This window comes from Nylanderia fulva, unplaced genomic scaffold, assembly GCF_048542155.1.
Source record: "Nylanderia fulva isolate GAGA-0341 unplaced genomic scaffold, ASM4854215v1 Scaffold213, whole genome shotgun sequence".
NCBI classification, from domain to species: Eukaryota; Metazoa; Arthropoda; class Insecta; order Hymenoptera; family Formicidae; genus Nylanderia; species Nylanderia fulva.
The window spans coordinates 122149-190170 of record NW_028190279.1 but is presented as its reverse complement, the minus strand read 5'-3'; the positions used below and the strand labels follow the sequence as shown (position 1 = coordinate 190170).

The 68022-nt window shown below is 33.5% G+C and overlaps 1 long non-coding RNA gene and 8 other non-coding genes across 14 annotated transcripts; 8 read left to right on the top strand and 1 right to left on the bottom strand.

The window, feature by feature from the left end:
• Positions 1–1252: 1252 nt before the first annotated feature.
• Positions 1253–1327, top strand: TRNAS-GGA (transfer RNA serine (anticodon GGA)). The gene has a single exon. It is a non-coding gene; the product is annotated as a tRNA-Ser (tRNA).
• Positions 1328–1972: 645 nt separating this feature from the next.
• On the top strand, positions 1973–2047 carry TRNAS-GGA (transfer RNA serine (anticodon GGA)). The gene has a single exon. It is a non-coding gene; the product is annotated as a tRNA-Ser (tRNA).
• A 284-nt stretch (positions 2048–2331) lies between these two features.
• Positions 2332–2406, top strand: TRNAS-GGA (transfer RNA serine (anticodon GGA)). Its single transcript has one exon. It is a non-coding gene; the product is annotated as a tRNA-Ser (tRNA).
• A 285-nt stretch (positions 2407–2691) lies between these two features.
• Positions 2692–2766, top strand: TRNAS-GGA (transfer RNA serine (anticodon GGA)). Its single transcript has one exon. It is a non-coding gene; the product is annotated as a tRNA-Ser (tRNA).
• Positions 2767–3051: 285 nt separating this feature from the next.
• Positions 3052–3126, top strand: TRNAS-GGA (transfer RNA serine (anticodon GGA)). Its single transcript has one exon. It is a non-coding gene; the product is annotated as a tRNA-Ser (tRNA).
• A 19043-nt stretch (positions 3127–22169) lies between these two features.
• On the bottom strand, positions 22170–28059 carry LOC114930353 (uncharacterized). Of its 6 annotated transcripts, XR_014924672.1 has the most exons (13): positions 27931–28059; positions 27592–27804; positions 26382–27390; positions 26123–26295; positions 25856–25995; positions 25476–25616; positions 25177–25300; positions 24786–24908; positions 24257–24438; positions 23581–23907; positions 23296–23407; positions 22569–22820; positions 22170–22369 (listed from the first exon to the last, which is right to left on the bottom strand). It is a non-coding gene; the product is annotated as an uncharacterized LOC114930353 (long non-coding RNA). The 6 variants fall into 6 exon arrangements; XR_014924671.1 differs by lacking the exons at positions 26123–26295; positions 27931–28059 and having other exon boundaries at positions 26424–27034; positions 27157–27390; positions 27592–27660; XR_014924669.1 differs by lacking the exons at positions 27592–27804; positions 27931–28059 and having other exon boundaries at positions 25404–25616; positions 26382–26697.
• A 17063-nt stretch (positions 28060–45122) lies between these two features.
• Positions 45123–45197, top strand: TRNAS-GGA (transfer RNA serine (anticodon GGA)). Its single transcript has one exon. It is a non-coding gene; the product is annotated as a tRNA-Ser (tRNA).
• A 283-nt stretch (positions 45198–45480) lies between these two features.
• On the top strand, positions 45481–45555 carry TRNAS-GGA (transfer RNA serine (anticodon GGA)). Its single transcript has one exon. It is a non-coding gene; the product is annotated as a tRNA-Ser (tRNA).
• Positions 45556–45838: 283 nt separating this feature from the next.
• Positions 45839–45913, top strand: TRNAS-GGA (transfer RNA serine (anticodon GGA)). The gene has a single exon. It is a non-coding gene; the product is annotated as a tRNA-Ser (tRNA).
• Positions 45914–68022: the final 22109 nt, after the last annotated feature.

The following is a 68022-nucleotide window of genomic DNA, read 5'->3' as shown; positions in this document are numbered from 1 at the left end:
TCGCGAATAACCATGTCGTTTGTTTAAATCTGGTCATAAATATATACATAACTATGTAATTTCTAATACATACCTATTTTGCTCTGAACGACTTGCGAGAGTTTTCCTTGGCAAATTTTTCCATAACAAACTACTCTTGTCCGCATTGTATATATTTTCAGGGTCGTATCCTTCTTCTTTCATTTCCACAGAAAACTGTTCAAAAAATAATTGTGCAATTTCGTTATCACTAGACAGACTTTCTCCTTGAACGCTGAGCTCGCGAATACCATGTCGTTGTTTAAATCTGTCATAATATATACATAAATATGTATGTATACATACATATTTATAATATAAGTATGCTGTCTTCTAAGCTGGGCAATAGAGCCAAGGAAACGAAACGAAAAATTAATTAAAACGGAACTGTATCTCAATTTGAGATCCCAAAGTTCCACATATAAATTAATTTCGAAACTTACATATGGAGAAATAAGCGAGAAAAATATAGGTCCGAAAAGTCGCTGAAGCGGGAATCGAACCCGCGTCTTTCACTTTCCGGGCGACTGCTCTTACCAACTAAGCTATTCAGACCCCTTCGATCCTATATTTTTCATTTGCCTTTTTAGTAGATGTTAGTAAATACCGCCGTGATTAGCCCAAGGCGTGAATAAACTCAGAAATAAATATTTTTATCGGCTCTCAATATAAATAATATGTATGCTGTCTTCTAAGCTAGGCAATAGAGCCAAGGAAACGAAACGAAAAATTAATTAAAACGGAACTGTATCTCAATTTGAGATCCCAAAGTTCCACATATAAATTAATTTCGAAACTTACATATGGAGAAATAAGCGAGAAAAATATAGGTCCGAAAAGTCGCTGAAGCGGGAATCGAACCCGCGTCTTTCACTTTCCGGGCGACTGCTCTTACCAAGAGGTCGCCCGGAAAGTGAAAGACGCGGGTTCGATTCCCGCTTCAGCGACTTTTCGGACCTATATTTTTCTCGCTTATTTCTCCATATGTAAGTTTCGAAATTAATTTATATGTGGAACTTTGGGATCTCAAATTGAGATACAGTTCCGTTTTAATTAATTTTTCGTTTCGTTTCCTTGGCTCTATTGCCCAGCTTAGAAGACAGCATACTTATATTATTTATATTGAGAGCCGATAAAAATATTTATTTCTGAGTTTATTCACGCCTTGGGCTAATCACGGCGGTATTTACTAACATCTACTAAAAAGGCAAATGAAAAATATAGGATCGAAGGGGTCTGAATAGCTTAGTTGGTAAGAGCAGTCGCCCGGAAAGTGAAAGACGCGGGTTCGATTCCCGCTTCAGCGACTTTTCGGACCTATATTTTTCTCGCTTATTTCTCCATATGTAAGTTTCGAAATTAATTTATATGTGAAACTTTGGGATCTCAAATTGAGATACAGTTCCGTTTTAATTAATTTTTCGTTTCGTTTCCTTGGCTCTATTGCCCAGCTTAGAAGACAGCATACTTATATTATTTATATTGAGAGCCGATAAAAATATTTATTTCTGAGTTTATTCACGCCTTGGGCTAATCACGGCGGTATTTACTAACATCTACTAAAAAGGCAAATGAAAAATATAGGATCGAAGGGGTCTGAATAGCTTAGTTGGTAAGAGCAGTCGCCCGGAAAGTGAAAGACGCGGGTTCGATTCCCGCTTCAGCGACTTTTCGGACCTATATTTTTCTCGCTTATTTCTCCATATGTAAGTTTCGAAATTAATTTATATGTGAAACTTTGGGATCTCAAATTGAGATACAGTTCCGTTTTAATTAATTTTTCGTTTCGTTTCCTTGGCTCTATTGCCCAGCTTAGAAGACAGCATACTTATATTATTTATATTGAGAGCCGATAAAAATATTTATTTCTGAGTTTATTCACGCCTTGGGCTAATCACGGCGGTATTTACTAACATCTACTAAAAAGGCAAATGAAAAATATAGGATCGAAGGGGTCTGAATAGCTTAGTTGGTAAGAGCAGTCGCCCGGAAAGTGAAAGACGCGGGTTCGATTCCCGCTTCAGCGACTTTTCGGACCTATATTTTTCTCGCTTATTTCTCCATATGTAAGTTTCGAAATTAATTTATATGTGGAACTTTGGGATCTCAAATTGAGATACAGTTCCGTTTAATTAATTTTTCGTTTCGTTTCCTTGGCTCTATTGCGCAGCTTAGAAGACAGCATACTTATATTATTTATATTGAGAGCCGATAAAAATATTTATTTCTGAGTTTATTCACGCCTTGGGCTAATCACGGCGGTATTTACTAACATCTACTAAAAAGGCAAATGAAAAATATAGGATCGAAGGGGTCTGAATAGCTTAGTTGGTAAGAGCAGTCGCCCGGAAAGTGAAAGACGCGGGTTCGATTCCCGCTTCAGCGACTTTTCGGACCTATATTTTTCTCGCTTATTTCTCCATATGTAAGTTTTGAAATTAATTTATATGTGGAACTTTGGGATCTCAAATTGAGATACAGTTCCGTTTTAATTAATTTTTCGTTTCGTTTCCTTGGCTCTATTGCCCAGCTTAGAAGACAGCATACTTATATTATTTATATTGAGAGCCGATAAAAATATTTATTTCTGAGTTTATTCACGCCTTGGGCTAATCACGGCGGTATTTACTAACATTTACTAAAAAGGCAAATGAACAATATAGGATCGAAGGGGTCTGAATAGCTTAGTTGGTAAGAGCAGTCGCCCGGAAAGTGAAAGACGCGGGTTCGATTCCCGCTTCAGCGACTTTTCGGACCTATATTTTTCTCGCTTATTTCTCCATATGTAAGTTTCGAAATTAATTTATATGTGGAACTTTGGGATCTCAAATTGAGATACAGTTCCGTTTTAATTAATTTTTCGTTTCGTTTCCTTGGCTCTATTGCCCAGCTTAGAAGACAGCATACTTATATTATTTATATTGAGAGCCGATAAAAATATTTATTTCTGAGTTTATTCACGCCTTGGGCTAATCACGGCGGTATTTACTAACATCTACTAAAAAGGCAAATGAAAAATATAGGATCGAAGGGGTCTGAATAGCTTAGTTGGTAAGAGCAGTCGCCCGGAAAGTGAAAGACGCGGGTTCGATTCCCGCTTCAGCGACTTTTCGGACCTATATTTTTCTCGCTTATTTCTCCATATGTAAGTTTCGAAATTAATTTATATGTGGAACTTTGGGATCTCAAATTGAGATACAGTTCCGTTTTAATTAATTTTTCGTTTCGTTTCCTTGGCTCTATTGCCCAGCTTAGAAGACAGCATACTTATATTATTTATATTGAGAGCCGATAAAAATATTTATTTCTGAATACATATTTATGTACATAATATATAAATAATATATACATAATTTTATGTACATAATATATAAATAATATATACGTAATAGACATAAATTTTTCACCTCCATAGCTAACCGTTACTTCCTTTGAAGTGATTAGGGCCATAAACGCCGTTGTTGAAACCACATAAATAACGCTTTATCCAGAAGCTGATGTTCTACATAGTTTATTACTTTTTTTTTTTAAAAAACCGTCATTATCCTTTACTAAACTTGCATATTTATAAAGGTCATTTTTTTTCTTTTTGATTAACCATATCGTAGAATGTGCGACGTTGTACTCAGCTGCCAATTTTGCAACGGATTCACCTTTTTCCAAGCAACTCAATATTGCTATTTTTTTAGAAATTTCTAATCGCCGGTATTTTTTCTTGACTTTGTCTATCTCACTGTATTTATGTAAATGCTCAATCGACGCGTTTTTGCATGAAATTGTCCTGAAATAAAATAACGAGTTTAGGAAATCTGTCAATGCACGGGACGAAAGTCAGCGATATGAGGATGCGCATGTGGTAATATATACATGTTGTGTGATCACATACGCATGCTTATGTCGCATTATTTTTGCAATTGCTATGCGACAAAATTATAAATATACACTCACTTCGTAAAATATGTAAGGATTCCGTTCTCCATGCTTGAGCACTGCACGGCACTGTGTCGAAGACAGAGAAGGAAAGAGGCTAAGTCCATTGTGACCGCTTTCTAGCATGCTATTGGATACCTCTCGTAGTCGGGTTTGTCTCCGCATCAACCCAACTGAGAGAGGTTCCACTGTATACAAAATTTTTTGTAATAATTGCAATTCCTGTTATATTGAGCGAATCAAACGTCATCTGGATACGCGCATAAAAAAACATAACTCTAACATCAAAAAACATGAAACTAATTCTTCACAAATAATTGTTGATCGTTAGTGACAAATTTCGACCTATAATAAGATGCATTTAATTCGATCAAAAACTGGAGAATGAAATTAATTATTAGTTAGTACGGCGGGACCGTTTAAGACAGTTATTGTAAGAGTTGCCGTCGCGAAGGCGACGAGCTCCGGCTACCTCGCCCATGCGGGCATACGCCACAACTGCTACCCACCGTTCACCGGAACTGCCTCGAGAATGGCGATAAAAAAATCCAGCAGCGCCTGCGGGCGTCCGCAGGATGGACAGTTTAGCCACAACGAGCGATCCCTCCTGCTTCTCCAGCTGATTTTCCTCCTAGAAACCGCACTTACGCCATTAGGACCCGATGTGCGTGATTCTGAAATTTCCGTGTCAGGTGAGAACCTGTATGACCCAGTGATCAGTTTGGAGCGTTTGTGCGACTATTCTGTTCCGCACATTATTGAAGAAGACGAAAGTGGTACGATTATTGTTTGAAGCAGAGATGGCAAAATATCAATTAGATTTTTTATAATTGAACAAATGATATGAACAGATTTAATTAAAATATTTTTAATTAACGATTAATTTTAGAAAGATTAGTTAGAGATCGTTACAATGACGATTGATATAAGCTAGATTAATCGAAGATCGCTTAATTAACAATTAATATGATCGAAGTCAATTGAAGATTATTTAATTGACAATCGATATAAACGAAATTAATCGGAGAGCGATCGATTAAACGATTAATACAACCTAATTTAATTAAAAGTTTTTCAATTAAACGATTAATAAGTTAATTTTAATTAGAAGTACTTTAATGGACGATTGAAAAAAAAAACAGATTCAATTGAAGACAATTCAATTGACAATTGATTTGAGCAGAAACAATTAAAAAATATATAATTGACGTTTAAATATAGCAAATTTAATGCGAATCTCTTCCATTAATAATTGACTTAAGAAAATCGATATAATTTCTCTATTTCCATTAATTAACAATGTGTAACAATTAATACAATTTTAATTTTAATCGAAGATGTTTGATTGATGATATTAATATCCTAAAAAAATCATAAAAATGAAAAGGTCAGGCCATGTTCAAAAGAAGATACTCAAAAATTTAAACTTTTCAAAATTTAAACGATCTAATAATAAATTATCACGAAAAGTAACTGATATGTTATTCAAGGTGCCAGTTTAAAGTGAACATACGTAAAGTGTATATTATCTAAATTTAGTAATAATATATTACCATGAAAAATAACTGTGATATTTTATTCAAGGTGCAAGTTCACATTAAACATACATACATATAAGTGAAACTGATTACAATTTGATTCTAGAAAATAAGTGCAATATGTTATTCTTAGTGCACAAAATATAATAGTCGTTTATAGAGATTTGATTTGAAATTCATACTAGCCCGTACAATGAAAAATAATTGCTCGTAATTCCAGAGTACCAATTTGTTAATGACTCAGAAAAATAACATGGCGGCCTGCTCTCAAAAAACTATAATGTTTTTCGATGTCTATTTAGAAATAATGTCGAAGCTCTTACAGAATAATTACTACAACATTTGAAGTACGAAAAGTATTACATTAGAAGAAGATTAGATTAGAATAAGGATTCAACGTATTTTTAAAAGCTCTACACACAACGAAGTGAATATACAAAATTATATACAAATACCTTTTTCTTCTGTATTTCTAAAGAAAATTGTAAGTTAAATGAAATCTTGCTATTCAAAACCTATTCTTCATGATCGCAAGACACTATTTTCTATTTAAAAGACGTCTGCTAAAATTTTAATAAATAGATATTATTTATGATAGAAATGAAGAATTTGTGCTTTACAGTATATGAATAGTACATGGTTATTTCAAACACTGAACCGATGCATACAACAAAACTTTTCTCTGTCTATTCAATAAATTACTGATAATGTTAAATCCCAATCACATATGCCACCTTGAGTAGGTTAATGATGGTCATTAACGGGAAATTTTACTAAAGAAAGATTGGAGATTTTTAATTTATACAATTTTCACAACTCTTATTTCAATTATTTATTCTACCCATCAAAAGTTTTTTGAGAGCAGGCCGCCATGTTATTTTTCTGAGTCATTAACAAATTGGTACTCTGGAATTACAAGCAATTATTTTTCATTGTACGGGCTAGTATGAATTTCAAATCAAATCTCTATAAACGACTATTATATTTTGTGCACTAAGAATAACATATCGCACTTATTTTCTAGAATCAAATTGTAATCAGTTTTACTTATATGTATGTATGTTCAATGTGAACTTGCACCTTGAATAAAATATCACAGTTACTTTTCATGGTAATATATTATTACTAAATTTAGATAATATACACTTTACGTATGTTCACTTTGAACTGGCACCTTGAATAACATATCAGTTACTTTTCGTGATAATTTATTATTAGATCGTTTAAATTTTTGAGTACCTTCTTTTGAACATGGCCTGACCTTTTCATTTTTATGATTTTTTTAGGATATCACTTACTTTTTAAAGTACAGATATATAGAGCAGCTTTCTAGTAATTCAAGTATTACAAATATATGTATTTTCGATTCTTATCACATAACTTTGTATAAGTAACAATTTATGCAATACAGTTCAAAATAATTGAAATATATGGTATATATGTACATATATAAAATATATAATTATATTATAGTATACATATATATTTTATTTAATCATATATGTAAATGTTTGTATAATTGTAATAACTTTTAACGATAAATTGCACATTTATTTCAATTGCAACAGAATGAATTTATATTCTTGTATGAATATTGAAAATAAAGAATGGGCCCCTCCATCGCCCATTCTCGTGAGAACGCAACCATATATTTTTCTTCGTCTCTCCGATTTTAACACGACATACATATTTCTGTCTGATAATTTTTTTCTTGATGATACTTTTTGAAATGTCATGAAGCCTAGGTCAAATTAGAAACTTATTGCACTCGTTTTAATGCAGCGCTTACAGCAGCTTTTATAAAGCGCCAGAGCAGCCAATATTTTATTTTGGCGCTTACGGCAACTTTTATACAGCGCTAGAACAGTTGATGTTTTAATGTAGCGTTTACGGCAGCCTTTATACAGCGCCATTATTTAATCTGTTCTAAGAACAATATTTATGCCCCTTGTGCTCCTTTGGGCCATTTTTTCTTGAACACTTCCATATCATTAGAGTAATGCCATTCCGATTTTGTGTCAGCTCTCAACATACACGTGTAGTGACCACGATTTATTTCTTCACTTTCGTGAAATATAGCGCTTATTAGCTTGTACTTTTTTTTATTAATCGTGATATTACTCGTCGGCACGGCGGTCATTCGATTGTTGATAATTTTTTTAGAAGCACCGTTTATAAAAGTATATAAATTGAGCTGTATTACTACGACGGATAAAGTTGATTCGATTACGGTTTTCTTTTTCAACACGGTGCCCTTACATTCGTTACAATTGCCGTTTATCGTTTCCCATTTAGAAAATTCTACATTAATCAAACTTTGTAGAGTGACACCTTTTTTCCTTTTTAATGTCGAATGTATAGGTAATATTAACAAACTACTGCTTTCCAGCTTAGTTACATTGTAATTACATTTGACATTCGAGCAACATGTTACGTGCTTTAATTCGAGTTTTAATACATCATTGATGTCGGAATATGTCGACATTAGAGCCGTAAAAAATTCCGAAACATCTTGTTATGTTCGTTCTTCGAAGCGTTTTCCGACAGATCTTCTAACCGCTTGAATGTTGCAATATTTACGTTCACCATACGCGCAGATAGCATCAGTCAATGCATTCAATGCTTTATTTTTCAGTATTTGTTGCCTAATACGTACGCAATGAAACGCACATTGTAATATTACATTAGCGTAACACGAAACAGCATCGTTATTGCATAGGCCATATATTTTCCACGTAACTATACTTTCTGGTTCCTCACAATCATAATTCTGCATATCATCAATGATATTAGGGATATCCCATCGACGATCGTACATTTTCACAACCTTTTTCTCGGACGGATTGATTTGTGGCAGTTCAGATTTGAATATAGATCTCAGTCGATTATATTCTACAATGGCTCTCGAGTTTGCTTTAACTGATGCTGGATTAAAATTTATCAAATGTAGGCCTTCCAATTTACTTACTAGTGACAAACCTACATAGGCTTGACCATCACTGAATACAGTCGTTCCTAAATCCATCATTGCATTGTTACATGTAATTCCTTCGATTATAAATAATTCGACATTCTTTAATTTGTCTCTCAAAATTTTCAAGACCATGTCTGACAATTGCGTATATTTTGGTGTAGATTCATGACTAACCGGTAGTTGAAACATTCTATGGATTGTCAAGCCATCGATATTGAATGCTGCGATACCCGTGGGAACAGATATGGCAGTCGTTTTTTCCAAATTTATTCTGATTCAATACTTAATCGTTTCAATTAGAAAACTTTTCCCTGTACCACCCTCGCCACTTACGTACAGTCGCAGAATCTGATTCTTATCTTGTAAAACTTGGCATACTCCATCAAAGACTCTTTTCTGGTCTTTGTTCAATTGCGACATTATTTGCGATAAATCAATCGGGTCGTCAATCTTACCAAAATCTTCCAGATCTTTCATCGCGTCGTCAGCTTCTATCGGATTACAATCCAGTTCATCGTCATCGGATTTGTCTCTGTCTGCTGTTTTCAGATCATTTTCACGCTTCTCGATTAATTCAGCAACGTTCTCAAAAGCTTTCTGTATTTCTTTGAGCCTTTCGTGATATTTCATTACCTTTGTTAAAACAGACTCTGAATTCTTAAAGGCATCCGTGTAAGTCTCGAATGTACCTTTGAGTTCACTCAAATCTCTCCATGGTTTGAACAGAAGAAGCAGCGAGTAAAAGTATTTTTCGGGCTCAGTTTTTATATTAAATCGATAATGGTTAATTAAATAACCCTTTTTTCGTTTTTTTAAAAATAAACCCGATGCCAGTTTGTAACACTTGACTTCGTCATTATTTGACATCTGTTTCGTAATTTCCCAGAATCTGGCAAAATCGTACAAATTCAATGATTCTAATTCCTGAGGTCTATTTGGATAGTAATCATCGATGAGTGACGAACAGTAAATATTCGTAGAATTTTCATCGAGAGCTTAAATTTCATTAAATGTTTTAACTTTTCTATTTCTCACCTCATTAACATCGATCCATTTGACCATGGTATCATTATCCGTACCGTACAAGGGTTTCCCTAATAGTGTATCCGCAGCTTCTAAAGCACCGCATTCTCTGTTATTTAATGAATGCATTGCAAAATTCCACAGTTTCGATGCCAAGGACTTATTCGAATCTATCACTTCAAAGTCTGTATTGCATTTTTCCGACTTTGTCGTGTATTTTGTTAAATATGAGTTTAAAAACTCTGATTTTTCTCTAATAAATTGTATGTCCATCCCAGGCTAATTTGATAGACGGATTATAATCATTTATAAACCTTTCCGACTCCTTGCGAGGAAGATCGTACAATCTGCTTTTACTGCGTAAATTTTTTCTACCGACTATCGAAGTGATAACGTCTCTTAAAACGAAATTCTCAGTAACTGGCCGAAGAAAATCGAACCGACACTTTCTGTATATATTAGTTTCCGTTTTTTTCGTACGCATGCAATACGAGTTATGTTTATGATTCTGATCACTTATTACCATATCGTACAACGTTGGCGAAACATTTTCATCTGGAATTTCACACGTTACGTATTTTTGAATAAACGTAGCAACTTCTTCATCCGGCGATTTTCCTAATACTGGAGCATCTTTTATCCAAATCATACAATGCATGTGCTGGATACTTCTACGTTGATATTCCAGTCGCCAGAAGTAATGAATAACCTTTCCTATTGGATTATCGGACGAACAAATAAAATCAATCATGGCTTTGAATTTTATGCACATAAATCTAGAAGTACTTACAGGATCGTATGCGATTAGTTCGCTGATGCCTAACTTCTCTTTATCGGGATTCATATCTCGTAAATATTTACCCAAATCGGACCATTTCCATTCACTAGGACTCAAAGTCAAAAACCACGTCGCTGGACCGTAATGCAAAGTCATGCATTTTACATTATTGGACGGTTGTCGCCAAAATTGATCCGTATTTCTCAATTTTGCGAAAATACTCATTAAATTCGATTCTAATTGGTAACCTTTCAATTCGTTCAAGTATCTACCAGCAGTGTATCTCTCTCGTGGGTTAGTAACCATCATCGTATAATAGATACCACTTTTCAACTGTCGGTAGTTAGCATCATTGAGAAGGAAGAACAGATACTGCAGATTCAACCTGAATCTACTATGTTTTGACATCAATCGTGTTCTAATAAATAAATATTCCGGCAATGCAAAGTTTCTATCTTCTCGTTGTCCATTGACACCATCGGGATATAAATCAGGGAAACACATGACATCCAGATATTTATAACGATTATCCATTGGAAAATCTTCAATTTTCACCATTTGATAAAGCTTCAATGCAGATTCGTTATCGATTCTTTTCGCGTGTATTGGGTATATTGTATACTGATCGTTAATATCCGAATGTTCAGTGATTTGTGTGAGAAAAGCCGTACGTTTTAAAACGGTTTGATCATTATTATTTTTGTTTTGCTGTACATTGTACAAATTCAATGCTGGTAATTCCTCAACCACCTCATTTATTTCGTCATTGTCGCTTTCCTCATCGACAATCCTATATTCTGTTTCCTGCAACTTATCCTTTAATAGATCATCAGATGACGCTGGAAGACGAATTTTTGAGTAATGAGGATTATTTTCTTTCAACCATTGTAAAGCCTTATACATTTTATTAATATCTACCAAATTTTCCCAAACCACTTTAGATTTCTTGGGTATACCTCGAACGAGAATGTGCAACTTGTGATTCAAATTTATAGGATCTTCCGGAGGACATACCTTATCCAATGTTTCTTGTAAAGGCAGAGGCAAATGAAATGTTCTACCTTTTCCTAAACAGAGTTCGATTATATAAGTTTCTTGATTTAAAATGTGCTATATTTAAATCATTTAATTATTTTTTTCGTTCAAGTACAATTAACAGCAAAAACTGCATATACGTAGGTATGTATTTGACTCTACTGCCATTACTTGAAACAAATATATTATTCGATATTAACAAATTGGAACTCTGGAATTACGAGTAATTATTTTTCATTGTACAGATTAGGTTTAAATTTTTGAGGACCTTCTTTTGAACATGGCTTGACCTTTTCATTTTTATGATTTTTTGAAGATAGGGTGAGAGAGGACGAATGAGGGTAAGAGAAGACGAGATAGGCGAAAGAGGGTGAAAGAGAACGAAAGAGGGTGAGAAAGGACGTACGAGGGTGAAAGAGGTGAGAGAGGGTGAGAGAGGACGAAAGAGGGTGAAAGAGGACGAAAGAGGTCGAAAGAGGGTGAGAGAGAACGAAAGAGGGTGAAAGAGGACGAAAGAGAGTGAGAGAGGACGAAAGAGTGTGAAAGAGGTCGAAAGAGGATGAGAGAGGGCAAAAGAGGGTGAGAAAGAATGAAAGAGGGTGAGAGAGGACGAAAGAGAGTGAAAAAAGGTGAAAGAGGACGAAAGAGGGTAAAAGAGGGTGAGAAAGAATAAAAGAGGGTGAGAGAGGACGAAAGAGGGTGAAAGAGGACGAAAGAGGGTGAGAGGGAATGAAAGAGGGTGAGAGGGAATGAAAGAGGGTGAAAGAGGGTGAGAGAGAATGAAAGAGGGTGAGGAGAGGACGAAAGAGGATGAGAGAGGACGAAAGAGGGTGAAAGAGGACGAAAGGGGGTGAGAGGGAATGAAAGAGGGTGAAAGAGGGTGAGAGAGAATGAAAGAGAGTGAAAGAGGACGAAAGAGGGTGAGAGAGGGCGAAAGAGGGTGAAAGAGGGTGAGAGAGGACGAAAGAGGGTGAGAGAGGATGAAAGAGGGTGAAAGAGGCAAAAGAGTGGTGGGAGTGGGGGTGGGGTGGGGTGGGGCGGGATGTGGGAGGGAAAGGGGTGGGTGGAAGTTGAAGGAGGTGTGAGTGAAAGGTGAGAAGAGATTTATACGCGGACAGAGAAGAAGAAGAAGAAGAAGAAGAAGAAGACGACGACGTTACTTCATTTTTCATGAAAAACGTCACTTTTTGACCGCTTGTATCTCCAGAACGGCTTGACCGATTTTATTTTTTCTTGGCTCAAATTACTCGTGGCGATGCCGCCTTTCAGGTTATATTACGTGCAATTCAAAATTTTTTATATTTTAATAGTTCTACACCCCCAAAAAATGGACTTTGATGGTGCAGGATAAGGAGACTTGTAGTGTCTTTTAAGGTCTTTTAGGGTTTGAACATGGCCGGAGACACTACCGCGTCTTCTGATATATATGATATACATTATATACATAAATAAATATACATATATATACATTCTTCATTTTATTTAAATAAAAACCCTATAGATAAAACTTTATAACCCTAAAATATTATGAATTGTTAAATAAATCGCAAAACATTATTCATACTATAATTATTTGGTGAATAACATTATTGATAATAATAAGAGAAATAATAGAAAATGGTATTGTGATTGTGATTGAAACAAACATTCTTTCTAAACAGAGTTCGATTATAGTATAAGTTTCTTGATTTAAAATGTGCTATATTTAAATCATTTAATTATTTTTTTCGTTCAAGTACATTTAACAGCAAAAACTGCATATACGTAGGTATGTATTTATCTCTACTGCCATTACTTGAAACAAATACATTATTCGATATTACCAAATTGGTACTCTGGAATTACGAGTAATTATTTTTCATTGTACAGACTAGGTTTAAATTTTTGAAAACCTTCTTTTGAACATGGTTTGACCTTTTCATTTTTATGATTTTTTGGAGATAGGGTGAGAGAGGACACATGAGGGTAAGAGAAGACGAGATAGGCGAAAGAGGGTGAAAGAGGACGAAATTGGGTGAAAGAGGGCAAAAGAGGACGAAAGAGGGCGAAAGAGGGTGAAAGAGGACGAAAGAGGGTGAAAGAGGATGAGAGAGAATGAAAGAGAGTGAAAGAGGACGAAAGAGGGTGAGAGAGGGCGAAACAGGGTAAGAAAGAATAAAAGAGAGTGAAAGAGGACGAAAGAGGGTGAGAGGGAATGAAAGAGGGTGAAAGAAGACAAAACAGGGTGAAAGAGGGTGAGAGGGAATGAAAGAGGGTGAGAGAGAATGAAAAGAGGGTGAAAGGGGACGAAAGAGGGTGAAAGAGGGCGAAAGAGGGTGAAAGAGGACGAAAGAGGGTGAGGTAGGACGAAAGAGGGTGAAAGAGGACGAGAGAGGGTGAAAGAGGACAAAAGAGGGTGAAAGAGGACGAAAGAGAGTGAAAGAGTACGAAAGGGGGTGAGAGGGAATGAAAGAGGGTGAGAGGGAATGAAAGAGGGTGAGAGAGGACGAAAGAAGGTGAAAGAGGCGAAAGATGGTGAAAGAGGACGAAAGAGGATGAAAGAGGGCGAAAGAGGGTGAAAGAGGACGAAGAGGGTGAGAGGGAATAAAAGAGGGTGAAAAAGGCGAAAGAGGGGTGGGGGTGGGGGTGGGAGTGGGGGCAGTGGTGGGGTGGGGGCGGGGTGGGGGCGGGGGTGGGGGCGGGATGTGGGAGGAAAAGGGGTGGGTGGAAGTTGAGGGAGGTGTGAGTGAAAGGTGAGAAGAGATTTATACGCGGACAGAGAAGAAGAAGAAGAAGAAGAAGAAGAAGAAGAAAAAGAAGAAGAAAAAGAAGAAGGAAGAAGAAGAAGAAGAAGACGACGTTACTTCATTTTTTAAAAACGTCACTTTTTGACCGCTTGTATCTCCAGAACGGCTTGACCGATTTTATTTTTTCTTGGCTCAAATTACTCGTGGCGATGCCGCCTTTCAAGTTATATTACGTGCAATTCAAAATTTTTTATATTTTAGTAGTTCTACACTCCCAAAAAATGGACTTTGATGGTGCAGGATAAGGAGACTTGTAGTGTCTTTTAAGGTCTTTTAGGGTTTGAACATGGCCGGAGACACTACCGCGTCTCCTGATATAAATCTCTTCTCACCTTTCACTCACACCTCCCTCAACTTTCACCCACCCCTTTCCCTCCCACATCCCGTCCCCCCGCCCCCATCCCCACCACCACTCCCACCCTCTTCCGTCCTATTTTTTCAGTTTTTTCGTTCTCTCTCACCCTCTGTTGTCCTCTTTCACCCTCTTTTACCCTCTTTCGTCCTCTTTCACCCTCTTTCGTCCTCTTTCACCATCTTTCGCCTCTTTCGTCCTCTTTCACTCTCCTTTGTCCTCTCTCACTCTCTTTCATTCTCTTTCACCCTCTTTTACCCTCTTTCGTCCTCTTTCACCCTCTTTCGTCCTCTTTCATCCTCTTTCGCCCTCTTTCACCCAATTTCGTCCTCTTTCACTCTCTTTCGTCTTCTCTCACCCTCTTTCATTCTGTCTCACCCTCTTTCATTCTGTCTCACCCTTTTTCATTCCCTCTCACCCTCTTTCGCCCTCTTTCACCCTCTTTCGTCCTCTCTCACTTTCTCTCACCTCTTTCACCCTCGTACGTCCTTTCTCACTCTCTTTCGTTCTCTTTCACCCTCTTTCGCCTATCTCGTCTTCTCTTACCCTCATTCGTCCTCTCTCACCCTATCTCCAAAAAATCATAAAAATGAAAAGGTCAAGCCATGTTCAAAAGAAGGTCCTCAAAAATGTAAACTTTTCAAAATTTAAACGATCTAATAATAAATTATCACGAAAAGTAACTGATATGTTATTCAAAGTGCCAGTTCAAAGTGAACATACGTAAAGTGTATATTATCTAAATTTAGTAATAATATATTTCCATGAAAAGTAACTGATATTTTATTCAAGGTGCAAGTTCACATTGAACATACATACATATAAGTAAAACTGATTACAATTTGATTCTAGAAAATAAGTGCGATATGTTATTCTTAGTGCACAAAATATAATAGTCGTTTATAGAGATTTGATTTGAAATTCATACTAGCCCGTACAATGAAAAATAATTGCTCGTTGTGGCTTATCCAAACATACTTCGTCTTCCGAAGCGTAATTTTATGAAACTGCTTACGAGCAAAGGAAAAAGTTTGAGCAACCACTTATAATGAGACAATCTTCTCCTCACGGAGTAATAAATGTTTTGCCGTTAATAGATAACAATGGTAAAAAGTTAAAAATGTGGCATTGTGATGAGAACAAATGCCACATAAATGATACTTCCATGGAAAAGTTTGTAAAATTTTTGGAACTGTTTGAAGAAGGTACTTAGAAAAAGATAATAAATGTTAAATTCATGGCGCAGCTAAAAAATTGTTCCGTTTTACGTACGAGTAGCAGATTAGGACATCCTCCGGAATGCTATACAAATCCGAATCTTTGCAAGTCATACATTGCAACGATAAACACTTTATCACCTCATTTTCCTTTTGTGAGGAATATTCGAAGAAATGTTTACAAATTGATCGACAATTATAATAAGTTTTGTCAACTGTTTTCATCTTTGAGATTCATCAATATGGATAAATTAGGTGAAATTTCCAATGATTTTAAGAATAAAGCAAGATTTTATCCAAAAAATGTAACTAATGTTTGTTTTGACGAGGAAAAGATTTTCTCGCAAAATTACGAAGCATTTAAAGTCATGAAAAAGCGATTGTTGGATTTACCACGTATCCCTTGCATCTCTTGCGAAAAATTATGCTTGAGAAGAGACGTTTCTAAGCTCGAGAAGCTGAGGAAAACAATAGACGGATCTTTTTGGAAAGATTTGATAGCAAACGTAACAGAACACAGTAATAATACGTAATTCGTTCGTAAGCTTTGTTTGGGTAAATTTCAAAAAGGCGTGTTGCCTTCTACTTGCATTTTGAATAATTTCGCGGTAAAACCATTACCAGATGTTTTGTCAGACTTCAATGATTACGAAAAAATGTTAATCAAGAGAATTAGCAGCTTTCAAGTAGTGCAATTGATGGGCAATGTTTCGAACAAACATATACCGCATAGACAAATGATCCGCAAAGTAAAAGGCAGAACATTTCATTTGCCTCTACCTTTACAAGAAACATTGGATAAGGTATATCCTCCGGAAGATCCTATAAATTTGAATCACGAGTTGCAAATTCTCGTTCGAGGTATACCCAAGAAATCTAAAGTGGTTTGGGAAAATTTGGTAGATATTAATAAAGTGTATAAGGCTGTACAATGGTTGAAAGAAAATAATCCTCATTACTCGAAAATTCGTCTTCCGGCGTCATCTGATGATCTATTAAAGGATAAGTTGCAGGAAACAGAATATCGGATTGTCGATGACGAAAGCGACAATAACGAAATAAATAAGGTGGTTGAGAAATTACCAGCATTGAATTTGTACAATGTACAGGAAAACAAAAATATAATAATGATCAAATCGTTTTAAAACGTAGGGCTTTCCTCACACAAATCACTGAAGATTCGGATATTAACGATCAGTATACAATATACCCAATACACGCGAAAAAAATCGATAACGAATCTGCATTGAAGCTTTATCAAATGATGAAAATTGAAGATTTTCCAATGGATAATCGTTATAAATATCTGGATGTCATGTGTTTCCCTGATTTATATCCTGATGGTGTCAATGGACAACGAGAAGATAGAAACTTTGCATTGCTGGAATATTTATTTATTAGAACACGATTGATGTCGAAACATAGTAGATTCAGGTTGAATCTGCAGTATCTGTTTTTCCTTCTCAATGATGCTAACTACCGACAGTTGAAAAGTGGTATCTATTATACGATAATGGTTACTAACCCACGAGAGAGATACACTGCTGGTAGATACATGAACGAATTGAAAGGTTACGAATTAGAATCAAATTTAATGAGTATTTTCGCAAAATTGAGAAATACGGATCAATTTTGGCGACAACCGTCCAATAATGTAAAATGCATGACTTTGCATTACGGTCCAGCGACGTGGTTTTTGACTTTGAGTCCTAGTAAATGGAAATGGTCCGATTTGGGTGAATATTTACGAGATATGAATCCCGATAAAGATAAGTTAGGCATCAGCGAACTAGTCGCATACGATCCTGTAAGTACTTCTAGATTCATGTGCATAAAATTCAAAGCCATGATTGATTTTATTTGTTCGTCCGATAATCCAATAGGAAAGGTTATTCATTACTTCTAGCGACTGGAATATCAAAGTAGAGGTATTCAGCACATGCATTGTATGATTTGGATAAAAGATGCTCCAGTAATAGGAAAATCGCTGGATGAAGAAGTTGCTACGTTTATTCGAAAATACGTAACGTGTGAAATTCCAGATGAAAATGTTTCGCCAACGTTGTACGATACGGTAATAAGTGATCAGAATCATAAACATAACTCGTATTGCATGCGTACAAAAAAAACGGAAACTAATATATACAGAAAGTGTCGGTTCGATTTTCCTCGGCCAGTTACTGAGAATTTCGTTTTAAGAGACGTTATCACTTTGATAGTCGGTAGAAAAAATTTACGCAGTAAGAGCAGATTGTACGATCTTCCTCGCAAGGAGTCGGAAAGGTTTATAAATGATTATAATCCGGCTATCAAATTAGCCTGGGAGGGAAATATGGACATACAATTTATTAGAGAAAAATCAGAGTTTTAAAACTCATATTTAACAAAATACACGACAAAGTCGGAAAAATGCAAGACAGACTTTGAAGTGATAGATTCGAATAAGTCCTTGGCATCGAAACTGTGGAATTTTGCAATGCATTCATTAAATAACAGAGAATGCGGTGCTTTAGAAGCTGCGGATACACTATTAGGGAATCCCTTGTACGGTACGGATAATGATACCATGGTCAAATGGATCGATGTTAATGAGGTGAGAAATAGAAAAGTTAAAACATTTAATGAAATTTAAGCTCTCGATGAAAATTCTACGAATATTTACTGTTCGTCACTCATCGATGATTACTATCCAAATAGACCTCAGGAATTAGAATCATTGAATTTGTACGATTTTGCCAGATTCTGGGAAATTACGAAACAGATGTCAAATAATGACGAAGTCAAGTGTTACAATCTGGCATCGGGTTTATTTTTAAAAAAACGAAAAAAGGGTTATTTAATTAACCATTATCGATTTAATATAAAAACTGAGCCCGAAAAATACTTTTACTCGCTGCTTCTTTTGTTCAAACCATGGAGAGATTTGAGTGAACTCAAAGGTACATTCGAGACTTACACGGATGCCTTTAAGAATTCAGAGTCTGTTTTAACGAAGGCAATGAAATATCACGAAAGGCTCGAAGAAATACAGAAAGCTTTTGAGAACGTTGCTGAAATAATCGAGAAGCGCGAAAATGATCTGAAAACAGCAGACAGAGACAAATCCGATGACGATGAACTGGATTGTAATCCGATAGAAGCTGACGACGTGATGAAAGATCTGGAAGATTTTGGTAAGATTGACGACCCGATTGATTTATCGCAAATGATGTCGCAATTGAACAAAGACCAGAAAAGAGTCTTTGATGGAGTATGCCAAGTTTTACAAGATAAAAATCAGATTCTGCGACTGTACGTAAGTGGCGAGGGTGGTGCAGGGAAAAGTTTTCTAATTGAAACAATTAAACATTGGATCAGAATAAATTTGGAAAAAACGACTGCCATATCTGCTCCCACGGGTATCGCAGCATTCAATATCGATGGCTTGACAATCCATAGAATGTTTCAACTACCGGTTAGTCATGAATCTACACCAAAATATACGCAATTGTCGGACATGGTCTTGAAAACTTTGAAAGACAAATTAAAGAATGTCGAATTATTTATAATCGAAAGAATTACATGTAACAATGCAATGATGGATTTAGGAACGACTGTATTCAGTGATGGTCAAGCCTATGTAGGTTTGTCACGAGTAAGTAAATTGGAAGGCCTACATTTGATAAATTTCAATCCAGCATCAGTTAAAGCAAACGAGAGCCATTGTAGAATATAATCGACTGAGATCTATATTCAAATCTGAACTGCCACAAATCAATCCGTCCGAGAAAAAGGTTGTGAAAATGTACGATTGTCGATGGGATATCCCTAATATCATTGATGATATGCAGAATTATGATTGTGAGGAACCAGAAAGTATAGTTACGTGGAAAATATATGGCCTTTGCAATAATGATGCTGTTTCGTGTTACGCTAATGTAATATTACAATGTGCGTTTCATTGCGTACGCATTAGGCAACAAATACTGAAAAATAAAGCATCGAATGCATTGATTGATGCTATCTGCGCGTATGGTGAACGTAAATATTGCAACATTCAAGCGGTTAGAAGATCTGTCGGAAAACGCTTCGAAGAACGAACACAACAAGATGTTTCGGAATTTTTTACGGCTCTAATGTCGACGTATTCCGACATCAATAATGTATTAAAACTCGAATTAAAGCACGTAACATGTTGCTCGAATGTCAAATGTAATTACAATGTATTGTAACTAAGCTGGAAAGCAGTAGTTTGTTAATATTACCTATACATTCGACATTAAAAAGGAAAAAAGGTGTCACTCTACAAAGTTTGATTAATGTAGAATTTTCTAAATGGGAAACGATAAACGGCAATTGTAACGAATGTAAGGGCACCGTGTTGAAAAAGAAAACCGTAATCGAATCAACTTTATCCGTCGTAGTAATACAGCTCAATTTATATACTTTTGTAAACGGTGCTTCTAAAAAAATTATCAACAATCGGATTACCGCCGTGCCGACGAGTAATATCACGATTAATAAAAAAAGTACAAGCTAATAAGCGCTATATTTCACGAAGATGAAAAAATGAATCGTGGTCACTACACGTGTATGTTGAGAGCTGACACAAAATCGGAATGGTATTACTCTAATGATATGGAAGTGTTCAAGAAAAAATGGCCCAAAGGAGCACAAGGAGCATACATATTGTTCTTAGAACAGATTAAATAATGGCGCTGTATAAAGACTGCCGTAAACGCTACATTAAAACATCAACTGTTCTAGCGCTGTATAAAAGTTGCCGTAAGCGCCAAAATAAAATATCGGCTGCTCTGACGCTTTATAAAAGCTGCTGTAAGCGCTGCATTAAAACGAGTGCAATAAGTTTCTAATTTGACCTAGGCTTCATGACATTTCAAGAAGTATCATCAAGAAAAAAATTATCAGACAGAAATATGTATGTCGTGTTAAAATCGGAGAGACGAAGAAAAATATATGGTTGCGTTCTCACGAGAATGGGCGATGGAGGGGCCCATTCCTTATTTTCAATATTCATACAAGAATATAAATTCATTCTGTTGCAATTGAAATAAATGTGCAATGTATCGTTAAAAGTTATTACAATTATACAAACATTTACATATATGATTAAATAAAATATTATATGTATACTATAATATAATTATATATTTTATATATGTACATATATACCATATATTTCAATTATTTTGAACTGTATTGCATAAATTGTTACTTATACAAAGTTATGTGATAAAAATCGAAAATACATATATTTGTGATACTTGAATTACTAGAAAGCTGCTCTATATATCTGTACTTTAAAAAGTAAGTGATATCCTAAAAAAATCATAAAAATGAAAAGTTCAGGCCATGTTCAAAAGAAGGTACTCAAAAATTTATACGATCCAATAATAAATTATCACGAAAAGTAACTGATATGTTATTCAAGGTGCCAGTTCAAAGTGAACATACGTAAAGTGTATATTATCTAAATTTAGTAATAATATATTATCATGAAAAGTAACTGTAATATTTTATTCAAGGTGCAAGTTCACATTGAATATACATACATATAAGTAAAACTGATTACAATTTGATTCTAGAAAATAAGTGCGATATGTTATTCTTAGTGCACAAAATATAATAGTCGTTTATAGAGATTTGATTTGAAATTCATACTAGCCCGTACAATGAAAAATAATTGCTCGTAATTCCAGAGTACTAATTTGTTAATGACTCAGAAAAATAACATGGCGGCCTGCTCTCAAAAAACTATGATGTTTCTCGATGTCCATTTAGAAATAATGTCGAAGCTCTTACAGAATAATTACTACAACATTTGAAATACGAAAAGTATTACATTAGAAGAAGATTAGATTAGAATAAGGATTCAACGTATTTTTAAAAGCTCTACACACAACGAAGTGAATATACAAAACTATATACAAATACCTTTTTCTTAGTCAAAATATGTCAAGATATGTCAAAATCAACAAATTTTCTCTCTAGATCAATGCGCTCGCGTGTTCAATTCTGAATTGGCTACATTGCCTCTAAAATTGTTGGCGACATATTATTGGCCTAGTTACATATGGCAATAATCATTTGAAATACGCCACTTCAATCTAATATTCAGTGATATTAACACTTTTCTATGATTTATAAACATTGAAATTGAAGTCACATTAATTGAATCTATAGAAAAATTGTGTCATTTAGTAAATTTGAATCAATTTAATGATATAATGAAATTGACACGTGGCAATTGAAATATACAGCGCATATGTTCTGCGCAGTGCGCGCGTGCTCAACCAGGTTGGCAGCTTGCTTGCTATACGCTGGCAACTGTTTATTGGCTGGCGAGGAAAACCGCGAATTTATGAATTATATAATAGTTATATTATAAACTTTATACAGCTATATTAGTCATTATTGTTCTGATCTAACAAACAATTGATCAACCAATCAGTGTGAATAGTTAAACTTGGATTATATATAATTAGTGCTTGTATTTACAAAATAAGGAGACTGTGTAATTTGACGTGACATATGGGACTTTATTATTTTTGTTGTTACTATATAAACAAGTCATCGTTATAATTATTACTATTATTATTTGGTGCTGGGTGCTATATTTCAATTAAGATTGTCTTAAACTACGGGTGCTTTCGGTTTGCTAGCAGTACATTATACTCTTGTCCCTCGATGATGCAGCTATTTTTCAGGCCATCTCCATCTAAAATTTACAAGAGGATTAGTGTTGTTTAAATCTTTCATTAGTGTACTACTGACTATGAGATATATAAATTGATCAATATTTGACGAGTACAACTGTAATTTATAAAGTGATAATAACAGTCATCAATTATTACTCCTAATTCACTTTAATAGCAAACTATGAATAGGTACATGGTCAAGCATGCTCTTAAACTTACTTGTGATATAGATAAAGAATGCCTAAATCTCATATCTGAATGAACTTGAAGAAGATTTCTATTGTAGTGTAGTTATTTGCTTTCTTGATGCAAACATATATTGGTAGGATGGAATTTCTTCTCTTTCGTGACTTTCTTGTGCAACAGTGCTGATGCTTGCCGTCAACTGATAGTCTGTGATATAGAAATCCTCATAAGATTGTGTTGACTTGTACGGGGATCGCCACTGTGTCTCTATTTCCCAAGTCTTTCCTATTAATATATAATTAAATTTATTAGTATATAGTAAATCTATTAGGACGACTGAATTAAGTGAAAGACTGACGATTGAATATTTATATTGTTTCTATTCATAAATTATACAATGTCTATATGACATACAGGTATTAGAAGAACATAGGAGTTCTTATTCCGTTATATGAAATTACATAAATATAATCATAGACATTTAATGTGGGAAATGATTATTTGAACATGAATAGTTTGAGTGTCAATCGACAACGATAAATCTTTGGTGCTTTATGATATTTCAAAATAAGTAGTGAATAAATAACACTGTAATTATAAATAATAATTATTAATAGTATTTAGTAAATGCTATTCAACAATCAGTGTGTAATTGAACATTTGAAAATGCGAATAATATCTATCGGATAATAATAGGCTGATAATATTTAAGTAAAATATCTAACACTTAATAAGTAGTTGAAAAGAAACTTTTCCTTACTGATGATCTCCATACTTGTGATAATATTGGAACCTGTTGCAAATCACAGATAACCTTGATCCTGTGAAGAGTACTCCTCATTGGACTATACGAATTTATACAAAGGCTGTTACTGAAATATAAGATATAACAAATTTAATTAAATTGAGTGGGAATTGGACAATTAATTAAATTGGTTCTTATAGGATATATAGTATTATATAATTATAGATATTAGTAAAGTGATTAGTAAGTAGTGAATTATTTAATTAATTCATAGTTAATTTAAGTGATTAATTTGCCCACCTGAGATAGTATATGGAAATATTGTCTATTAAATACTACAGTAGGTTTGTTGAAAGTTTTCAATAATCTGTGAACTTATATCAGGATTATTATTGATATTTAACAATAATTAAATTAATTGAGTAATAACAGTGAATTATATAATCTTGATATTTATGATTTATTAAATGGAATGTGAATTTATATATTGAAGAATGGAAATACTATCCGTTGAATAATAATAATTATGGATGTCTTGATCCTGTGTAGAGTGAAGCCTACATTGGCTTGTGTGAAATCACGTGAAGACTGCCGCTGAGTGTGGTTGTGATCTTCTCAAGCCTTTTCCTAATATTAACAAATTGCCAAAGTAGAATCAATATTTAATCAATATTAATACTTAAATAACCTACTCATATATAATCGTCTTGAGCATGAATCTAAATTGAACAACTGTGAGGTCTGCATATTCTGCGTAATTTTGACACTAATGTATATTTAAAGTCAGTATTAATATCTATATTAATCAAATAAATTATTAGCTCATTGATATGAAATCCTGAGTTAAAACTGATAATTATACCAAAGCGGTGTCTTACATAACATTAGGTTGTGTATAGTGTATAAGTCTCAATATTGGAGAATAGAAATATCATCAAATAAACGTAGGTTTATAGTATTTTTATATATGATATACCTGATAAGTAGGTGAATAGGAAACTCTCGTTGTTAATGATCTCTATATGCTCATTATGGTATTGTTGTGGTGATAGAGTCCTAGATATTATCTGATCCTGTGAAGAATTGGCAACCTTTACTGGTCTGCGTGAACTTGAATCAAGCTTGTACCTTAGTACGGTTTTTCTTCTCAAACTTTTCCTAACATTGATAAGTAATCAAATTAGGACTAATAGAAATTGATAATAATTACTTAAAAGTAGGTTTAACAGTATATTTGATTAGAGTGAAAAAAAGAAAAAAAAATTTAATAAGTAAACAATGATGCTGCTTTCTGATTTTATAAAATTATAAGTAGTGAATAGATTATAATTATCAATATATAATCAGCAAATTACAGTCTTATACATTTAACTGATAATTTAAGTTAATGTGTGTATATATAATACTTGAAATAGGAAATGTTACTTAATGAACAATTATAGGTATATAGTGTCTAATTAAGTTCATTAACAAGACTCGATAAGTATTAGGATGGAATTCTTTACTTTGATTTTCTTCATGTAAGGCTGATTCCTCTTGTCATCTGAAAAGAAGACCATTTGGAACTCTCGCCTGGCAGTGTTGACTTTTATGAAGATTGTCAATGTTTTTGACTCTTCAAGATTTATCTGAAAATAACATACAATAAGTTATTAAAATATAATAAATATTAACCAGATTGAATAGTAAACTGCTATTAAATAATTGTAGTAACTGACATATTATAGTTTTGTAGTGTTCAAATTGTATAATAGATATCAATAATCTTATTAGGATAAATAATATAAGTGGAAAATTCCAATATACATTTTGGTGCTTCTATGATCTATAGTTACGGAATCAAGAATGTTATTCTCCGTACAAGTATAGATTTATAATGTTTATACATTATAATACCTTATAAGTAATTGTGGATATAACTTTTCCATGATTCGTGAAGACTATTAAGAATTCTTCCTGGTCTGCAGGCATTTACATGAGTAACGCTGCCGAACATGGCCTTGATTCCCAATCTTTATGACTATAATAAAAATCAAAACCAGAATTAATAAATAATTAAATAATTAATTAAGATTAATTTGCTAAATAATTAACTTATTATAATTAATTCGAGTGAAACTTACTAAGTAAATAATCGTACTGTTCCTTATTATAATATAAGTGATATAACGATGCGTGAAATGTGTCTACTTAACAATTGTGAATGGAATGTTCCTCGATACAAGTTGCTCCTGACTGGGGAAACTGTTACGGATGCTGTTGAGTGCTGCTAACCAGAATATGCTCAAGAAAACTCCTCTAGGACTGACTGGAGATTAGCTGTTGATGTGCACCTACTGAAAGATAAGTGGCATAAATTATGAATTTTTCAATTTACCCTGCGTAACATCATTTTGACTAGGGCTTTTAAAACTATAGCCTAATTTAACTGAAATATAGGTTATAATAATTTGAAATCATTAATTGACAATATAAAGCAAATGAATTCAGTTAATACGCTCACTATAAATTTATAAACGGTGATAGACTAATAAGATATCAAATCATATAAAATAATCAATGCTAATTCACTTACGTCGTGTTCTGCTTTGTGAATAACTTTGAGACGTGATTCACCTGAGTATTGAAGATAATAACTGGGATTTATCCTGGGATTTATCCTTACACTAAAGCTGCGATGACTTATACTGCCTCCGTGACATGATAGAATGGTACCTTAACAGCGAGAAATTCTTAAAACACATATGCTTAATAATAACAACATAATTATAATACGTATCTAAGCTGCACTGTGATTTGATTATAGAACTTGATAATTGACAGATATTTATTGAAAGGTTACCTTGTGTAGGCCGTTTCATATGCATTTTGTACATGACTTTGATATGTTGCTGTATGATTCCCTCTTTGAGGCTATTGTGCTCTTGTTAGTTGAATGGGATGCTTTCCTGGCCATTGCATCTCTGATATTCAATATATTATGATGGAATTTACAGTGCAGTGTTGCTAATATAACTAGAATTAATTTAACTTTGTATGATACACATATACTTGAACCTTGGTTGTTATTATTAATAATACTTGCAATTAAGTTGTATTACCCTGTATTACACTTGTTGTACATTTAGTATAACATAAATTACCTAAATGTATGTCTCTTGGGTCGTTGCGTTGCCCAGGTGACATTTCACACTATTGAGGTTATAATCTCTCTCTCCGAGTTTGTTTTCCTCTCTCGGGAATAATAAAGCGGCAAATGTAGCATTCATCATCCACACCTTTCATTTACACTCTACACTTTTATTACACCTTACACTTTTCACTGCACTTTTACACTTTTTACATCTTTATACATTTGTAATAACTTCAATTCATTAATTAACATAATGTTTTTAAGAAAAATCAATATTTCCATAACAACACATTCATTCATTTATTTGTTATATATTAATTCTTTTTGTCTTTCGCTTTATACTTTCAATGAACAAACATTACTTTCTTAAAAGATCTGGTGAATTTATTCATAAGTCGCTACATTTTTGGTGACCCCGACGTGATATTAAAGCCGACGCATTTTAAAAGCTGATGCGGAATAAGTGTCAAGTGATCGTCGTATTTGACGTCTGCGAAATATTATCATCGCTTGGAGGAATTGCTGGATATTCTGATTTTAAGAGATTCATTCTCCGGATCTTTGAAACATTAGAGGCGGATTAGTCCTTCACGGAAATTCTCAAATCATTTTATCGGATTCCTGGAACAAGAGGAAAATGCCAATCGATAGATCACCAGTTAGACTCTGTACGGATACACAGATTGATATGGATTTGGCGAGCGGATCAAATCAGGTTGGATCAGATAATATTAATATTTTACCTTCTCAAACTGGACATCAGGTGAGTGATCCTATGTTACAAATTCACTCAAATGAGTTTCATTTATTAAAACTACCGACTTTCTGGCATAAGCAACCTAAACTCTGGTTTGCTTCTATTGAAAGTGAGTTTACGGTTTATCGAATTCGATCAGATGATATTAAATATAGTTCTGTCATTCGTCATCTTGATGAACAAGCCTTAATAAACATATCTGAAGTCATTGAAAATCCACCTGAAACAGATAAATATAATTATTTAAAGAAAATATTAATAAATCGCTTTACGGATTCAGAGGAAAAACGTTTGAGACAAATATTAGCTGGAATTGAACTTAATGATAAAAAGCCTTCGGAATTACTTCGAGAAATTCGTCATTTGTCTGGAGGATCTTTAGCGGATAGTGTTTTGCAAATGATTTGGCTTCAACGCTTACCACATAGAATTCAAACGACTTTAGCCGTAGTAGAAGATGTTCCTCTTATTAAACTTGCGGAATTAGCCGATAAAATTGCTGATCGGGACGGCGGTTTGCAAGTCGCGGAAGTTTCCAATAATGCAAATAATAAATCTTTGGATTTTGCGGATTTATTACGAAGAATCGAAGCTCTTGAAGTTTCTCGTCGTCGAGATCGTTCCAAAAGCCGGTCTAGAGAAAATAGAAGATTTAGATCGTTATCGCGTAACAAAGACAAATCAAATAAAGATATTAAAGATACATCAATTTGCTTTTACCATAAGAAGTTTGGTGATAAAGCTAAACGATGTACTTTACCTTGTTCTATGTCCAAAACATTCTTGGCTTCACAGGAAAACTAAAAACGCCGTTTAAGACTGAAGCTGCTTACGACGGTGTTTCTAACAATCGCCTCATTATTTTCGACAGACATTCAAATTTGAATTTTCTTGTCGATACGGGCGCTGATACATCGTTGTTACCTAAAAGAGTTTTATTGAAGCCGTGGCATACTAATTTAAAACTTTTTGCCGCAAATGGTACTCAAATTAGTACTTACGGTTCTAAAACTTTAATTTTGAACCTCGGTCTTAGGAGAGAATTCAAATGGAAATTTTGTGTCGCGGATATTCAACGTCCTATTTTAGGCGCCGATTTCCTTTGTCATTTTAATCTCCTGATTGACATTAAAAACAAGAAATTGATTGATAACGTTACCGGTCTTATGAATACTGGAAAAATTCAAGAAGTTGCGCATTTGTCAATTTTTACCACATCTCCTGATTCTGTGTACCATAAATTTTTAACCGAATTTCCAGGACTCACCCGTTTTTCTCCAATTTCCTCGGTAAAAACACATGGTGTTGAACATCATATCGTTACGGAAGGTTCTCCTAAATTTTCGACTCCCAGAAGACTTACTCCTGAGAAACTTAAATGTGCCAAGGAAGAATTCAAGTCTATGTTGGAGCAAGGAATTTGCAGGCCTTCAAGCAGCTCCTGGGCAGCCCCTCTACATATGGTACCTAAAAAGGAACAAAATTTTTGGAGACTGTGTGGTGATTATCGTGCACTCAATTCAGTGACTATCCCGGATCGTTATCCCTTACCTCATATTCAAGATTTTTCTTCTTCACTTTTTGGTAAGAATATCTTTTCTAAAATCGACTTAGTTAAAGCGTACTATCAAGTACCCGTCGCTAAAGAAGATATTCACAAAACAGCTGTCACTACTCCATTTGGGCTTTTTGAATTTGTCGTAATGCCTTTCGGTTTACGAAACGCAGCCCAAACTTTTCAACGGCTCATGAACTCTTTACTTAATGATTTGAGTTTTGCCTTTTGTTATCTTGATGACATTCTTATTGCTTCTAAAGATGAGAAAGAACATATTGCTCACTTACGCATTATTTTTGATCGTCTTCAACAAGCTGGAATGACAATCAATGTCGCTAAATGTCTTTTCGGTCAAAGCGAGATTTCTTTTCTTGGTTACTTAGTTTCTAACCAAGGAGTTAAACCTACATCCGAAAAAGTGAAATCAATTATTGATTATCCTAAACCTAAGACACTTCATGAATTACGCAGATTCTTAGGAATTATCAATTATTATCGTCGCTGTCTCAAGGATGCTGCAAATCATCAAGCTCTGTTAACAGAATATTTAAAGGACAGTCGCAAGAGGGATAGAAGAATTATTTCTTGGACTAAAGAAGCGGAATTAGCTTTCGAGTCATGTAAAGAAGAACTTTTACAAGTTACTACCCTTTCTCATCCTGCTCCTCATGCTCCTCTTATTTTAACTTGTGATGCTTCTGACTTTGCTGTTGGTGCATCACTTGAACAGTCTATTGACGACGATATCAAACCAATAGCATTTTTCTCAAAGAAACTAGACAAAGCTCAAAGAAATTATAGCACTTATGATAGAGAACTTCTTAGCATTTATTTGGCTATTAAACATTTCAGGCATTTTGTTGAAGGAAGACAATTGATTATCAGAACTGATCATAAACCTTTGATTTTTGCTTTCCGTCAGAAATTGGATAAAGCGTCACCAAGACAGATCAGACAATTGGACTTTATTGCTCAATTCTCTACAAATATTACCTATATTTCTGGAAAAATGAATTCAGTTGCTGATGCTCTGTCAAGAATTGAATCTATTTCAATGCCTATTATAGTTTCTTTAGAAGAACTTGCTAATTATCAGAAAGAAGATGAAGAACTTCAAGTTTTACTTTCTTCAAATTCTTCACTTCTGTTGAAGAAACTTATTCTTTCAGGATCAACCATACCTATTTATTGTGATTGCTCTTCGGAATTAATTCGTCCATATGTTCCTAAACTCTTACGCAAGAGAATTTTTGATGTTGTTCATGGACTCGCTCACCCCAGCGGCAGATTGACATTTAAACAATTACTACTGAAATTCATTTGGCCTTCTTTGAAGAAAGATGTGAAGGAATGGACTCGAACTTGTCTTCCATGTCAACGTGCGAAGATTTCAAGACACACCAAGAATTCTCCAATTAAGATTGCAATTCCTGATCAACGCTTTCAGCATGTGCATTTAGACATTGTTGGACCACTTCCTATTTGTCAAAATTACCGTTATTGTCTTACTATGATTGATCGTTTTTCCAGATGGCCTGAAGCTGTTCCTATTTCTGAGATTTCTGCTGAAACTATTTCTACAACATTTTATTCACATTGGGTAGCACGTTTTGGTTCTCCTATCAGCATTACAACAGATCAAGGTCCTCAGTTTGATGCAGCTTTATTCAAAGCTTTAACAAACCTAATTGGATGCCAAAGGATTAGAACTTCTGCTTATCATCCTGCTTCAAATGGAATTCTGGAAAGATGGCATAGGACTTTGAAAGCAGCGATTATGTGCCACAAAACAACCAACTGGGTAGAATCTTTACTTTCAGTTCTTTTGGGATTACGTTCGTGTTTCAAAGAAGATTCAAAAGCTTCACCTGCAGAACTTCTTTATGGATCCACTCTTCGTATTCCTGGAGAATTTTTCATTGAAGAAGATTTTCCTGCAGATCCTGAAATCTTTCTTGAAAAACACAGGATTCATATAAGGAATATCAGATCATCTCCTACAAGTCATCATTGCAAAAGATCACCTTTTGTTCACAAGAATCTTTTTGATTGTACTCATGTTTGGATTCGAGAAGATACTGTTAGGAAGTCACTACAACCTCCTTATTCTGGCCCTTTTCCTATTGAGAAACGTATCTCTGATCATTTATTTGCAGTTAATGTTTCAGGAAGAGTTGTCAATATTTCGACAGAACGTCTCAAGCCAGCCTTCATTCCTAGAACTTCAGATTCTACTGAACTTTCTACCAGATCTTCAGCTCCTGTTCCTGCTATTTCAACTCCTGTTCCTGCTACTTCAGCTCCTGTTCCTGCTACTTCAGCTCCTGTTTCTGCTACTTCAAATCCTTCTTCTTCTTCTACTGTTGGAAAAGCTTTACGCACCTACCCACCAAAGAAGAAGAAAGTTCATTTCGCAACGAATATCGTCACTTGGGGGGGAGTACTGTAGCATTCATCATCCACACCTTTCATTTACACTCTACACTTTCATTACACCTTACACTTTTCACTGCACTTTTACACTTTTTACATCTTTATACATTTGTAATAACTTCAATTCATTAATATACATAATGTTTTTAAGAAAAATCAATATTTCCATAACAACACATTCATTCATTTATTTGTTACATATTAATTCTTTTTGTTCTTTCGCTTTATACTTTCAATGAATAAACATTACTTTTTCAAAGATCTGGTGAATTTATTTATAAGTCGCTACACAAAAGGACATTGATGCGCCATCTATTGCATTGCGCGTGTACTCCGTACCCAAAGTTGAACAGTCATTGACTATGATATAGATGCGTAACTTGGTATGCCTTATGTGTTTTGCCAGGTTACTAGATATAGGGGAAATTCACTAGATCTTATATTTTTGCGTTTTCCTTGTTATATAAGTGATTTCTAATACTAAAGCAGTATTTTATTGCATAATTGATTAGTCTCTACTAAAATAATTATATCTTATATGCATTTTGCTTAATCTAACAAATATATATATAATACTATAAGTGTAACTCGTTATGCCTTATGTATTTCGTCTAGGTCACTAGATATAGGGGAAATTTGCTAGATTTCATATTTTAGTTTTTCCCTTGTTATATAAGCGATTCTCATACTAAAAGTAGTATTTTATTACATAATTGGATAGTTTCTATTAAATAACTGCATCTTATATGCATTTTTTCTTGATTTAGCAAATATATATATATAATATTATATGCGTTACTGTTCTACTTTATGTATCTGTCTAGGTTACTAGATATAGGGGAAATTTACTAGATCTTATATCTTTGCGTATTTCTTCAATACGCAAGTGATTTTTAATGCTAAAGCAGTATTATAGCATATAATTGATCAATTTCTAGTAAATAATTACATTTTACATTTTGTTTAGTTTTTATATATAATATTATATGCACAACTCGTTATATCTTTTATATCTCGTCCGTGTTACTAGATATGGGAGAATTTTACTAAATCCTATGTTTTGCGTTTTTCTTGCTATAGAAACGATTTTTAACATTGAAATGTTATTTTGATGTGTAGTTATCGCAGAATTTATGTTAAGAGCTTAATTATGCCAATAAGTGCCCCCATATCTATCTAGGGAAATGCGAGATTTGAACAATTGAACTCTCTTTCTTATTGCGTTTAGGCGTTATTTGCATATAAAAGCATTGTTAGTAAATAATTAATCCTTATTAACTTTATAGTATCTTACACACATTTTGTATTGATATATACGGAAGTTCAGTACATTGCGTTACTGCCATATTACATTCTGTTTGTTGAATATTAGCGGCGTGATTTCTGCAGCTTCTCCTCCTCAATTAATTTTGAGGAATGGTTGATGGTTGTTTTTTCCTGCGCCCTAAATAAATAAATAAATATAAACGTTATTTCCTTATATATCAAATTACTGTGTTAATTGTGCTGCACGGATCCCTGATGTTGCTTGGGTAACATTAAGGGAATCCCTGTAGATTCGTTGTATTACTTTGTAAACTACAATTTAAATCTAATTATTGAACTTTAGTTACTAGATTGTTAAGGTATGATCATATGTAATATGTGATATTTGTGGAGCCTATGGTTGCTTTTTATCACAAGTAGCACATTTACTATAAACTATTAAGTAAGTTACACAATTGTTTAGTTACTGAAGGGGTGTGTCGGGTCGTTGTGACATCTCCTCCTCAAAAGATACTTTGAGGACTGGTTGATGACTGTATACATGACACACTCTATTGCGACAGCGATCAGTTAAGACAAATAAAATAGTTGTGATTCCTGCATTGGTTCTCTGTGTTATTCGTGTAACATTAGATGAACCTCGTGCGATTTATCCATTGTCACTATTAGTAATATATTTAACACCATTATGGAGTCAGTGGAGGATGTTATGGTGCGTTTATGTAAAGCTAGGCTCACACCCACCATGTTACTGGGAAGCGCGCTTAACTCAATTATTAAAATGCGACAAAATGATGTAAAGTGTAACCGTTCCTTATCTTCGGACGACCTTAATAACGTTGAGGCATGCATTAGGATCATCTATAATCAAGGCCACAAAATGTTTTGCGCTCGTTCGTATTTGCTTGGCAAAGTTGCTAAATATGAACTTCTTCTAAAAAATGTTAAATCCGATAAAATTATACGAACAAACTCTCCACCGAAAGATGAAGAAAAAGAAATCGAATTGAGCTCTCGAGGGATACACAATAATTCGCCGGACTTAAACGAAATTAACTCTCTTAATCGATTAATGGTTGAATCTATAGAGTCTCAACTGTTGGACCTTAATAGGATGATCGAGCTTGATAAGACAGAAGACAATTTAATATGTATTGGTCACTCGATAAATAATAAAAGAGCAGAACTAGACAAAATTAATGAAGATCTACATGCTATTTCGTGCTCAGTGACCTGTAGCACTAACAATGATACTCTGGACGGATCCCTTTTATGCCAACCCTGCAAGTCCTTGGATTATGAGTATGAGGGAAGGCCACCCTCTAAAAAACCGAACACTTATGATAACATGGCAGATACAATGGAAATGAATACGAACTTACCGTCGCAGGAGGAATTCGGAGCCTCCAGTGATCGGCTTGGCGGAGTTGTTGTCCCCGGCTCCGCCCAGTCGTCATCTCATGAGGGGCTGACCTGTTCGTTGCCGTCGGGCGAGCAGGTCAATATGGCTACCGCGGACAATAGTGGACCTGGCGAGATGGTCTGTGAACAGGTGGAGGCTGCAATTGCAGATAATGAGGCGTTAGGTAACTTGCCTGAGTGCAGTGAGCCAACGGAAGGCCCGCCTGAAGTTGGTAGGGTCAGTTCAAATACACCCTCTGTTGAATTTATCGGTAATGTAGCACCTGCAGAGCAGACAGCCAAACGCAAGGCTGACGGATCTCCTGAAAACGATACAATCGCTCCAGTCGGCAGGAATCGCAAAGTTCGCGCAATTGAAAGCTCTGATAAGCAAGATTCTGCTGATGAGGCAGCAGAGAGTGATGAGCCGGTTGCAGGTCCAAGCAAAGAGAGGGTATTAAGCTCCCCTTCTTACGGCAGAGTTCGTGTACACCGTAGGTACAAAAATGACAAATTGAGACGCAGCGGTAGGATTGCGGCTGCAGAGAACCAAGATATCTCAATGAGATCTAGCCCTGTGGTAATCTCGGATGATGATGATGCATCTGATTTATCTGATGAGCGGAGTGCTGTAACCTCTAAAAAGGCGTTGGGGTCCAAGAAAAGGACTTCTCCGTCTACAAAATTAAGATCAAGAAGAACAACTGGATATGAACCTGATCTGGATGCTCCTGGTTTAGCAATTTCATGTGATTTGGACGTCTCTAATAGGATTAGTAAAGAGGAGCTGTTATGTATGAGCAATTCTGAGGTTGCCTCCTATGGCTTATCATTAGTAAAGCAAACGGATCTCTTGCGAACTAACAGTAAGAACCTTTCCGGTCAATATAACGGCCGCTGGAGGAAATACATGGTTCAATTGGAAGACGTCGTCCGTGCATACAGCGAAAAGACCCAAGAGCAAGGCGATATTACCTATTTGAGGAAGCGTAATCGAGAACTTGAAGAGGAGATCAGTGAGATCCGTAAACGTGAGGAGAATACGCAGAGAAAATTAGCAAACCTGCAAAATGCTATGGAATCAATGCAAAAAGAAATGCAGCGTATTAAAGAAGAGCGTAGCGAAGCTTCAAAACCCCAGAAGAGCCCCAAAATTAAACTGCATGTTGAGAGTCGAAGAGACATTGAATCCTCTGCTGATATGTCTCCTACAGTTGGTGCCCGTCGTAAGTCGGGAGCTACAAGTGGAGCGAACGATTGGGCTTCTGAGTCGGCCGGCTCACCGTGGAGTCCACCCCCGTCGGCCAATCTGGAGGGAGCATCTTATATTGCTACTAGAGTTTTCTCCAATAAGAGCGCTAGTAGAATCCCTAGGGAAAATAGGGAATTTCGTCCACCGCTTAAAAGTCCTCGTCCTAAGGCACTTAGGATAATAGAGAATAGACAGATTGTTCCCCCCAAAGTGACACATATTAGGCCTGTTTCTCTAAAAACGGCGTCTGCGGAGGAGAGGGGAGATGATTTTCCACCCCTTCCTACAACGTCTGCCTCACGTCGTGGTTCTCGTGGCTCTCGTGGTGCTGTGATTGGTGATCAGCGGTATGGTGAAGACGCTAGACACCCATTCGCTAAACCTAGAATAGGTAGACGCAAGGTGGCGGTGGTCACCATTACTGGTAAAGCGGGTTCTGATGTATCGTACTCTGACATCCTTCGTACGGCTAGACAAAATACCTCCCTAAAAACCCTAGGTATTCGTGAAACTAGGATTCGCCCAGCCTTTAATGGGGGCTATAAGATAGAGGTACCTGGTGAGGATGGAGTTGAACTTGCAGCTAAGCTCAAGGACCACCTGGAAACACTCCTTCGTGATGTTGCAAAAGTAGGTAATCCTGTGGCCCGAGGAGAATTAAAAATTACTGGACTTACCCCCTCTACGACTATAGAGGAAATTAAAGAGCAGTTGGTGTGCATTAGTGGTTTCCCTTCGACTGCATTCAGCATCTCCGATATTAAGAGTATGCGTGACGGAATGGGCATTACATGGGTGCAATGCCCTCTAAATGCAGCATTATCGATTGCCGAGGCTGGTCGCCTCCTCATTGGCTGGACGTCGGCTAAGGTTGAACTTCTTAAAAAGCGACCAGTGCAATGTTTCAAGTGCTGGCGTTTTGGGCATGTTAGAAACAACTGTGCGGCCCCTGAGGACAGGTTTGGTTCCTGTTTTAGGTGTGGAGACAGGGACCACAGGGCGAAAGACTGCTCCTCTGTCCCGCGCTGCGTTATATGTGCAGATTTGGGCAAAAACAACAACCACCGTATTGGCTCATATACTTGCCTTGTTAATAATGGTTACGATACAGTAAAACGTACCGATTCAAGACAGCCTGTGCGCTCTGCAAACTATGGTAATTAAAATATTACAATGCAATTTAAATAGGTCATGGCCAGCTTTTGACTTGCTGCGTCAACAAGCTCTTGAGTTGGAAATTAACCTGGCTATAATATCTGAGCCTCCTTATGGAACTAACTTATCCTCAGATTGCTATTACAGTAGAGATCGTTTGGCTGCCATCATGATATTTGGCAATGACATTAAAAGTAAGCTATACAAAAGCCTAGATAACATAATTGCTATTGAGTACTCAGACTTCTATGTTGTGTCTTGCTATATTTCGCCAAACAGTCCAGCTGCAGACTTTGACGCTTTCATTGATGACCTCGACGGAATAATAAAGCAAATACGCTCTAGGATTCTATTATGTGGTGATTTTAACGCCAAATCTCACCTATGGGGATCCAAGATTACTGATAAAAGAGGCCAATTAATCGACCTCCTGGCGTCATCTAATAGTTTATCCCTGATAAATGTAGGTGATTCGCCTACTTGTATTCGTCCGCAAGGTTCATCAATTGTTGACCTTACCTGGGCCTCGCATGATATGTTTAGTAATATTTGCGACTGGAGTGTTAGAAGCGACATGGAATCGTTATCCGATCATGTTTATATCACCTTCACGTACCTGGACCGAAACAATAGTCAGCCGCCATCTAAATTTCCATCTAACAGATGGAATTTTAAAAAAATGGACAGGTCGCTTTTTATCGAATGCCTGGAATGGTATTGCGACTTTAATCTGTTGGATGTTTTGAATGATGATTCAGTTAATCCCATTGTTGACTGGATTAGTCAAACTTTGACTGATGCGTGCTCCGTATCTACTCCTCGCTCGGGTAAATACAAGAGGAAGTGCTGTTATTGGTGGACAGAAGACATTAATAATCTTAGAAGGACAGCTATTGGTGACAGGCGTGCCCTAACCCGGGCCAGGAAAAAGAAGGATGTTAATCGTATTCTAAACGCTGCACAAAAATACAGGGAATCTAGAAAGGCCCTACGATTGGCCATCAGCAGATCCAAGAACTCTGCATGGGAGGAGCTGATTGGTTCAATCAACCTGGATCCCTGGGGAATTCCCTATAAGCTAGTTTTAAACCGATTGCGTAAGTCTGGTAGCAGTTTGGTAGCTTCTATCTCGAGTGCTGAATTATCAGGTCTTCTTGCGACACTTTTTCCGTCAAATGTGTTCAATTTTAATCCACCTGTTCGGAACATCGTTTGGAACGAGGACTGGGATGTCACTCCGGGTGAGCTGCACAGTTACCTCAAAAAACGGTTGGCACGCGATGTATCTCCGGGTCCTGACGGCATTAAATCCACGGCTCTTAAAATAATACCGTGGTCACTGATCCGAGTTTTAGCTGCATGTTTTACCCGAAGCCTAAGAACTGGTGTTTTTCCGAATAAATGGAAGATAGCGGATCTTGTGCTCATCCCTAAGGGTGTTATCAGTCCCGATGCTCCTATTAAAGCAAGGCCTATTTGCCTTCTTGATGAAATGGGCAAAACTTTTGAGCGAATTATTGCTGACAGGATCTATTATTGGTTGAAAGAGCATCCAGCCTATGATTTATCACCACAACAATACGGCTTTCGGAAGAATCGATCCACAGTTGACGCCTTAATGGACCTGAAAACATATACGTCATCGGAAGTAGAGGAGGGCAACAAGGCTATTGCCGTCAGCCTTGATATTAAAAACGCATTTAACTCGGTCCCTTGGGGAGTCATTAGAAACGCGTTACATGACCGTAAAATTCCAGACTATTTGTGCCAAATTATTGACAGCTATTTACAGGACAGGTACATTACATACAGGAATACAGACGGTGACTTGTGTAATAGGAAAATTGACTCAGGAGTTCCACAGGGATCTGTTTTGGGTCCCCTCTTGTGGAACTTAGCCTTCGACAACGTGCTGCGTCTTCAGCTGGAACCTGGTTGTCGGATAATTTGCTACGCGGACGACACATTAATTATATCTTCTGCGGCTTCTATCCCTGCGGCGGTTCTTAAGGCGGATATCCAACTGGCTAGGACACTTAGATACATTCGGCGGATACAACTTGAAGTTGCTGAGCAGAAGACAGAAGCTGTTCTTTTTTGCTGTAGCAAACCTCGTAATTTGCCAACCATAACGTGTGGCAATTCGAAAATCAGTGTCAAGACTTCCATGAAATATCTAGGGATCATGGTGGATACCAAGTGGTCTTTCGGTGATCATTTCCGATACGTGGAAGAAAAGGCATCAAGAATTTTAAGATCTTTGTCCAGACTTATGCCTAATTTGAGAGGCCCAACATCTAAAAAACGGCAGCTTTATGCCAATGTAATTACTTCAATTGTAATGTATGCTGCTCCTGTTTGGGCGGATAGGTTCTCGATCGCACCATATAGGGAGGTACGCATGTTGCGATCTCTCCAACGTCGAACTGCGATACGCGTCATCTCGGCCTACCGTACGGTGTCGTATGATGCGGCGTGTCTTATTGCGAGGATGCCTCCATGGCCTTTGGTTGCGTCATGTCGGAAGAGGATTTACCATCGTGTGTTGGAGTTCAGAGATGCACCAGATTGGAGCCCACAGTTTGTCCTGGAATTTAAGGAGGAAGAGGAAGTAATCCTAATGCGACAATGGGAGATTGCTGCCAGTCGACCTGGAGCTCCAGGTGAAATCACTAGGACGGCCATAAGACCTGTTTTGGACCAATGGTTTCACAGGAAATTCGGATATATAAACTTCCATCTTACGCAGATCTTAACAGGTCACGGTTGCTTTGGTCATTACCTGTATAAGATCAATAGGAGGTGGTCACCAATGTGCCAACAATGCCCATGTATGGACGATACAAGCGAACACACTCTGATTGCCTGTTCTGAGTGGCTTATCGAGCGTAATAATCTGTTAAGTACTTTAGAATTAGACATCGATTCGCTAAATTTGCAAAATATTCTGAAAGAGATTGTAGTTTCAGAGGACAAATGGCGCGCCTTCAGCGAATTTGTAAATGTTATTATGTGCGGTAAAGAGGAGGATGAGAGGAGATTTCAAGCTGCCCTCCCCTCACCTTCCTCAGATTAGTTGTGGCCTGCATGCCTTTAAAGTGTGCTGGTCAATCTTTTCGTCTGTCAACCATATAGTTTGGTGCAACGCGATATCCCACATTAAAGAGCGGTAGGTACTGTAGATGGGGAATCTGCATGCCATTGCACATCGCCTTTAATGTGGGCTGAATGGATCTGCACTGCACGTGGCGCAGGTCTCATTCAATTAGTGGGTATTGATGTCTGACTCGTGATTGTCTACTGTTGTTATGAGGACTGCGGCCATGCTGTTCCCCAGTAAGATGGGGACTTTTGGTCCGGTTACGTTCTCTGTCCTTAGTCCGATTTCTGTATAGTAGGTAGCGGCGATGGGGGATTGGGTGCCGGGGAGGTTGCTGAAAGGTGACTCCGCGGCCTCCTTGCCCGCGCCAGGTTCATGTCTTGTCTTAGTTTCTCGTCTTTCGTCCATAGGTGGTGTGAACATCATGCACCACCTTTATGTGTCTTTCGGCCACTGTGCCTTCGCTGTTGGCCCCTAGAGGGCTGGGCCTGTGGCCCTTATTTGGTTTCTTTGTGGACGTGTATATGTCTGTATATATGTTTGTCCATATAGTTGGTGACGTCCTGTGACGTCTTAAATGTGGGGTGGGCGGCTGCGGCCGTCTCACTAACCGGGTTCGGCAGGGAGAAGGGTGGGGGCCCTGATCCCATTGCACGTCGACCCAGGGAAGTCCGGGGGGAGCTAGTAGCCCGGCTCCCTCCGATGCCCTTTCGGGGCAAGGGAATGTCCTCTCCGGGGGGATACCTGTAGTATCCTCTCGGGGGATGTGTCCTCTAAAGGACGCCGGTCGGGTGTCCACCGTGATGTAATGCATTAGCGGTTCCGCGGTGGACAACACCCATACGACCAGGGGCTTCAGTCAGGTTTTAGGTCGGTCCCCCGTCCGATAGTCCGTCGGGATACTACGGGCGGGAATCCACCACAAAGCCTCCTGACCCTCCCTCAGGGGTCAGGACGGCGAAGTTTGGTTTAGGCAAATTTCCTGACTTAAAAAAAAAAAAAAAGTATTTTTTTTCATGAAATTATTTTTTATTATATTAAATTTGATATTATTTATATAGAAAAATATTATTAAAGATAATAAGTTTACATAAATATAAATGAGGATAAAAGAATTAATCATTAATAGAATAAAAATAAAAAATATTTTTGAATTGAATAAAAAAAGGTAAATTGAAAATCATTTTATTAAAAAGAAAGAAAGAGGAGGAATTCTAGCTAAATTAAATATTAAAAAAATTGATAAAAAATTAAAATTTAATTTATTGATAAAATTAATATTAAAATTAAATGAAAATTTAAAATAATTTAAATAGGAAGAAATTATTAATAAAATAATTCTATAAATAAATATATATATTAATCAAAATATATTTAAAAAAAAAATCAATATCAATATTCATCTTGATTGGTTAATAGATGAGTAAGTTAAAAGGATTTTAAAATTTAAAGTATTGAATATTTTAAAAATAGGAATATACGAAGATAAGATAATTAATAAAATTAGAATTCAAATATTAATTTTAATTAAAGAAAATATATAGAATGGAATGATTTCTTGGATTGTTAAAAAAATAAATAAAATTTTTCAAGGTATAAAAGATGATAAGTAAATTATTCATAAATGAAAAGGAGGGATACCAAGTTTTAAAATTATAGATAAATAAAAATTTAAAATTGAAATATTATGATTGTTAATTAAAAAAAAATTATTAATAATTAAAGGAAAAATAAGAAGAAGTGATGCTAGAACTTGAATTATATAAAATAAAAAAATATTTTTCTTTAATTTTATTTCTATACACATAAAACAAATAAATATAAAGTTATAAATTTCTATAAAAAATCAAATAATTAATAGATCATGAGTAAATAAAGAAATTATTGTTAAAGAAATTAAATTAAATATAATAAAATATTTAATAAATAAATTATATAATGTGATTAAATTAATATTTTAAAAAAATGAATAATTAAATCATTAAATAAAAAAATATCTTAATTAATAAAAAGAATAAATAATAATTTTTAATTAATATTTATGAAAATTAGTTATATTTTAATGTAAAAGAATGCATAGGAATTTTTGAAATTTTTTGAGATAGTTTAATTCTATTAAATATAAAAAAAAATTATAATTTATTAAAAAAAAAGATAAATAAGAGAAAAAGTGTTTGAAAATTTCTATATTTAGGGTATGAACCTAAAAGCTTAAATTAGCTTACTTATTTTCAAAAATAATGAAAACATAGTGATAAATATAAGGCCAACTTATCGAGCTGAATATTCGAGATGTTCAGTCAACTACCATTTATTACATGTATAAATTATAAAACTACAGTCATTATATTAAAACTAACGCAAATTACAATCATTCTATAAACGTTTCGACCGCACGCGGTCTTCTTCAGTATAATTATTGAAATATAAATTCTTACAATTCACATAATATCGAAATTTAATTATAGTTATTCAGAATCAAGAGTTTTTGAGCAATTAACGCGTGTTTCAATCCGTCCTGTCCAACAATGTTCGCCTCGATATGATCCCTGATTTTGTTCAGATCTCGGATAGTTTCATCGTTAATATGCGAGAAATTAACCCGTTCCGTAGGCGCTGCGATTAATAAAAAATTACCGATCAACGTATGTCCAAATTATAATATGTATCCCCTACAATTGGTAGTATGCTTACCTATCATCGTTCTTCTTGACAATTTTGCTACTTATTAACAGTTATTAAGGATGACACATAACAAACCAACAATACAGAAAGACAGCTCATTTTAAACTCTACTTGATCGGAGAGCGTGCGTGTTTATATATGATCTAATATCTATGTTTTACTCGTTAATGTCCTATTTGTCCTATTATTATTTCTTGTTCGCTAATATATCCAAAATATCAAAATACGACTCGCTAAGTAACTCAGTATCTTTGTTTAAATTTAGTCCATTTTTTTGTTCCTTGATATGTAGCATCTCAGAAATGAGTCTTTTATAATAATTATTTTCGTTGTCCATGATCTTAACATTGTCCCAATTAAAAGTATGATGTTCATTTATTATGTGTTCAGAAATTACTGAATGTTTCGTTGAGTCCAATCTAATATTATTTTTATGTTCTTTCATTCGCGTCTGCAATTGCCTCTTTGTTTGGCCTACATAAGATGCATTACAATTATTGCAACTGATCTTATAAACCACATTCGAATTGCATGGATGTTTAGTTTTATCTTTCTGCGCTTTAATAATATTATCCAGTTTGTTGAGACATCTATACCCTACCATACAATTTTTATTTTTTACCGAGGAAACAATCATTTCTGAGATCCCATCTATATACGGAATGACAAAGAATTTTTTATTGACCGAGTCATTTCCTATACTTTTTGTTCTTTCTATGTTGGCCTGTCTCTCTATAATGCTCCCCTTAGATATGATGTGTTCTATCCGATGATTAATTTTGTTAAAAATCAGATCAAGAGGGTAACCATTGCTTCTGAGTATATTAATAATTAACTCCAAATTTTTATTAAAAAATAGTGGATGTGATAGCAATAGACATCTGTCTACAAGGTTATATATTATTCCAATTTTGTGGCATAATGGGTGGTTTGAATAAAATGATAACGTCCTTCCTGAGAAGGTTTCTTTTTGATACCAGTCTATATATATTTTGTTATTAATAATTTTAAGTGATAAATCTAAGAAATTCAAGCTATGGTTAACCTCTTGTTCGACCGTGAATTTAAGTCTTTCATGATAGTTGTTAAAATTATTCACAATCTGAGTCATATTAGTCATAGAGGTGGCCACTATTATGTCATCCACATAACGAAAATAAAACAAACATTCCAAATTCAACGCTTTGAGAACTGTATCCTCAAGATCTTGCATAACCAGGTCTGCAATAATTGGTGATAACGGTGACCCCATAGGGGTCCCAAACGTCTGTTTATAAATTATGTCATCAAATGTAAAATATGTAGAAGTCAATATGAATTTTATACCCCCCAAAAATTCGTTTTTCGGTATTTTAGTATTTATTTTAGTATATTATATATTGATTAAAAAATAAATGAGTTAAATAAATATGAAAAATTAGTTAATGAGGTAGGAATTTTAATATTTTTATTTTGATCAATATATAAATTAAGAATTTATTAAATTTAATAATTAAAAAAATTATATATTGATTAAAAAATAAATGAGTTAAATAAATATGAAAAATTAGTTAATGATAGAAATAATTTTTTTCTATAGATTTATTATAAAATTTGAATATAAATAAATTTTTATAAAAAGGAATATTTATTAAAAAATTTAAATAATTTTTAATAATTTTATTAATATTTAAAATAATTATTTTAATGGAAATTATGATAGATAATTTTATTTAAATTATTAATAAATTTAGGTGCCAGCAATTGCGGTTATACTAATGATAAAAATAAATAGTTTTAATAATTTAAAGAATATGAATGAAAGATTTAAAGTATTTTTTTTTAATTTTTATATATAGTGAAATGTAATAATTTTAATTAGTAAGAAAGATTATTTTGAAAATTTATTTTTAGTTAAGTTTAAAAAGAAAATAGGATTAGATACCCTATTATTTAAATGAATGGATATAAATTAATTAAATATTAAATGTGAATCATTAAAAATAAAAAATTTGGCGGTAATTTATTAATTAGAGGAACTTGTTGATTAATTTGATAGCCCACAAGTAGATTAACTTAATATAAATATTTTATATATTGTTGTTGATAATTGAATTAAGAGATTTTAATTATAAATTTATTAAATATAATATAAATTGAAGTCAAATCAAAATGTAGAATTATTAAGATTTAAATGAGTTATATTAAAAAATATTTTTTTGTAAATAATATTTAATTTATTATTTAAGTAGGATTTAAATGTAAATTTATAAAAATTTATAGGTCGAATTTTATATAAATTATGTACAAATTGCCCGTCATTCTTATTAAATATAGTTTGTAAGAAAAGTCGTAACAAAGTAAATATATTGGAAAATGTATTTAGAATAAGGAAAAATTTTAGTTTATTTAAAATATTTCATTTACATTGAGGAGATTAATAATGATTTAATGAATTTTATTAAAATTTTAAAATAAGAATTAAATTTGATAGTTATGAAAAATTTAATACAATTTAAGTATATTATTTTAATTAAATAAAATTATAGTAAAGATTAAATGGAGTTTATTTTTTAATTGTTAAAGTATGTAAAAAAAAAATTAAATGAATTATATATATATAATAATGTAAATGAAAATTTAAATTAAATGAATTAATTAGATAAAAGTAAATTTTATTAATTGTACCTTTTGTATCAGGGATTATTAAATTTTAAGTATGCTGCCTTCTAAGCCGGGCAATAGAGCCAAGGAAACGAAACGAAAAATTAATTAAACGGAACTGTATCTCAATTTGAGATCCCAAAGTTCCACATATAAATTAATTTCGAAACTTACATATGGAGAAATAAGCGAGAAAAATATAGGTCCGAAAAGTCGCTGAAGCGGGAATCGAACCCGCGTCTTTCACTTTCCGGGCGACTGCTCTTACCAAGCTCTTAATTAATTTTTCGTTTCGTTTCCTTGGCTCTATTGCCCGGCTTAGAAGGCAGCATACTTATATTCTTTATATTGAGAGCCGATAAAAATATTTATTTCTGAGTTTATTCACGCCTGGGCTAATCACGGCGGTATTTACTAACATCTACTTAAAAGGCAAATGAAAAATATGGGATCGAAAGGGTCTGAATAGCTTAGTTGGTAAGAGCAGTCGCCCGGAAAGTGAAAGACGCGGGTTCGATTCCCGCTTCAGCGACTTTTCGGACCTATATTTTTCTCGCTTATTTCTCCATATGTAAGTTTCGAAATTAATTTATATGTGGAACTTTGGGATCTCAAATTGAGATACAGTTCCGTTTAATTAATTTTTCGTTTCGTTTCCTTGGCTCTATTGCCCGGCTTAGAAGGCAGCATACTTATATTCTTTATATTGAGAACCGATAAAAATATTTATTTCTGAGTTTATTCACGCCTGGGCTAATCACGGCGGTATTTACTAACATCTACTTAAAAGGCAAATGAAAAATATGGGATCGAAAGGGTCTGAATAGCTTAGTTGGTAAGAGCAGTCGCCCGGAAAGTGAAAGACGCGGGTTCGATTCCCGCTTCAGCGACATTTCGGACCTATATTTTTCTCGCTTATTTCTCCATATGTAAGTTTCGAAATTAATTTATATGTGGAACTTTGGGATCTCAAATTGAGATACAGTTCCGTTTAATTAATTTTTCGTTTCGTTTCCTTGGCTCTATTGCCCGGCTTAGAAGGCAGCATACTTATATTCTTTATATTGAGAGCCGATAAAAATATTTATTTTTGAGTTTATTCACGCCTGGGCTAATCACGGCGGTATTTACTAACATCTACTTAAAAGGCAAATGAAAAATATGGGATCGAAAGGGTCTGAATAGCTTAGTTGGTAAGAGCAGTCGCCCGGAAAGTGAAAGACGCGGGTTCGATTCCCGCTTCAGCGACTTTTCGGACCTATATTTTTCTCGCTTATTTCTCCATATGTAAGTTTCGAAATTAATTTATATGTGGAACTTTGGGATCTCAAATTGAGATACAGTTCCGTTTAATTAATTTTTCGTTTCGTTTCCTTGGCTCTATTGCCCGGCTTAGAAGGCAGCATACTTATATTCTTTATATTGAGAGCCGATAAAAATATTTATTTCTGAGATTATTAAATTTTGTTGTTTATTGAATAATTTAAATTTCTCGAAATAAAATGAGTTAAATGAAATATAAGAGTTAATGTGTAAAAATTATTTTTAATATTCATTTGGAGAAGATATTTTAGTCAATTTTTATGATATCTAGTTTTTTTTGATATAAATTTAATTTATATATAAATAATTTAAAATTAATTAAATTAATAAAAATTAGTTAAATTTAATTAGTAAATTTATATAAAAAATTTATGGGATTAGCTATAAATTATAATTAAAATATTTAATAGTATAAAAGATTTAAAATAAAAAAATGTTTTTAATATTAAAAATTTTTTATAAAAATTTAATAATTTATTATTATAAAATTGTTTAAATTTTAGAGTGTGTAACGGTTCACCTTTCCCGACGCCGCGAATCGGCTCGCCGGTTCCAGGATTCGGGAGGAAGGGGGAGATTCAGGCTCGCTTATTCCTTATTAACAATGCTTTGGTTTATTCAAAAAGAAACAAGTAAACAAAATGATTGTTGGCATAAAGCCTAAATAGAGAAACTTATTGACTACTCGGTATAAACGAAATGTTTGTTGGCATAAAGCCCTAAATAGAGAAACTTATTGACTACTCGGTATAAACGAAATGTTTGTTGGCATAAAGCCCTAAATAGAGAAACTTATTGACTACTCGGTATAAACAAAATAAGGAGGCGTATAGCCTGTAGCGGTGTCCGGAAAAGATTTACAAATTACCCGGTATAACTTTGAGATACGGTGTACGGAGGCGTATAGCCTATAGCAGGGAGAAACCGGAAACCGGGAAACCCGGCGTAACAACGAGAAACCCGTTGCCCGGCGTGTAGCAGGAAGAGACCGGAAACCGGGAAACCCGGCGTAACAACGAGAAACCCGTTGCCCGGCGTGTAGCAGGAAGAGACCGGAAACCGGGAAACCCGGCGTAACAACGAGAAACCCGTTGCCCGGCGTGTAGCAGGAAGAGACCGGAAACCGGGAAACCCGGCGTAACAACGAGAAACCCGTTGCCCGATACTAAAGGTAGGAGGCCAGAAACCGGGAAACCCGGCGTAACAACGAGAAGCCCGTTGCCTGGCTAGGAGGTCCGGAACAGGACTGGTGCCGGCTCATCCGTCGAGCCGGCTTATATACCCTGCCGGCGGTTCCCCCACTCTACATCGAGGCTGTGGTGGGGGTAATGCCGGCGTCGTAGTGGGGCGCCTCTGGGGGTTGTAGTGGGGCGCCCCTGGGGTAGGGTGACCCGTGTATCAGTTATGTTTTTGTGTTTAGGGGCGCCTTAGGCGCCATAGCCTCAAGTGGCGGGCGGGTGATCGGCCCGCGAGGCGTTAGTAACGGACACGCCGTTACAAGTGTAATAATAATAATTTGTGAGAGTTTAATTTAATTAAATAAAAAAATATTTTAAATAAATTAATTATTTTAGGAAATAATGATAATATAAGTATAAATATAAATAATTAATTATATAAAAATTTTTAAATTTAAAATAAATAATATTTATAATTAAAGAATTAGGCAAATGTAGTTTATTTAATTAAAATTTTAATTCACCTGTTTAACAAAAACATGGTTTTTTGATAATAATTTAAAATTATTTCTGCTCAGTGATTTTTAAATAGCCGCAGTATATTGACTGTGCAAAGGTAGCATAATCAATTGTTTTTTAAATGAAAACTGGAATGAAGGAATTGATGAAATTAGAACTGTTTCAATTTATAAATTTAAAATTTAAATTTTAAGTTAAAATTCTTAAGAGAAATTATGGGACGAGAAGACCCTATTGAATTTAATATAATTTTTGAATCTATTTAAGGTAAGATAAATTTTATTTGATAAATTATATTTTATTGGGAGGATAATTAAATAAAATGAACTTTAATTTTAATATAATTTAACATTGATTAATGAAATTTTAATAAAAGATTAATTATTAAGTTAAAAAAAAATATTTTTTTTTTATTTTTTATAATAGTTATTATAAAAATTAATTACCTTAGGGATAACAGCGTAATATTTTTAAAAAGATCATATTAATAAAAATGATTGCGACCTCGATGTTGAATTAAAATAAAAATTAAATGGAGAAGTTTAATATTTTAGTCTGTTCGACTAATAAAATTTTACATGATTTGAGTTCAGATCGGTGTAAGCCAGATCGGTTTCTATCTATAATAAAATAAAAAAAATTTTGTACGAAAGGACTTTTTTTTGGAATTGAATTTTTTTAAATGAATAAATTTAATTATTAAATAAATATAGATTAATAAATTAAAATTACTTTGGCAGAGTTAAAGTGTATTAAATTTAGAATTTAAATAATGTATGAAAATAAATTATACAAGTAATAATTTATCAAAATTTAAGTTTATATTATTATGGGATATTAAATATATTAAGATTATTGATTTTATTGTTAATTATATTAATGGGGGTAGCTTTTTTAACTTTATTAGAACGTAAAATTTTAAGATATTTACAAATTCGTAAGGGGCCTAATAAAGTAGGGTTTATTGGTATATTTCAACCTTTTAGTGATGCTATTAAATTACTTAATAAAGAATTATTTTATGTTTATAAATCTAATTATAATTTTTTTTATATATGTCCAATAATTAGATTTATTTTAATAATAATAATATGATTAGTATTTCCTTATATTACTAATATTTATTTTTTAAATTATTCAATTTTATTAATAATTGTTTTTATAACTATTAGAGGATATGTTATAATTTTTATAGGGTGATCAGCAAATTCGGTTTATTCAATGATGGGGGCTATACGATCAGTTTCACAGATATTATCATATGAAGTTAGATTTATTTTAATTATTTTAATTATTATATTGATAAGAGAAAGATATTCTTTGTTTGATTTTATTAATTATCAATGTTATTTATGATATATAGTAGTTTTATATCCTTTATTTATTATATTTTTTATTAGAATTTTAGCTGAATTGAATCGAAGACCCATAGATTTTATTGAAGGTGAGTCAGAATTAGTTTCTGGCTTTAATATTGAATATTTTAGAGGAGGATTTACATTAATTTTTTTATCTAAATATGGGATGATTATTTTTTTTAGATTAATTAGAATTTATATATTTAGAAATTTATTGAGATATTCAATAATTTTAATTTTTATTTTAATTAATATTATATGTAGAATGGTGATTTTTATACGAGGGATATTACCTCGAATACGTTATGATGAATTAATATATTATTTATGTTGAAAAATTATTTTACCGATAATTTTAACTTATATTATATTAATTTTTGGGTTTAAATTTATATTGTTAATAATAATTTAAATAAAAAAAAAATAATAAGAGCTTAAAAAGTTAATAGAAAATTAAAATTTCTTTAATATGTTTTCAAAACATAAACTTAAATTCAAGATCATTAACTTATTATTTAATATTAAAAAATTAATAGATAAGTATAATAATATAATAGTATATGTTAAATTTAATATATTTATTTAAACATTAAGAAATCTCATATTTTTATAAGAAGGGAAAGAATAATAAAATAAAAAAAGTAACAAAATGATAATAATTGTCTAATTAAAATAAAAGGTATTGCAATGGGCTGGGCCCCTGCTCATGTTAATAAGATAAAAATATTAATAAAAATTCAGAATAAATATTGATTTAAAGGATAAAATGATAATGAATTAAGTTTTATAGAAATTAAAGGTAAAAAATATAAGATAATAATTGATGATAATAATGCAATTACTCCTCCTAATTTGTTAGGGATAGATCGAAGAATAGCATATGCATATAAAAAGTATCATTCAGGTTGAATATGGATTGGAGTAACTATTGGATTAGCTGGGAGAAAATTATCAGGGTCACTAAAAATATAAGGTATTTCTAAGTTAATAATAAAAAAAAAAAAAAAAAATATAAATCCATATATATCTTTTAATGTAAAATAAATATGGAAAGGAATTTTATTTAAATTTCTATTTGTTCCTAATGGATTTGAGGATCCTGTTAAATGGAGAAAGAATAAATGGATTAAAACTATTATTATAATAATAAATGGGAGAATAAAATGGATAGAGTAAAATCGGTTTAAAGTAGCGTTATTAATAGAAAATCCCCCTCAAATTCATTGAACTATTAAATTACCAATATAAGGGATAGTTGAGACTAAATTTGTAATTACAGTAGCCCCTCAAAAAGATATTTGTCCTCAAGGGAGAACATACCCTAAAAATGCTGTAGCTATTGAAATAAGGTAAATTCTTACACCAATTAATCAAGTATTATAAAGTTTAAATGAGTTATAGTAAAGCCCACGTCTTATATGAATATATATGCAAATAAAAAACATTGATGCTCCATTAATATGAATATTATGTATTAATCATCCTAAATTAATATTTTGAATAATATGGATAATTCTATTAAAAGCATAATTTGTGTTTGGGCAATAATGTATTGATAAAAAGAATCCTCTAATAATTTGAATTAAAAGAAATAAACCTAGTAGTGATCCAAAATTTCATCAGTAAGAAATATTTACTGGAGTTGGTAATTTTAATAAAGTATTATTAATTATATTAATTAAAGTTTTATTCATAATTTAATGTAGTGAATTTAGTTAATTTTTCGTAAAGATAAAGATTTAGTTGAGCAAATTTTGATAATAATAAATAGAGATAAAAGAAGATATATTATGGTTATAATAGTTAAATTATTTAATGGATATTCATAAAGATTTAAAATATTTTGAAAAAATTTTTTATTTAGTAAATTAATTGGTAAAATTTCTGTAAAATTTTGTTTTATTGGAAATAAGTGTATTAGATTTAAAATTAATGATGTTATAATTAAAAAATTTAAATTTAACGTATAAGACGGGCAACAAGAGCCAAATCGCGGATGACAATGCGTTATCCTAACGAAACTAAATAATTTTTCGTTAGAATTAAAATACCGGTGCACAAGGCACCAAATTTTTACTTGGACACGGCCAAGATTTTAAATATGAAATAATCTCATATTTTGAGATTTAATTTCAATACCCCTTTAACCTCCCTACGGAACATAAATAAATGAATGCGAAAGGTCTCGGGTTCGATTCCCGATTCAGCGATTTTCGGATCTATATTTTTCTCTTGCATTCATTTATTTATTTTCCGTAGGGGGGTTAAAGGGGTATTGAAATTAAATCTCAAAATATGAGATTATTTCATATTTAAAATCTTGGCCGTGTCCAAGTAAAAATTTGGTGCCTTGTGCACCGGTATTTTAATTCTAACGAAAAATTATTTAGTTTCGTTAGGATAACGCATTGTCATCCGCGATTTGGCTCTTGTTGCCCGTCTTATACGTTAAATTTATATTTATATTACAGAGCCTTGTTAAAACTCTTATATTTAAAAAATTTAAAATAAAAGAGTATGATAAAAAATTATTAAATTTTAAGATTATTTGTTCATTTGAAATTAATCTTGAAAAATAAAGAAAGATAATTAGTAAACCTCTAATTATAATTAAAAATAATATAATTGAATAAATATAATTTGATTTTCATATTGATATTTTTAAGCAAATTAAACATGAATAAATTAATATAGTTATTATAATTATTGTTGGGTGTATTATTTTAATGTTTATTCTTAAAAAGAAGAATAAAAATATTAAAGAAAGTAAAATTAAAATTCTGAAAAATTGAAAATCTTTATTCATAAAATTTTAATTATAAATTATATAAATATCAAAAAATAGTTTATAAGAAAAATTTTAATTTTGGAGATTAAAGATATAATAGTTTTATTTTTTTGATAAGTAAACTAATAATTTTAAATAAAATATTTTTAATTTACAAAATTAATATTTTTATTAAACTATATAAGTTATTAATTTTGATTTTTTTATTTATAATTATTTATATATAATTATAATAATTTTATTATTATTAATATATAAATATATATTGGTTGTATTAATGATTGTAGAAATATTAATTTTATTGCTATCTATAATAATATTTATAATTTATAGATTTTATAATTTAGAGGTTTATATAATTTATTATTTAGTTTTTAGAGTTTGTGAAAGAGTTTTAGGTCTATCTTTATTAGTTTTAATTGTTCGAATTTTTGGCAATGAAATATACTATAGATATAATATAGGGAAATTTATTTAAAATTATTTATTTAAAATTATTTATTTAAAATTATTTATTTAAAATTATTTATTTAAAATTATTTATTTAAAATTATTTATTTAAAATTATTTATTTAAAATTATTTATTTAAAATTATTTATTTAAAATTATTTATTTCAAATTATTTATTTCAAATTATTTATTTAAAATTAATTTATTATGATAAAATTTATTTGTTTAATTATATTTAGGGAATTAATAGTTTTTTTTAATAAAAAAAACATATTTTATTATAATATAATTTTTTTTATGAGTTTTATATTTATATTTAAATTTATATTTAAAGATAATTTATGAATTAATTTAGGATATATAATTGGTTGTGATTTTTATTCCTTTTTTTTATTAATATTAAGAATTTGAATTATAGGGTTAATATTTTTTACAATTCAAAAAGATAGACAAAAAGAAAATTATAAGGAAAAATTAATAGTATTTTTAGTTATGTTTATGATTTTAATATTTTTTTTTTCTTCATTAAATTTAATTATATTTTATTTAATATTTGAATTAAGATTAATTCCTACTTTTATTATAATTATTTATTGAGGTATAAATTATGAACGATTAAGTGCATCATATTATTTAATTATATATACAATATTTATTTCTTTACCATTATTTATTTATATTTTAAAATTATATAAGTTTAATAATAGGTTAGATTTTAGAATATTAAATATAAATTTATTAAGAAATTATATCATGGGATTTTGGGATTATTTAATTATATTTTTGGCATTTTATATTAAAATACCAATATTTATATTTCATGTTTGATTACCAAAGGCTCATGTGGAGGCGCCAGTTTATGGATCAATAATTTTAGCTGCTATTTTATTAAAATTAGGAAGATATGGGTTGATTCGGTTTATAGAAATATTTATAAGAAGAAGTCTTAAATTTAGTTATATTATTTTTAGAATTTGTATTGTAGGTTCAATTTTAGTTTCTTTAACTTGTTTAGTTCAGATTGATATAAAAAGACTAGTTGCTTATTCATCTGTTGTTCATATAAATATGTTAATATGTTCTATGTTAACATTAATAAAATTAGGATTTATTAGAGCATATATTATAATAATTTCTCATGGTTTATGTTCTTCTTGATTGTTTTATATGGTAAATTTGTATTACGAGCGTACTTATAGACGATTAATATTTTTTAATAAAGGTATAATAAATTTATTTCCTTCATTAAGAATGTGGTGATTTATTATATGTGCTGCAAATTTTTCTTTTCCGTTTTCATTAAATTTTTTAAGAGAAATTTTTATAATTAGAATTATCATTAGGTGAGATATTATTATGATAATTTATTTAATAATAATTTGTTTTTTTAGAAGAGCATTTTCATTATATTTATATTCTTATATTCAACATGGTAATTTTTATTTAGAAATAAATTTGAGTTTAGTTAATTTAAAAGATTTAATAATCTTAGTAATTCATATTTATCCTTTAATATTTATTTTATTAAATTTAACTATATTATTTTAATAATTAAGTATTAGGTAAATTTAAGTAGTTTAATAAAAATTTTAATTTGTGGAGTTAAAGATGTAAAATTAATAATTATTTTAGATAATTTTAATCAATTTATATATTTATTCATTTATTATATTTAAGTTATTTTTGATTAGTTTATTATTAAGATTTATAATAAGATTTATAAATTTAAGATTAATATTAGAATGAATAATATTTAATTTTAATTCTATTAATATAGAAATTTATATTTTGATAGATTGGGTATCTTTATTGTTTATTAGAGTAGTTATATTAATTTCAAGAATAATTATATTATATTCAATAGTTTATATAGGTGAGGAAATTTTTTTAGATCGATTTATTAAATTAGTAATTTTATTTGTTTTGTCAATAGTTTTAATGGTAATTAGACCAAATTTAATTAGAATTTTATTTGAAAGAGATGGATTAGGGTTGATTTCTTATTGTCTTGTAATTTTTTATCAAAATTATATTTCATTTAATTCTGGTATAGTTACAGTATTATGTAATCGTATTGGAGATATTGGTTTATTAATATCTATTAGGATAATGTTTATATATGGAAGGTGAAGAATTTATATTATAGATATAAATATAAAAATTTTAATTTTATTTATGATTTTTTTAGCTGGAATTACTAAAAGAGCTCAAATTCCTTTCTCAGTTTGATTACCTTTGGCAATAGCTGCCCCAACTCCAGTTTCAGCATTAGTGCATTCTTCAACTTTAGTAACTGCAGGGGTATATTTATTAATTCGGTTTAATAAAGTTTTTATATTTAGAGGAGTGGATAAAATTTTATTTTATTTTTCAATTTTTACAATATTTATATCAGGATTAATGGCTAATTTTGAGATTGATTTGAAAAAGATTATTGCTTTATCTACATTAAGACAATTAGGTTTAATAATAATAATTTTGAGTATAGGGTTAAAATTATTAGCTTTTTATCATTTATTAACTCATGCTGTTTTTAAATCTTTGTTATTTATATGTGCAGGAGTAATAATTCATCTAATAAATAATAATCAGGATATTCGGTTAAGAGGGAAATTAAATGAATTTATACCATTTACAATAATTAGATTTTATATTTCGAGATTAGCTTTAATAGGATTTCATTTTTTAGCTGGATTTTATTCAAAAGATTTAATTATAGAGGTTATTTATATAACTAAATTAAATTTTTTTATCTTATGGTTTATTATTATATCTTTGTCTTTTACAGTTTCTTAGTCTGTTCGTTTATTTTATTATATTTATTTTAGTGAAATAAAGAGTAGGTTTTTTTTTATAAGGAGGATAAGTTAATAAATATATCTATAATAATTTTATTATTGTTAAGAGTTATATATGGATCATTATTAAATTGAATATTTTTTTATTATTCTGTTACTTATATAATATTAAGAATTAAATTAGTAACTTTAAATATATTAATAATTGGGTTAATTTTAGGAGTATGATTTTATATAAAAAATTTAATAATTATATATTTTTATAGATTTTTTTTTAGTTCAATATGATTTATAAATTAAATATTTTTAATTATTTATAAACCATTTTTTAATTTTGGTGAGGAAATATTTAAAATAGATAAAAAGTGGATTGGCTTCCGGTTCCGGTAAGAGAGTGAGTGACAGGTGTGTGAAAGCGTGGCAGGTATTTGTGAGGAAAGAGTGAGAAAAGGGGTGAGGTGAATAGGAGATAAGAGGTGAGAGGGTGTAGAAAAAAGAGGAGGAGAGATTGAAAGGATAGGAGAGGATAAAGGGGTAAGGAGTTAGAAAGGAGAAAGTAGGAAAAGGTGAGACACGTGGACACGTAGACACGTGGAAGAAAGAGAGTAGAGGAGAGTAGGTGTAGGGAGTAGGTGCAGTAAAGTAAAAAGATAGGGAATTCACTAGGGAATTCACTAGCGAGTTGGAGCGAGTTGGAGCATAGAGTAGGTGAATCGAAGAAAGAAAGCGATAAGAGGGAAATGATTAATGAAGAGAATATTAGAGATAGGAGGATAGAGATCAATAGAGATAGGATGTTAGAGGAAGGGGGAAAAAGGGAGATGAGGAAGAAATAAAAAAGAAGGCAGGGAGGCCGAGAAGAGTAGAGGAGTTAGGGAAGGAGAGGAGGAGCAGTATGGGATGTATAGAGGATTTTTTGAAAAGGAAAAGAGAAGAAGGGGGAGAGGAGGATAAGGAAGCAAAGGAAAGAAGCCTAAGAAGGAGCAAGAAGACAGAAAGGCTGAATAGAGAGGTAGGGGGGATAGAAAAGGAGGAGTTAAGGAGAATGATGGAAGAGATAGGGGAGAAGATAACAGAGAAGTTAGGCGAGGAAATAAGAAAATAGAAGATAGAAATTTGGAAAAAGGAGGGGGAATGGAGAGAAGAAAGAAGAGAATTGAGAAAAGAGATAGAGAGCCTGGAGAAGAGAGTGATAGATTTGGAAGCAAGAGTAGAGGAAAGAGGAAGAAAGGAGGTAAGAGAAAGAGAGGGAGGCGAAGGAGGGAGTAAGGGGATAAACGAGACAATAATAGGAAAAGTGAAGGACATAGGAAAGAAATTAGAATGGAAGGAAAGAGAAGAGAGAAGAAACAACATAATAATAAAAAGAATGGAGAAAGGGAAGGAAGGTGTAAAGGAAAGAGTAGAGAAATTAATGAAAGAGATAGGAGCGAAAGCAGAGATAGAATGGATAAGGATGTTGAAAGGAAAGGAGGGAAAGGAAGGTAAAATGGTGGTAGTAAAACTAGGAAGTGGAGAACAGAAAAGACAGGTAATGGAGAGGAAGAAGATATTAAGAGGAAAGAGGGTGAGAATAGAAGATGATTTAACATGGGAAGAGAGAAAGATAAAATGGAGACTAATGGAGATCGCGGAGATAGAAAGGAGGAAAGGAAACAATGTATGGACGAGCTATGGAAGGATAAAAATCAATGATGTATGGTGGAGATGGGAAGAGGAGGAAGGTGTGCTAAAAAATTGGAAAGGAGAAATTAGAGAAGGTATAGAGAAAATGAGGGGGGAAGAAGGGGGTATGAAGACAGGAATGGAGGAAAAAAAGGGATAGAAGAAGGGAGAAGAGAAGAAAGGAGGAAAGGAAGAGGGGAGAACAATAGTAAGAAGAGAAAGGAGGAAGGAGAAAGGGGGACGGAGGAAGGAAGGAGAAAGGAACAGGAGAGAAAGGAAAAAGGAGGGGAAGTAAAAGAAGAATGGAAGATAGGTTTTTGGAATGTGGCAGGGCTGAAGAATAAGGAAGAAAAGTTCTGGAAGGAAATAGAAGATTGGGAGGTGGTGGTGATGATGGAAACATGGATAGAGGAAAGAGGGTGGGAGGCGATTAAAAAGAGGTTACCGAAAGGATATAGATGGGAGAAGCAAGCAGCAAAGAAGAGAAAGAAGAAAGGAAGACCGATGGGGAGAATGATCATGGGGGAAAGGGAGGAGAGGGGGAAGATAAAAGTATCAGGAATGGGAGAAAAGGCGGAGGGAATAATGATGGCGGATTTAGAAGTAGGAAGAGAGAAGTGGAGGGTAATAGGCGTATACATCAACGGGGACATGGAAAGGAAATTGGAGGAAATGAAGGAATGGATGGAAGAGAAAGAAGAAAATAAATGGACGATTTTGGGAGGAGATTTCAACGCAAGGACAGGTAGAAAGGGGGGGGGGGTGATAGGAGGGGAGGAGGAAGAAGAAAGAAGATCAAAGGACAAGAAAGTTAATGAGGAAGGGAAGAAGTTGATAAAAGAGTTGGAAGAGGTGGGATGGGGAATTTTTAACGGAGGGATAAGAGGGGATAGGAAGGGGGAGTACACATATACAGGAGGAAGAGGGGAATCGGTAATAGATTACGTGGTGGGAGAGGATAGAGTAAAGGAAAGGATAAAGAGAATGGAGGTGGGAGATAACATAGAATCGGACCATCACCCATTGATTGTAACGCTAGAAAGAAGAGGAGGAGCTGAAAAGGGAAAAAGGGGGGAGGGAAAAAGAATAAGAAAAAGAGGGAGATGGACAAAGAGGGGAGGAGAAAGAATAAGAGAGGAAATAGAGTGGGGAGAGGGGTGGAAGGAGAGGATTGAAGAGGAGCTAGAGGAAAAAATAGGAAGAATAGAAGAGGAATTGAGAGAAGGAGAAAAAGAGAGTGGAGAAGGGAAAAGGAAAGGGTGGTGGGACGAGGAATGTGAGGAGAAGAGGAAAGAAGTGAGGAAAAAGTTAAGGGAATGGAGGAAAAAAGGAGGAGGAGGAGAAGGATATAGAAAAGTAAGGGCGGAATATAAGCTAATGTGTAAAGGAAAAAGGGAGGAGGAGAGGCTAAGATGGTACAAGGAGGCGATAGAGGCAAGAACGGAAGGAGAGGTATGGAAGATTATTAACAGGGAAAGGAAAAAGAGAGAAGGGGTGAATGAGGAGATAAAGGCGGAGGAATGGAAGGAATACTTTATGGATTTATTGGGAGGGATAGAGGTAAAAGTGGTAAGAGGAGGAAAAGAAAAAAGGGAGAGGGATGAGGAGCAGGAGATAAGCAGGGAGGAAGTGAAGAGGATGCTGGGAAAACTGAAGAAAGGAAAAGCAGCGGGGGAGGATGGGATACCAAGTGAGGTATGGAAATATGGAGGGGAGAGGGTAGAAGAGTGGGTATGAGAAATGTGCAACAGAGTATGGAGAGGAGAAGGATGGCCGGAGAGGTGGAAAGAAGGGATAATAGTGCCACTGTTGAAAAAGGGAACGGGGAATAAAGTGGAAAACTATAGAGGAGTAACATTGATGCCAACGCTATACAAGATATACGTGGGAATTTTAACTGAAAGGTTAAAGGAAGAAATGGAGGGGAAGAATATGATACCGGAGAGTCAGACAGGTTTTAGGAAGGGAATGGGGGTGATGGATAGTATCTATGTGTTGAACTATCTGGTGAATAAGAGGGTAAACAAGAAGGGGGGAAAGGTAGTCGCGGCATTTATGGACCTGAAGGCGGCGTTTGATTCGGTAGATAGGGAGGTGTTAATGGAGGCAATGAAGAGGAGGGGAATGAGGGAGGGATTAAGGAGTAGGATAGAAGAGGTGTACAGGGAAACGAGGAGTAAGGTAAGAGTGGGGAAGGAGGAGGGAGAAAATTTTTGGACGGCAAGGGGGGTGAGGCAAGGTTGCCCAATGAGTCCGCACTTATTCAGTTTGCTGATAGCGGATATAGAGGAAGAGCTAAGAAAAGGAGGTTGGGGGGGGGGGGGTGAAACTGGGGAGGAGAAAAGGTGCATTGTTTGCTACCAAGATAGGTATTTTTGGCGGGATGAAGAAGGGTATACTATGTTGGGGAAAAGGAAAAATTTAAGGGACAAAAAGGGTTGAGGTAATGTGTAAAAAAAAGGGTAATGGGTTTTTAAAAAGGGGAGGGGAAATGAAGAAGTGGAGGGAATGAAAGGGAAAAAAGGTTAGGAAGTGAAAAAATTCCATTTTGGGTATAAGCTACGAAAAGGGGGGGAGGGGGCCAGGTAAAAACGGTTGGAAGGGAGGGTGATAAGACGGTGGGGGAATGGAAAGAGAATTTTGCGGGAGCGGGGAAAAAGATAGGCAATGGAAATTTGTGGGAGGGTTTTTGGGAATAGGGGCGGAAATATGGGTGGAGGTGCCCCGGGTATTGGTAAGAGGAAGGGGAAAGAAAAATTTGGGATGGGAAGGGAGGGCGGGGGGTTGAGGGGAATTGGAGGAAAAAGGGGGGAATTTTAGCGGGAATTTTTTGGGGGATAAAAGGAAAAAAGGGGGGAAGGAAAAAACATTGGGGGAAAAGGGGAAATTTAAGAAAGGGAAAAAGAAGGGAAAAATTGGAAAAAAAAAGGGAAGGGGAGAAGAAGGGGGGGGGGAAAACAAAAAAAAAAGGGAAAAAGGGGAAAGGGGGGAAGATAGAGAGCGAATATAATGGGTTTTGGGGGGAAGGAGGAGGGGGGTTACCGAATACCTAAAAGGGGGGGAAAAAGTAAGGAAAAAGGGGTTTCCCGGTTTCAAAAACAAGAGATGAGAGGGCGAGTTTGGGAAAAGGGGGAAAAAGGTGTGGGTTTTTATGCGGAAAAAAGAAACATGGGAGCATTTGAAGGAGTGGGGGGGAAGGGGGGGGGAAAGGGGGGGAAAGAATAAGGGAAATCGCAAAGGAAAAAAAGGAGGGGAGAAAAAATAAGAAAAAAGGGGAAAGGGGAGAACGAAAAAGGGGGAAGGGGGGGAAAAGGGGGAAAAGAAGTATGAGGGGAGAAAAGTGGGTTAAATGAGGTGGGGAAAAAGGGGGGGAATCAAGCGAACACGATAGGAGGGACGGCCTTTCTCTCTCTAAAGTATTAATAAGGGTTTAAGGTAGAATTAAGTTTTTGAAAATTAGGGTAAGTTAAGAGAATTAAAAATTTAAGAGTTTGAAGGTTGGGGGAACGCCTTAAAAGCCCTTAACCCCCTTAGGGGACGAAAAAAAGTTAAAAAGAAAATTGGTTTAATTTTATAAAAAAATTTTTTTAAATGTTTTAAAATGATAATTGAAAATTTAATTTTAAACCTTTAAAGATTTTTAAAGTTTTATTTTTATTAGTTTTATTTAAAAAATTTTTTTTATTTTAATTTTTATAAAAAAGTTTTTTAAAAAAAAATTTAAAATTTTTAAAAAAGGGAAAAATTTAATTTTTGAAATATTAAGATAATAATATTATTTTTAATTTAAATTAAATAATTATTTTTTAAATTAAAATATTTTTAATTTATAAAAATTTTTATAAAATTTTTTTTATAAAGAAAATTTTTTTTAAAAATTTAAACTATTTTTATTTTTAAATTTTTTTTTTAAACAATAAAAAAATAAGAAAAAGAATGATGTTTAAAAATTTTAAAAAGGTTAAATTATATTCTTCAAATTTTTATTTTGGGGTTTTTTTGGGTTTATTAATCCATTCAAATTTTTCAAAATTAACCTCTATTTTGGTTTAAAATAATTTTTATATTAGAATTTAAAATTTTTTTTTAAATAATAAAAATTTTTTAAGCGAATTAATGAATTTTTTTTTCTTTAAAAGAAATAAGTTTATAAAAAAATTTTAATTTTTAAAAGAATTTTAAATGTTATTTTTTATTCAAATCCCTTATTAATTTAAAAAATAATAAAAAATTAATTTTTCAATCTAAGGGTTGTTCAAATATTCAAATTTTAAACCAAAAAATTTAAAAAAAATAAAAAAGAATAAAAAAAAATTATTGGTTTTTTTTTATAAAAAAAAATAAAATTAAAGGAATTTAAATAATTTAAATCAAAATTTAAAAAATTAATTAAAAAAAAAAATTGAAAATTTTAAAAGGAAAAGGGGAATTTTTTAAAAAGGGTCAAAAACCCCCTTAAAAAGGGGAAATTTTTCTCGTTTTTAAAAAAATTTTAAATTTAGATTTTTAAAATTTAAAAAATATTTAAATTTTTTATAAAAAAAGTAAAAAAGATTAAAAAAAAAGTTCAAATTTTTTAAATTAATTTTAAAATTAATTTTTTAAAATTTGGAAATTAGGTTGTTTACCCCCCAAAAAAAAAAACTTGGTTTTTTTTAAAAATTGGGTTTAAAAATTTTTTTTTTTTAAAATTTTTTTGTTTTTTTTTTTTTTTTTTTTTTTTCCCCTCGTTTGATTTGAAAAACCCCCCCCCCCAAAGCCCAAAATTTCCCCGGGGGCCTCCCCCCAAAAAATGTTTTTTTTAAAAAAAAGGGGAAAATTTTCCGATAGAAACAAATAGAAAGAAAAAAAAATTTTCCCAAAAATTACTTTGAAAACCCTAAAACCCCTGTACAATAAAAATGTTTTACCCCAAAAAAAAGTTTTAAATAGAAAGGGGGAAAATTTTGAAAATTTTTAATTTTAAAGCAAAGGGAAAAATTTAACTCCAAAATAAAGAAATTTAGTAGATTTTTAATTTTTTAGAGAAATTTTTTTTTTAAAAATGGTGGTGATTTTAAGTTTTTTTTATTCCAAGGAAATTAGTAATTGATTTATAAAGGGGATATCAAAAAAGGGGTTAAAAAAGGTTTTAAATTTCCCCAATGGGGTCAAAATTTTCCAAATTTTTTTTTAATGGGGCAAAAGAGAAAAAAATTTTAAAAAAAAAAGAAAAAAAAAAAAAATTTCTAGGGATAAAAGGATTTTCCAAAAACGAAGTCCAAAAAAAAATTGAGTATGTCAACCTTGAAAAATTTGACTCCTTTTAAGTTTTTCCCCCTCAATTTATTTAAAAAATTATGGCAGGAAATTTTATAATAGAATAATATATTTTTTTTATGGAATAAAATTAAAAATAAAATTTAAATTTTTTAAATAATCTAAAAAAATAAAAATTTGGTCAAGGGGGAATGAAAAAAAAAAAGGGAGATTTGTTTAAATTTTTTTTGGGGGTTTTAATTTTGATAAAATTTTTTTAAAAAATTTTTTAAAATGTATGTTTTGAGGGTTGTATGTTTTTGGGGATGTTGTGTATGAATGCAAAATAGAAATTTTTTAAAAAAATAACCTGTACACCCCCTTTTTGGGAAGGAAATTTACGTTTTAAAAGGGGGAATTTTTTTTGGCGTTATTTTTTTTCCCCTGGGGGGGGAAAAACCCCAAAAAATAAAGACACCAAAAAAAAATAACTATTATTATAAATATATATTTAAATTTTTACAACGTACCTGCTTTCTTGTTCCCGGGTTACGTGAAAAACCCCCCGGACGTGAGTGGGGCGCCCGCGCAGTAGATCAATCAACTAAACACGCCGGATTACTGGGTACTAATATTTTGATACCGCGCAAATACAAAAAATCTGACGCCCTTTTTTGTCCCTAATAAATGGGAAAATTTTTTTTAAAAAAAAAATTTTTAAAATATTTATATGTAATAAAATTTTAATATTATTGACGGCCCTTTTGTATGTCCGCCAAAGGGGGGCCCAAGGCCCCCGGGCCCGGGAAGGGGGGAAATTGGGGGGAAACCCTTTTTTTTTTCCCCCAAATTTTTTAGAGAGAAGAGCACCCGAAAAAACCCCCTTTTTTTGGGTTTACCCCGGGCGTGGAGGATGTTTTGCGCACCCCGTTTCGCAAAATACTGTATTTTTGATTTTTTTTTTTTAGCGATTTTTTTTTTTTTCTTTTTTCGGGGGAAAATTTTTTGCATGGGACGTGTCTCAACCGAAAAACCATGAAGAAAAATAGAGGACGGAGAGGACAAAAGGGGCGATTTGGGGCCGAGCCGGAAACCCCCCAAACCCGGGGTCCCCCCCGGGTTTTAAAAATTATTTTCACCAGTTTTTTTGGGGTTGCTCCTCCCGTTTAAAACCTGGTACCCGCCCTAAAATTTCCTTCTTCCGCAGAGATTCCGGCCAGAGACGGGGATGGCCCCTTCTGCGGGGAAGAAACCCCCGGAAAAAAAGGCGCGGGAGTCCCCCGCCTCGACCCCGCAAACCCCGGGCACAGAATTCCACCCCCCTCAAAAAAAGACCCGGCGGATTTTGGGGGAAATCGCAAAAAAGGCGCCTTGTAGGTCTTTTCCCCCCCGGGCCCCAAAAGAGGAACCCGGAACTCCATGCAAAAAAAAAAGGAACCCGGGGAGAAACTTTACATCGAGAAAAAACGCAGGACCCCCGGGGCACCCGGCGGCCCTTTCCCGGATAAAAAGCGCCACCGGGGGGGAAAAAAAACCCATCCTTATCGGGTAAACCGGAGGGGGCCCCCTTTTCGCCTGTTTTTTGGGGCGTTTGGAGAGAAAAGGGGGGGTGCGGGGGGTGCCGAAGCATACGAGGGGCCCCCGATACCGTGAACGAAAAACCCCCATATAATATTTTAAAAACGCTTAAAAATTTTTTTTGGGACCCTATTTGGGAGAGAAGCGGGCACGGCCCCCGGCCCCGGGTTTTTTTGATTCAAACCGGGAAATTTTTGATTTTTTAGAGGTTTTTTGGTTAAAATTTCGTTCCGCGTAAATTTTTTTCCCGGGGCCCGGCCACCGCGTCTCTCTCCCCCGGATTTTAAGAGGCTTCTCCCGGAACGCCGACTCGCCGCGATTTTGTGATAAAAATCGTCTCGGATTTTGGTCGTTTTCGTCTGTTTTTTTTTTTTGATCTGAAAAAAGAAAATTGTTTTAGAGTCCCCTCGAAATAAACCCTCTTTGTTCCGCCCAGTCATCATTCCCCCCATTTTTCCCATTATTTTAATTTGTCGAGGGGCAAGGGGGAAACGATCTCAAGGAAGTCGCGGGGGGCCCACTACATTTTTCGGAATTTTTTATTGCCTAAATCCTCAGAATGTTACGTTGCACGGCCCTTTTTTAAATTCGTGGGGTTTTAATTATTCGACACGTAGCTTTTCGAACTTTTTTTCCGGTCCCCCTGTGTCCGATATCATGCGGGGGGGCGTCTCAAAAAGGGCGAACAAAACAACGCGCCGCGTCTGGGCCCCACATACGCCGTTTGATTGCCCCAAATAAAATTTCGCCTGTTTTTTTGATGTCACTTTTCTAAAGCGGAGGTCTCTCCGTAATAATCAACAAAAGTTTTTTTTTAAACCCCTCCCTTGTTTTCTAAAATTTTTTCAATTTTTTTTGTCTTCTTCGTTTTTCATTTTTTAAAATTTTAATTTAATGCTTTTTAAATTTTTTAGCGATTTTCAAAAAGCCTCTCTCGAATTCCGCCCCCCTTTCCCCTCCGAACTCCCCCCTCTCCCCCCTGACCCCTGACGATCGATTATCGCCCGCGGAAATTTGGGAGATTTACTAATTAAAAGGGGGCTTTTTTTAAGTTGTAAATTTTCAGGTGGCGCGAACCGCGCCGGCCCCCCAAAAAACATTTTTTTTGTTTTTTTTCGAAAAATTTCCCCCTTTCCCCCGCCGAAGGGGGCCGCGGGACTTCCGGGGGCCCCCTTTTTCCCCGGGATTTTTTTAAATCCCCCCGGGGCAAAACAAAAAAAAACCCGGTTACAATTTTTATAAAATTTTTTTTTTTTTTAAACACACCATATATATATATATATTTAAAATATTCGATTTTTTTTGTCAAAAAAAAGGGACGTAAATTTTCTTTCGTTTTTGCGCGGAATAAAAGAAATATTTATTACCACAGTAATCCGCGCGTATTTTTTTTTTATTCCCTTGGCGACGCCTCACCCCACGTCGCGGGGTTGCTAAAAACACGTAATACCGTAACATCCCGTATTATATATTTTAAAATTATAAAGGGTTTTTTTATAATATAAAATTTAAATTTTACCATATATAAATATTAGGTTTAAAACTATACTTTTTTTTAGAAAGCATTTTTTCTCTCTCCAACACTGGGATAAATTTTGAAGACAAAAAAAAGAAGAAGGGGGGGGGAGAGAGAGAGAAGAGGTGGGGGTTTTGAAGACAAGACAGCATGAGAGAAACAAAAATAAAAATGACGTTGTCCTTGTCTAAGCCTTTTTGAAAAACCCCTCATCGCGAAAATCCCAAAAAAAAATTTTCCCTTGCCCCTTAAAATTTTTCCCCAAAATGTCATTCGCACATAAATGTAAAAAAAATTTTTCCAAAAAAACCCCAAAAATTTTTTTTTTTTAGATTTTTAAAATTATTTTTGCAAGTTACTAATTTCCTTTTGCAATTTTTTGGGGGCGAAGCGTTTTTAATTTTTACGAAAGAATTTTGAAATTTTTAAATCAAAAATATTGTTTTTGACGTGACGGGGGAAAAAGAAAAAAAAAACTCGATTTAAAAATTTTTTGTCTTTTAAATCAAAAAATAGACAGCTGCGTACTTTTTTTTTGATTAACTTTAATCGTAAAAAACATTTTTTTTCTTTTAAAAGCAATAAAAAAAAAAAAATTTTTGGTTTTTGGAAAAAAAATCGTGGGGCCCGGAAAAAATAAAACCCCCGGGGATCCCCCTTAAGAGGGCTCTCTCTCTCCCGCGAAAGGGGCCCACTTTCGCCAAAATTTTTGTTTTTCCGTTTTTTGGAAAAAATTTTTGGTTTTTTAAGGGCCGGGGGCCCAGCCCTTTTAGATTTATCCGTTTTTTTTTAAGTATTGTCTTAAATTTCCCCTGGGGGTAGGTTTTTTTTCCCCCCTTTACATTATTTGGGTCTTTAGTTTTTTTTGGTTTTTTTGGTGGGAGGACGTCCCGCGTCATAGATATCAGGGAAAATCGCCCGGAAACCGCTATTTTTTTTGGGGGTTTTCCCGTGGGGCCGCGGTTATTAGAATCCTTATTTCGGGACGGACCATATGAAGTCCGGGGTTTAAGAATCACCGTCACCATACGGACCCCAAATCCCTTTTCCCCGCGTAAAAAATAATCCGCGTCGGGGGGGGCACAAAGTCACGAGACCTAACAACGGGGCCCCCTTTTTTTGGGGGCCCCCCTTTCCCCCTAATTTTTTTGACGAATTAATATCCCCCTTTTTTTTTTTTTTTTGGGGTTTTTCCCAGTCGTTAACCCTTTTCCGCCGCCCAAAAGAGTGGCGGTTGCAAATTTGTAGCGTTCGACATGATTTTAATTTTAAAAAATTTCTTTTTTACACCATATTCCCCCCTTTTTTTTTTTTTTTTTTTTGGGTTTTCCTTCATTTACCCTAAAGTTAAAATAATTTTATTAAATATTACTTTTGGGGTTTTTAAATACCCCCCTCGAATTCCCTTCCTCTCCTCGTCCCAATCCCCCCCCCCCTCTACCCCTTGACGCCCCACGGTTTTATATTGCCGTCCCCGGGAAAATTTTTTTTGGGGTTTTTTTTCATCATGAAAGGGGTTTTTGGGGATTTGTGAATTTTAAAATGGCGGGAACTCGCGCCCGCCCCACAAAAACCCAAATTTTTGGGGTCTTCACGAATTCCCCCTTTTTTTCCCCCCCGGGGGGGTCTGTGAAATTGGCACGGCTTTTTTTTTTTTTAAAAAAAAAAAATTTTTTTTAGTGCATTTTAAGAGTTCTAGAGTTCCGTAGGTTTCGCAAATGTTCTGTCAATTTTAGGGGGGAAAAAAAAAAAAAATTTTTTAAAAAAGGGGTAACTTCCCGTAGCACGACACTTACGCAAAAAAATTTTTTATTTGTGTATTCATAGATTACGACGAGATCTAAATTCCTGAAATTTTAAAAAAAGTTCCCCGGGGACTAGCATTTTAAAGAGTTTAAAAAAAAAAAAATTTTAAAAGATATTTGTAAAATTTTATCTTGTTTGCTAATAGAAATATTCATTTCCAGGGGCAATTTGCGAGCTTAGGATAGTTTGACCTCCAAAAATGTTTTGACAATAGTTTGTCGATTAACCTAATTAACTTAATTAATTTTAAAGCATTATAGCCGAATCGCCGGGGGGGGTGTCGTGCTGGTAAAATATTATTCTCGGGCGCATTTTTTCAGTTCTGGGTGTTCTGACCCCAAAATTTTTTCGTAAAGTTTTTTTTCGATTACAGTAATTTTTTAAAAAAATTTTTTAAAATAATTTTAAATTTTCAATTTTACAAAAAAAAAATAGAGAAAAACTATTATATTTTTTTTTTCCAAAGGGGTTTCCCTTTTTTTTTAAAATTTTTTTTTGAAAAAAACGCAGATTGAAAAACTTTCAAAGAAAAAATTTTTAACCCAAATCTAAAAAAAAAAATAATAGAACTATAACACAAATAAAGAACATTTAAAAAATTTTGTCATACCATTATAAAAATCAAAAATTTTGATAAAGTCAAAAGCTTTAGCAAAAGAAGACCCGACGTATTTTTAGGATATCGTTGCTTAAAAGTTGAATACTTCTAAAAGGGGTTTAAAAGGGCAGAAAAGATGTCCCCCCCCCCAAATTAATTTAAATTTTTTAGATTAAAAATTTTTAAAGGTTTTTAGCCACATATTTTTAAAAAACAAAAAAACCGTTAGGAACAAAAATTAAAAAAATAAAAAAAAAATTAAATTAGACTCGGGGGGAAAAAATTTGGTTGTCACGGGAAAACCTTTTAAAAAAACCCCATACATTTGACTGGGGGGCCCCTAAATTAGGATCAGAAAAAAATTTTCCCCCAAAAACTAATATCTAATGACCACATTAAAAAAAAAGAAAAATGGAAAATTAAAATTTTAAAAAGAACAACCGAATTGCTAGACATAGCTATTTTTAAACTTAAAAAAAATTGCTGAAATAGTTTAAAAAAAACAAATTTGGGAAAAATAATAATCAAACTCCCTACCTTGAC